The following is a 72089-nucleotide window of genomic DNA, read 5'->3' on the forward strand; positions in this document are numbered from 1 at the left end:
TTTTTTTTTTAAATTCTGCTCACTGTCACAATGCTACAATTTTATTTGTTTAATATGAAATATAAAAGTTAACATTGTCTGCTCTCTTCTTAAAATTAAGAGCAAGACTCCGGTGTCATGTTTACCTTCCTCATTCTTGCTGGCTCATTGTCTCCAGTCATCTCCCTTCTCTATCCTATGTCTAAGGAGACAGATGTATATATCCTAGCAAAACCTTCACTTGTTCCATTCCAAAATGTAATTATGTTCTACTTCAGGAAGGTAAGAGATTTTGAGAAGTACCTTTTGAAAAGTAATGCCAGATTGAGGAAGAAAGCAAATACTACATATCACAATGTCTTCTTCTTTCAGCTGCTCCCATTAGGGGTTGCCACGGCTGGTCATCTTTTTCCATATCTACTTGTCTTCTGCATCTTGCTCTGTTACACCCACCACCTGCATTTTCTCTCTCACCACATCCATGCCTTGTCACACCCAATGCAAATCTTAGCATCTTTAACTCTGCCACCTCCAGTTTTGTCTTTTGCTTTCTGGTCAGTGCCACAGTCTCCAACCCATGTAACATACAGTAGCTGGTCTCACTACTGTCCTGTAGACCTTCCCTTTCACTCTTGTTAACACCCATCTGTCACAAATTACTTTTGACACACTTCTCAAACCATTCCACCCTGCCTGCACCCTCTTTTTACTTTTTTTCCACAATCCCCGTTACTCTGTAGTGTTGATCCCAAGTATTTAAACTTCTCCACATTCACCAACAATACTCCCTGCATCCTCACCATTCCACTGACCTCCCTCTTATTTATACACATGTATTCTGTCTTGATCCTACTGACCTTCAATCCTTTCCTCTCTAGAACATATCTCCACCACTCCAGGGTCTCCTCAACTTGATCCCTACTCTCGCTACAGATCACAATTTCATCGGCAGACATAGTCCACAGGGACTCCTGTCTAATCTCGTCTGTCAACCTGTCCATTGACACTGTAAATATGAAAGGGCTCAGAGCCGATCCTTGATGTAATCCCACCTCCACCTTGAATGCATCCATAACTCCTACTGCAGTCCTCACCAATGTAACTTTTCCTTCGTACATATCCTGTGCAACTCATACATACTACATCATAATGTCTAAAACAAGAAAATGTACGCACAATCTTAACATTCCAGTGTGTTTTGAGACATACTTAAAGTGGCTTTAAAGCTGGAGCATTTCTAATTTGTCTAGTTAAAAAGTCACTTATTGTTTACTAAATATACTGAAAAACAAGAGTGATTATAGAATGTAAATACACTTGTAAGTTCTAAAATGTTATTAATAAAATCTTACAATATTCTGCAGTTAAAAATGGGAGTTAAAATAGGCTTGTGGTAGTTGAAATAGATCTCCTAGACAGCAGATTCCAGCTCAAGGGATGTAAAAATTGTATTAACTCATGTATTCTTATTAGGTTACAAAGGTTTTAAAGCTAACTGCAGTTCATACATCCTGAACTAAAAATTTTTGAAAGTACCACCCTATGCAGAGATAAAAATCCATGTATTAGTCTCATACTAAAACATGATACGCAACAAGCCACTGTAGCACTTTGCCAATAACAGTGTCAGAGCAATATATGTCATTATAATGTGCAGTTGATACAGTACCGAGGTTTTTAATAATGCAATGCATAAAGAGCCACTGATCCTGGTTTAGGGAGCTTTTTTACTATCCATCCATCCATTATCCAACCCGCTATATTCTAACTACAGGGTCATGGGAGTCTGCTAGAGCCAATCCCAGCCAACACTGAGCGCAAGGCAAGAAACAAACCCTGGGGAGGGCGCCAGCCCACCGCAGGGCACACACACACACACACACCCCAAGCACACACTAGGGACAATTTGGAACCACCAATGCACCTAACCTGCATCCCTTTGGACTGTGGGAGGAAACCAGAGTACCTGGAGAAAACCCACGCAGACACAGGAAGAACATGCAAACTCCACGCAGGAAGGACCCGGGTCTCCTAACTGCGAAGTGGCAGCGTTACCAACTGTGCCACCCACTTGTTTACTATTCCGATAATTTTTAGTTAAAATATACCAGGTACAATTTTAAGCAAGTGAAGCAAGCTGGAGAGACAGACGTATACACAAGTCACTGCTGCTGCATCTGCTGGTAGTATTAAGAACAAGGTATGCATCTCTTTGTTGCAGTTTCCATAATTTGTATTTGGGATCTGCTTTGCCACCAGAAGTGGCTACTGGACAAGAGAGAGAGGAAAATGCACAAAACATATAAAATTGAAATAAATTTACTCAAGATTAATTATGGATTAATTTACCACATCAAATTTATGTTGCACAGAATTTTTCACAGTTTTATGTTAGGGAAGTTTAAAAATCCTCCTGTGTTTTCCAGTGGAAATTTCAAAAATCTGTACAGAATGCTCATTTGAGATATATTCTTTAGTAACAAGTGTGACAAAATATCAACAAAAACAATTTACTGGGAGTCAAGTTGTTTCATGCACACATACATGATGACAGTGACAATAAGTGCTTTTTATACTATGCAAAATACACCTAATAAAAACAGTATAAACAAATTGATCATCCCCATCCATCAGAAGAAACCAGAAGTCCATCCATCCATTATCCAACCCGCTATATCCTAACTACAGGGTCACGGCGGTCTGCTGGAGCCAATCCCAGCCAACACAAGATGCAAGGCAGGAAACAAATCCTGGGCAGGGCGCAAGCCCACCGCAGGGCACGCACACACACACACACACTAGGGACAATTTAGAATTGTCAATGCACCTAACCTGCATGTCTTTGGACTGTGGGAGGAAACCGGAGTAGTACCAAGAGGAAACCCATGAAGACACCGGGAGGAACTCCGAAACCAGAAGTGATATGTGAAAATTACCAAAGCATTTTTTGCACCTTTTATTTTGTGTTCATCGTTGACCTTGTTCATCATATATTTTTTCTGGAAATTCGCCATGCAACTGCTTTAGGTGACTCTTCTTCCCCCAAACATCTCATGATGCTTTGTGAGGCTAACATGACATCACAAAGCTGTAGCAGCCATGCGCAGCATTTTCACACAAGTCTAATGTAAGATCATTGCCAGCACCACGCAGGAAGCATATCGTATATCATTGAGGAGTTTTATTTAATACGTAATACGTGCTCTGATTGGGTAGCTTCTCAGCCATCTGCCAATAGCTTCCCTTGTACGAAATCAACTGGGCAAACAAACTGAGGAGGCATGTACCATAAATTAAAAGACCCATTGTCCTCAGAAATCCGCGAACCAGCGAAAAATCCATGGTATATATTTAGATATGCTTACATTTAAAATCCGCGATGGAGTGAAGCCGCGAACGTCGAAGCACGATATAGCGAGGGATCACTATATTTATAAGGTGTTATAAATAAGAAAGTGCAAAGAACCTGCACATATACATTAAAAAAAAAATTAATGGAACAAGCCAGTCCCACACCGTCTCTTCCGGGCATGGCTAATGGTTTTTCTCAAGACTGGCACTCTCTCAGTGCAATGATCTATATTTTATTTACTTACTGCTTGTTTATGGCCATTTCTTGTATGTTTCGTCTGTATCATTTTGTTGTTTGAGGCATGGTAGCTCAGTAATTAGCTCTGCTACCACAAGGTCCAGAATTGTTGGCAAACTTTTACCCAGTCAACAGGGACACTTAAGACTATTGCACCATTATAATCCACCAGTTCGGTTCCTCCTTCCCATTGAATTCAATGCATTTTGCAAACATACGGTATCTGTGATTTTGTGGAACTCAAAGCAAAACAAATTCAGCAGGGTTCACTCATTACTAGTGGTACGTAAATTATAAAAAAAAATGTCTTGGAGACAGGAGTATTTAGTGATTTTAATTCTGTGCACTATAGTAAAACTAGGCGTTATTACTGCATGATTATTTAAAACAATATACACAGTAAATGCGGCATTAAAGAAAGTAGCCATTCAAGAATGACAATACCAGAAACACAATGTTATGAAACAAATCTATTGTGTATATTAAAAGTGAGCAAAATATTTTCTAGAAAGTATTTTTTTTTTTTAATACAGCTACTTTAATACATTGTTATGTTTCTACTTCTATGTCAGCAATTAATGTTTACAATAAATGCTTTAAAAAGTACAGAAAAACTACATTATTTTGGAAATACATTACAAAATGTATTAGATGCAAATACAGATCTTTGTTTTCTAGTGCATAGCAACATTTGCACTTTATTAACTAGCCCTGGGTAAAAATATTAATTTTCCAATTAACAGCAATTTTTTGTTTAAACGATTTTACATAGATTCTTAATTTAAAAAGTCTCAAGATCAATCTCATGAATCTCTATCCTGCTCAATTACAATGCAGATTTTCGCTTACCTTCATTTATGGTGTCCAATCCAGTAGATGGCATTAATGCACCTGATAAGACTTCTTACCGAAAAAGCACTTTACTACTTCGTATAAAATGGTGTTTCCTCTTTAACTGAAATTTGTGGCTTGGACATTTAAATCAGATGTGTGAACTTACTACAGATTCAAATGGTATGTTGGTAAAGAACAAATGGATAAAAGCAAAACCATATGTAAGCTGTGCAACTCAGATGTTAATTACTGTTGTAATGCAACAAATTTGGGAAATGATTTATCACGACGTCACCGATAAAAGTAATCTCAGTCGACATTCAAATGAGTATAACCTTAACAATTTACACTGGAGACGATAGGTAGCTCAAAACTTCCTTTCAGTTTGCCTTGTGCCCAAAAAAATAACAGAAGCTATAGCAGTTTTTATCTGAAAAGATAAGAGACCCCAAAAATAAAAGTCCCTACAAGGCACCTCGCCCGGCAAAGCAAGTGGGCAATGGCTGGAATTTTCAGAGCAGCCTGTGATACAAAAGTGAGAGCGTGCTCAAGGCAGCGGACTTGAAGTAGCTCCACAATAGCGGCATTATCAGTCAAGATGGACAGTTCTTTTTCTTTTATGTTCTATTCATTCAATGCTACTGTCAAAAAGCATCCGCTCTAGATACTCATTTTAAAATGCTTTCTTTTTGTCTGAGGACTGTCAGGACACATTTTCGAGACTCAAATAAGTAAACTGAAGATATGTGTAACTTGTAGAATTATAGAAAGACACGAGTCTTGCCAGTGTGTCTTTAACTTCGACTAATTCAAGATTATTTTAAAGGTCCAATAGGGGAATAAATTTGACCAACAGTTTAGTGGAAGGGTGTCTACATGGAGATTCACAACACACAAATAGGTTATTGAATAAGAATTATTATTTAAGGAGCAATTTTTGATTTTATACTATTATTCGCAAGATGATACAGAGGTTTTACAAAGTAAATGCCATTGCATTGTATTAAAACAAGAAGCCCCACCCTTAACATGTATGGACTTTGATGTGGTGATACATATGTTAATTAAAATTATTGTTAATTTTGAATGAAAAAAAGTTTGTGAAAAAGTTTGAGAGCAATGATATTTTTTTTCCACATCTTCCAAATAATGATGTTAACTATTCATTACATCTTAAATGGCATTACATGCTTATGCATATGTTATGAAGTCACTATGTGGGCACCCATCAAATAAAGTGTTACTGAAATCTGTAACATGATATTAATGTTCTCTGTGAATGGTTAAATAATTTCTAAAAAAGCCACCACTCCAAATATACAGTGCATCTGGAAAGTATGCACAGCACCTCACTTTTTCCACATTTTGTTATGTTACAGCCTTTTTCCAAAATGGATTAAATTCATTTTTTTCCTCAGAATTCTACACACAACACCACATAATGACAACGTGAAAAAAGTTTACGTGAGATTTTTGCAAATTTATTAAACAAAACTGAGAAATCACATGTACATAAGTATTCACAGCCTTGGCTCAATACTTTGTTGATGCACCTTTGGCAGCAATTACAGCCTCAAGTCTTTTTGAATATGATGCCACAAGCTTGGCACACCTATCCTTGGCCAGTTTCACCCATTCCTCTTTGCAGCACCTCTCAAGCTCCATCAGGTTGGATAGGAAGCTTGGGTGCACAGCCATTAAGATCTCTCCAGAGATGTTCAATCGGATTCAAGTCTGGGCTCTGGCTGGGCCACTCAAGGACATTCACAGAGTTGTCCTGAAGCCACTCCTTTGATATCTTGGCTGTGTGCTTAGGGTCGTTTTCCTGCTGAAAGATGAAGCGTCGCCCCAGTCTGAGGTCAACAGCGCTCTGGAGCAGGTTTTAATCCAGGATGTCTCTGTACATTGCTGCAGTCATCTTTCCCTTCATCCTGACTAGTCTCCCAGTTCCTGCCGCTGAAAAATATCCGCACAGCATGATGCTGCCACCACCATGCTTCACTGTAGGGATGGTATTGGCCTGGTGATTAGCGGTGCCTGGTCTCCTCCAGAGTTCAATCTTTGTGATTGCTTAGTTTTTTTTTTATTTTAAATAAATTTGCAAAAACCTCAAATAAACTTTGACATTGTCATTATGGGGTGTTGTGTGTAGAATTCTGAGGAAAAAAATGAATTTAATCAATTTTGGAATAAGGCTATAACATAACAAAATGTTGAAAAAGTGATGCGCTGTGAATACTTTCCGGATGCACTGTATCAGTCAAGATAAAATCAGTATCGAATCGAGACATAGTGAATCAGAACCGAATCAAATAGGGAAATCAGTGCTGATACCCAGCCCTATAATTAACAGTACTATATTTCATATTCTTGAGGTTTATGTTCCCTTAAATACAAAACTCCTAAATCAAACTTGCTTTTAGGTTTATGTAGGCAAATTTTACAATTTACAAAAATGAAATGTCCATATAAAATAGATCACATAAGCTAGTTATTTACTGGTTTAAATACCTACCAATCCAATAAATTGATTTTAAATGTGGATAGTGACAAAGAGACCATCCTGCAATGTAACAACCAATCCTGGACAGGAGCCAATGCACTGCAGAGGACACTTGCAAATACACCCACACTCTCACTCATACATACCAAGCCAATTGTAACTTACTCATCTACATAACATGAACATTTTTAGGAAGATGAAGGAAAACTGAAGTATCTGGAGAAACAAAAACATGGATACAGGGAGAATGTGCAAACTCCTTTTCAAAATCCAACTTATTTGTTGTTACCCAAACCTGTTTCCTAGAACTACCATTTAATTCCTCCGTATTTAAATTTTTTGAAAAATTTTGATAAATTACCAATTAACTTTAAAATATCCATTAAAAAGGTACTGTATTAAGTTTCATAAAATGTCAAGTTTAAAACAACAACAACAAAACCGCTGAGTTGATACAGTTTCAGAGTATTTTAGTAGTTTAGAATATTTTTGTTAAACATGCTTCAGTCATCAGCTGTCCCTAGACATTGACATACTCAGCATCACAGGAGGAGCAAAATAAAATCAAAAATGGTATAAATTGTATATTCCAAGAGTGTCACATGGCAAAAATACAAAAACAAAGTCAAATGCAAGGATTTATATGACATAACATAACTGACAGCTTAGGGAAAAAATATGATTAACCAAAATGTTCAGAACAAAAATTGTTACAATGTTGCTCACAGTAGGCATGCCATATATCACATATCTGTTCTGTACACTTTTAGCCAGTGATCAAATTAACTAAGGATGAATGACAATGAATACAACCTCCATAGAAGACCTAGACTTTTGGCAGTGTTGCACAGACTAGTACACTATTGTGCCAACTGTAATGTCTAAAGCAGGCTGAATGTATTGCTAACCAAAAAAGTCTATTGGATTTTCAATGAACACTCAAAACATCAATTTAATAAAAGTTTCATTAAGACAGACTCAACAAGTTAAGAATACTGTAACACACACTCTACATACACAGTCTAATGGCCGAGATGGCAATTGACTTTCACAACCTATACATGAAATACACTTTGCAACCACCTGGCATTTTGGTTTTTACAGTAGGGACTGGAACATTACTGAATGTTCCAGAGACATGATTTCAATGTTAACGGTACGGAGTCTGCATGTTTTTGTTATTGTTAGTTTTCTGTACTATTCTAATTTCCTGTTGTTACGGTACATGATTTAGGCGAGTCCCAAACAGGGCAAGTTGCTACCATGCACTCGACCAGATATACAGCATGGTTAAAACAATTCAAAAGGATAGAGAAGCTAAACATAAAAAACATCACATAATTATTTTGGCAAATCTGCTTTTAAGTAATAAATCCACTAAAAAGCTTTTCACCCGCCACTTCGAAAAGTTCCTTAAAAGATATTTCTTTTGGAAAAGTATTTTCTTACCTAATATAACCTATGATCTTTTTCTGAAATTATTGGGTTTCTAGTCAAACTTTGGTTCAGTCAACTTCAGCAACTTTGAATGTGCAAACATCAACCATGAAAAAGTACAGTACTTTCATGGCCATAATAAGATAAAATAAGGTATCATTGACATTTACTTCTCCAGCATACAACTAACAAGATAAAATAAGGTATCATTGACATTTACTTCTCCAGCATACAAATTCCAAGACCAGTTGAGAATAAGGTCTGCATAACTTTTCTTTCATACTTATTTATGAACAATTACCACATAAAGCATTGGACACGTTAGCCACAAAATGTAGCTGACTGGGTAAATACTGTTCTCTCACAACCTGTCAAGAATGCCTTAAATATGTTTGTTATATTATCTAAAACTGCTTTTTATTAGAAGTGGTATAAGGGATGTGTCATTACCAATGTAGCCTTCCTTGGTGTAGATAGCTGTCACATCAGCAACCAAGTCCATGTATCATTGGTAAAACTGACCACTTATTGTAATCAAAACAGCTTAAGTGTAGGAGTGACAAACGCCTGGGTACTCTGTACATAAAGCAGCAATAAAAATCAGGTTAAATGTACAAACAGTCCTTAAAAAATTGTACATTGACAGATATGAATTTTTAAAAGAAGCAAATACTATGCTAAGATTAAAAGACAAAGGCTAAAAAGAAAACCTTTAGCTAGCTACCTTATGCCTCCTCCTGGAGTGGAACTACTTATTCATTACCTAAAGGAATTTACTGCTTGACACATATCTAAATATCCAGCTCACAATTTAAATTTAAGTATGAGACACACTCACTTTGTATGAATACAGAATCTCATTTATGCACCACCAATGTAAATTAATTGAAGACCACAGCGAGACTACAGTACTAATGTATTATGTTAAAAGTCACTTATCTTTTACCAGACACAGTAGGCCCGAGTGTATATGCAACTACTGTTGAAGTAACAGCCAAATCAATATTTTCCTCATAAGTAACCGCTCTTAAAATGGGCAGTGATGAAGGACATCAGATTTCCACTAAATAAACTGCATTTTTAAATAATTCACAAATTGAAGGATTCTTAATTTTCCAGTTGTGGATCATGGGCAGGCATATTTTGAAGAACACTAACTAATTAACCAAACTAAACTAATTTTTAACTAATTAATTAATTGTATGGTGCTTTTTCCCCCAGTTTTGGGTCATGGACAGGCATGCTTTAATGAGCACTAATTAATAGTAAAAATAACAACAATAATAATTAAGAACCAGGGCCATTTGTGGCACCACCACTTTGGATACTAGAAGAGAAACAGTACAGACACAGAAAAGAGTGCAAACATATCTCTGCTTGTACAGTGTTCTTCCATCCATCCATTATCCAACCCACTATATCTTAACACAGGGGTCTGCTGGAGCCAATCCCAGCCAACACAGGGCGCAAAGCAGGAACAAATCCCGGGCAGGGCGCCAGCCCACCGCAGGGTACACACACACACACCAAGCACACACAGGGGACAATTTAGGATCACCAATGCACCTAACCTGCATGTCTTCAGACTGTGGGAGGAAACCACAGTGTTTTTCTCCATGTGCATATCTGATTAACCCACAGAATGACAAACTGAAGCTTAATTAAAAATTAAGAAAAAAATAATATAAACGAATTACTACTACTGACATTATTGATTTTTAGAATGTTGTGCAATAAAGCAAAATCATTTTAAATAAATCCCTTAATGTTTCACGAAATGGCAGTATTCTTTTTCCTAAGCTTGGGCAGTTTATTTGTAGAAGGTTTCCAATAGAAGTATTCTAGTTTCAACAGCAATCTTGCCTGTCATGTCTTAAAGCTTTCAAATATTTTAATCTTTAACATATAACACGAGAATCTTTCAGTGGGCACCTGACTTTCATCAGTATCCAATTTTGTGAACCGACCTGAAGGACTGGAATGCTGTATACTTGATTTTGCAATGTGTGTTAACAGTGAACGTTCCGAATAACATCTTATGGCATCCGTCCATCTTCAAACCTGTTTCGTCTAAAAGAGGTCGCTGAAAATATTCCGTTCAGAGCAGAAACCAATCCCAGAAGGGATGACAATGCATTGCAGAACACCCACCGAATCATAATAGTGCAATTTTGGGTAGTAACTTTACCTGACAAGCAATTAAAAGACGTATACAAGCCTCAAACATTGCCCGACTGGGACTCGAACCCATGTCCAGAAGGCAGTCATGCTGCAGCACTAAACAGCTGTAAACCAAACCCGTTCCCCCTCTTCAAGGAATGTACCTTTAGACGAAGCGTAAAATCAGTTGTGAAGATTTTAAAACAGATTAAAATATAATTCACCAGCATTACATACGTAAAAGTTAAAGCCTGTGCGAGGGGTGGCCCCTAGATCTCCGTGAAAATGAGCAGTTTTGGGGGGTGGATGGATTTAAACTTCACTTCTTATGCAAGCCAAGAGAGGGAAACAGAAGAAAAAAAAGAGTGTACTATGTATAAAACGCGTGGAAGAAATAAGACACAATGCGAGATGACTATTAATAAACCAACATTTTCTAGTTTTCCAAAAGTAAAGTTATTTTTCATACAGTCCAGAGTAGAACTATTAAAATGCATTAACAGCTTTTATTTTAGAAACCTATGCGTACAGTTACGACTTCGGGTTGCCAGCAATAACCAGAATACGCGAATCCGAAAAGCGCTTACGTTTGCTTCGTGTAATTAACCAAGGTATCCTATTTTGCCATATTTTATTTTTACAGCGACATTACCATTAAAATATTATAAAAGCAAACAGCAGTACATATTTCAAAAGAGAACGCGCTGCTTATTCATGATAAAATTATAAAAAATAAAAGTAGCGAGCGATCAGTAAGTGCAATATCAATCACAATGTGTACGTAATGTAACCTTAAACAGATCAGATCCATTCCAAGGCACTTTACGAAGCACTCAAGAAAGCAAATCAAATCAGTAACAAAGTCCAAAGCAAAATAATTTTCTATGAAGTTCCACTACATCCCTGGATGTCTGGAATACACTGTCTCCGATTATCATCTATAAGGGTGCAATTCCTGCCCACAACCTAAAACAATTCGGAGCCACGCCAGGCTTTAAAAGGAAAACGTGTGAGCAGCGTACGCGTGGTAATATTCTACAGCGCCTTATTTTTTTCGTCACGTTCAAAATTGTAAACTTGATATTTACATTTTTAACATTGACATTTTCAAGCATACTTCACACTAACGTTATGAAAATCTGCATGTCACCTCCTTAAAATTAAGCAGCAATTAGTCACGAGAAACCGGACACAAAATCTGCAGTTCACTCACCTGTCTGTTTTTTTTCGTTTTGTTTTTTTTTCTTAGTATGTACTGCCTTCTGGAAATAGTTATTTTTATAAACACTCCAACTGTGGCAAAATGTTTAAGAAGAACAACTACCAAGGCGAGCTGAGCGACATTAAAAATAAGTCGCAAATAACAATGCCTTAGCGCGTTTATAAAAACATCAAAACGGTAAGAACATATGGTTATCGCCTGAGAACTGTTTGCAAACTTTCACTTCGCCAACTCCAACCTTGTCGCTGTCCTCCTACTAACAATGTAACCAGTCTTTCCTGTTCCTGCTCAATGAGACCTCACGCCACGCATGCCGGCCTGCTGAGACAGCTGACCGGCAGCCAATGGAAATAGAATGATGGGAGGGGAAACTCCAGTTTGACCAATCGCTATCTAGGGCGAGAGAAAGGCCTGCCTATGATTTACTTATAAGGGAGAAGAGACTTCACAAAACACGTTGCCGGTTTTGTCCTGAGGTCCTCGGTTAATCTTAGGGGATTAACCATTTTTGCGCCAGATAATGCATACTATGGCAATCTCATTGAAACACGTGTTCATAGCAATTTAATTCATTTTAATTAAGTTTCACAAAATTCCACTATGTACATAATAGTAGCCAGTATTCCTTAAAATAGTTATGTGTTTACTGATTACTTGGGCTATTTTGGTTTACAACGACACTCGAAATTTTGCGTTATCCCATTCTCAAACTCACTTACTCCAATTCAGCATTTGGCCAAGCAAAGGATAGGACACCTTATGTACGGGATGCACGGCCATCGCAAACACCACGTACGTAAACAAGCAATCTTGCACTCACACAGGAGCAAATATTGATTAACTTAATCTGTATATTTTTTTGGGAATATGGGATGCAAATTCTGAGTATCATGAAGAAAGTCTATGAAGAACGTGCACAATTCATACGGACAATAGCCAGGCACAGGATGCGAACCTAGTATGATGGATCAGTAAGTCTTCAGCATCACATACTGCTCCACCGTATTTACCCATTAGAAAATCTAACTCTAACTAATTTTGTATTTACCCAAATTCCATATCCATAACGTTACTGTTTGTATAATTATATCCCGAGGAATTATTGAGAAGTCTGGGCCACTAGCCAGCTTCATAGCTCAAGGTGACTAGATTTGAAATTTGATTCAGTCCTGGTCTTTATCTGCGTGGATTTTTTTTTATTTCCTGCAAACTATCGTTTATTATGGTTTACCTTCCTCAAGTCAGGTCAGTATTAAATTGACTTGGAGTGAAGACCTGGCGTCCAGGGTGAGTCCCTAAAGGGGCTGCTCCAGATCTGTCTGAACATCTGCATCTCTGAACTGGAGTGAGCAAAATAAAAAAATGGATGAATTGATGATTTATGGGTGAAAAGTATGGTGAGCAGTGAGCATCATTTTCTCCTTAGAGTATTTGAAACCTATATGTCTCCAGAACAGCGCAGACTTGTGTTTGTATTTTGTTCTGGTCGATTTTCTGCATGAACACTGGGTGATGTGTAACAAGAAAGGTACCTAATGAGTGTTAGTGTGGAAATATGTGCCATTTTAATTGATTTTATTTCGTTGTATTTTGTGTATTGTAATCATTGAGCTCTTTCTTTCCTACACTCTTAAAAATACTGGTTCCTTAATGGTACTTTACTAGGCTGTGTGGTTCCTTGTAGACCCATTGCTTGACAAAAAGCCATATCATTCTGTGAAAGGCTATTTATATATGGAATTGATTCTTTGGACTTTGAAAAGGTACTTAATATGCAGACAAAGCAGAAATCTTTAATGTGTAGTAGGCTACAAAAAAGCATACTAACATACCAAAAAAACCTGTGCTTAGTCTGTGTTATTGTATGCAGCAAGAGTACTTTTAAAATCACAAACCCTCTGTTATTTCACAAATCTGTTATCATCTATTCATGGCTATTTATGGAACCTGTTAAAGGTCTAAGTAAATAATGGTTCTTTCTGGAACCTTCATGTGGATGGATCTTTTGGCAACCAAAATAGCTGCTCTATGGCATCACTCTGAAGAACCACTTTAGCACCTTTATTTTTAAGAGTTAAGTACTGTGTGTTTAAACATGTGATTATGTAGAGTTTATGAATATGATTTAATAATATAATACTGAATTATATTGGTAAATGTGTTTAATTGTTTGTACCCTTTACTCATTGAACAGAGCTATACAAAATAATCTAAAATTAAAAATTGAACAGACAGGCTCAATTTGCTGCAATTCTGTAATGAAAAAAAAGTGTGGTTAAATAAATGTATGGATGTAATGCTTGTTCTTACAAACTCCCCTAGACTGACATTTACCCAATTATGCTGACCTCATTTGTAATTTGTTTTGGATAAAGGTATCTGCTAAGCAAATAAATGTAAAATGTAAATATACTGTATGTAGACATGGAAATACAGGAATGGGAGATGCTCTTCCCAGAGACTTGGGGAGGCACTCATAATTGACAGAAATTAATTAAAGTTTAAATAGGAGAGTTCTGCATTTCGTTCTCCCTGTGTTGCCTGCTTTCAAGGGTTCTTACATAAAAAATGGTCCAAGTCAGTCATCTTCAATATTTAAGCCATCTTACTCTGTCTAAATGCTGTTTAGAGGTATATTATAATGTAAATGCACACATACAGTAATTTAACATTATTCATTTTTTAATGTTTTTTACATTATCATGCCTAATATTAAATTCTTTTTGGAAATTAAACTTTTTTTTTTTGCTGATTTCCCCAGCAAACATAGTTTTGAGAAAACAGTTAATGAACTTTAAAAAAGTAATTGAGAATTAAAAGAAGTTTTTTGTTATACAAATCCACACATGCTGATTTAATATTATACTTTGTGACAGTCCCTAGAGCAGCAAAAACAGCCATGAGTCACTTTTGGGTAAGCATTTTACTAGCTTGGCACTATGGAATGGTGTACAGTAGTTTCTGCCCATTCATCTTGCTGAAATAGCTAAAGCTCTTTCAATTTTTCCAGCAGACATTTCTGAGTTGCATCCTCTATTGGATCCGAGTCTGGGCCGCTCAAAAATATAATAATAAACCAAGTGATTATTGACAACACTGAATTTCTTTCTGTCATCTACTTTTTCTGTACCTTTGGAATTTTTCATCCTTGAGTTTTTTAAGCAGTTTTTGTCTTTGAGTTGCTTGACCTTAGCTTCAGCTTCACTTTGTGCAGACAGAAACCGGGCACATTCTTCTTCTATCAGTATCTGAATTAACTGAATTATAGTGAAGTCTGAAGACTAAATCTAAAGTAGTTTGACTTTGCTGTGACAAAGTATGGGAAAGTTTACACATTTTAAGGTTATTTTCACATTTTATTTTTTAAATATTTCAATAATTGTTCTTTAGTAAATAAAGGGTAAGATATCAAAACTACTACTTTAATTAATTTTTATGTCAAATTGTACGAGGATGTGAACGCTTTCACAATGCAAGATGATAGATAGACAGATAGATAGATAGATAGAGTCCTTTACTGTTATTCAAAATACTTATAAAATCTAAAGTATGTATTTTTTATTTAAAAAACATACATTTTTCATTTTTTACAATATAATAAGTAACTACAGAATAAAAAAGTTTAATAGACATGAAACACAACCCTCCAGAAAGTTGTGTAACTCTCTGACTTTCAAAGAAATATGATATGTTTGTTTCCTGAAGTTTTTTTTTAATATTCAAATAAAAACAATGTAAGTAAACTTATATAAATAAAACAAAGTTCTTGTATGATTCACTAACAATCTGCATCAGTGAATTAAAAACAGAAAGGTGAACACAGAAAATGAAAAATAAAGGACAAGGCAGGATGTTTTTTAGAATTTCCTTTTTAACTAGGAAAAGAAGAACTAATGTTTCTGTCGTAAGCCTTCCTGTTTTAGTATTTCATAATTCACTTTACAAGTGAAATGGCAAATATGTTTTCTTTTAATAAGTATATATATGGTGTAAATACATTTCTATCTAAAGACTAACTTACAGATGAGATAGATTACTGAGTTTTCAACCCAACTGTGCTACCCTGATCCACCCCATCTTAGTGGCATCTTCTCCAAGAAGAACTGTCTGAATGAAACATGACATAACATCAGAAAAGCAAGTTGTATCAGGATTAGAGGGCCAGGTAGTTGGGATATAGCGGGTTGGATAATGGATGAATGGATGTTAGGTAATACCAATGAATATCAGTCTTATTAGGGATCTGAAGAACAATGACAAATTGCTGAAGAAGTTCTACATTATGTGACATACTATATTTTCAAGCTTGTCTGTAAGTTTTAAAAAGTATAGTCTGAATATACTCTTCACCAACAACATTTGCTCAATATCTGATTAATTTTGTATAGTGTTTTATTAAAAGCAATGTGGACAGTTATAATGAGTTAATCAGAATATGGCATTAACATTTTTCATAACTTTATAACCAAGGTTCTCAACTTCAATCCTGGTTTAACTGATTTTATAATAAATGATAGCGTGAAAGTGTATTTTTAACTCCATACATGGTTTTAACCTGCAAGTGTTTGCAAAGTGTGAGAAACTGGAATACCTAGTGAAATAGCACAAGGAGAAGATATTTTCTATCATATTTAATTTTCAAAATTTACACCAATAGCTAAATAAACATTTTTTCTCTTTGTATTTTAAACAAGCTCTATATTCCAAAATGTTATATTTAATCAGTGGAACTTTTTTTTTGTTCTTCCTCTAACCCCCTGCTATTTCAATATCCTAGCTTGCGGCTTTCATTGTACAGTATGTATTGTGATGGGAGGTGACTCTCATGGCAACCTTCTCCTAAGTGGCAACTGGCATGGAGGTGGACTTTTATAGACCCTCCTGTAATCATTTCTGGTCCAACCATTTATAGCAGCCTTGTCACAACTATGCCTTCTTTTGGTCATAAAGGTCCAGGTGTTCAAGGCAGTAACCCAGTGCCTGCCCCACAGCACTGTTCCATACATTTCCCACTTGGATTGTGTGCCCTCTAGCTAAAAGGATGTGTTGCCACCTTTGGCACTTTCCCTTTGGCTTTACTCTCTCTATAAGCAGAGGGTTCAGTAATCCTGACAGTAGTTTGGTCACCAGTTCCCTTGTGTCCCAGGAGAGAATTACATGCTCTTGTCAGGACTGTTTCTCTGTCTCTCTCATGCTGGTTCCCCAGCCTACAGTGTTTCCACACTGGTATTTGTGGGACCTCTGCTGCTGCCTGTATGTCTCTTTCCCTCTTTATCACTTTCTGTTCCCTGAAGGCTGTCCCTGGAAATGCCTTGCCAGCTAAACAACGCATCACGATATATGTTATAGTTTTATTAACCCAAAATGCAATTAATGTAAACAAATGTACAGTAGAAGGAAAAAAATATTGGATGGAGGTATGTAGTTGGGAGAGGTGAAGGCAGTGAATTTGAGTCCTCACTTATTATCAGGTATATTCCAGACAGATTTAATCTGCATATTATAAATGCATAAAAATGCTAGAAACAGAAAAGTTTCTTGGCTTATCTTGTGATACAGTATAAGAAACATGGAGGTAAATTAACTTAAGGAAACTAAAATAAGAGAGGAGATATAACATGAAGTGTTTCAGTCACAAGCAGAATAAGTATGGTTGTTATCAGATGGCTTAAGCTTATTATTATTTTTACAAGCTCTGCTCCTTTAATACCATATTTGAAAAAGTAACATAACATGACTTTCACAATCCTGCATAATTGAACTTAGAGTTGTGGAAGGCCAGAGCCTATCCTGAAAGCACTGGGCAAAAAACAGAAGCCAGCCCTGGACAGGAAACTAGGGTATCACAGGGCCTATTGGAAAGAAATGAGCACAGAATATAGTTGGATGGAGAGGTGACTAAATGACTGCATATCTATCCATCCATCCATTATCCATCCATCCATCCATCCATCCATCCATTTTCCAACCCGCTGAATCCGAACACAGGGTCACGGGGGTCTGCTGGAGCCAATCCCAGCCAACACAGGGCACAAGGCAGGAAACAAACCCCAGGCAGGGCGCCAGCCCACCACAGGCCTGCAGATCTAATAGCATTTTTAAAAAGCATTCACAGATGTACATAGTGGTTTTGGTGCAGTGTAAAATCACCAAGATAAGTAAAGTCTTTACCTTAATATAGTCCCTTTATGTGATATTTTACCATATTTAGTGATCACGTTTCATATAGAGTGGTGTGGAGGTGCAGTGATTAGTTCTACAGCCATATAGTTCCCAGAAACTGAATTTGAATCTCAGCCTGTTCTCTGTCTCTATGGAGTCTGCATGTTGTTTCAAGTAAATTTTTCTCTGGATATTCTAGTTTCATCCCAAATATTGTACATTCAGGTGTGGTTGATTCATAACTTTAAACTGAGCGTGATTTACTGAGTAGGGGCATGTTAGGCAATTAGCCTTCCAAAGAGTTGCTCCTCATTCAAGGGTTGGTTTCTGTCTTGTGCCACATGCTGCCAAGAACAGATCAAGCATATTCTAGCAGTCCTGTACTGATTAAGAAGGCTAATAGGATGTTATACTATATAGCCTGATGTGTTGTAGTATAAATCAATAAAGGTTTGCCTAAGCTATATAATGCACTAGTGAGATCTCATGTGGAGTACTGTGTGCAGTTTTGGTCTCCATATTACAAAAAAGACACAACAGCAGTAAAAAACGTCAAGAGAAGAGCGTCTAGGTGGATCCTAGGACTGTTTGGTATGAGCTATTAGGAAAGATGAAAGGAGTTGAACCTTTTCAGTTTAGGCAAAGAGAGAACAAGAGGTGACTTGATTGAGGTGTTTAAAATTATGAAAGGAATTACTACAGTGGATCTCAGTTATTTTAAAATACATTCTTCATCAAGTACACAGGGACACAGATGGAAAATGGTTAAGAGCACATTTTGCACGAGTGTCAGAAAGTTTTCCTTCATATAGAGAACCAAAGACGAAATTAAATAAATTACTAAGTACTGTGGTACATAGTAAGATGTTGGGGACCTTCAAAACTCAGAGTGACATTATTTTGGAGAAATTAGGTGAATAGGATTGGCAGGCTTTGCTGGGCTGAATGGACTGTTTTGATCAAAACTCTTCTAATTTTCATTTTTTTATAAATGAGTTAGAAAAATTAATATATTTCAGACTCTAACTGTATGTTAAAGCCAACTATGCAGAATAAAGTGAGATGCACTCTTTTCACGGAATTATTGTCCTCACTGTATAGTATATTAATTCCTAGGTTCTGGTGGGTTGGAGCCTATGCAGACATCATTAAGTGCAAGAAAGAAAACAACCTTGGAAGAGAATCACCACTCCATCACAGACCCTACTAATTATAAACAGTAAACATACATATCTTACCTTAGAATGCAACAAATGCTGATATGGCATTGGCAAAATATGTAATACTGAGTAAAATTCTTGTGAGGAAACCAATGGAAACATGAGCATGTTAGCTGCCTGAAAGAAGTAAAATGAAAATGGGAACATATGAGGGAGTATTGCAGAAACCAGGAAGAAAATAAATAAAAGAAATGAAAGTGATGTTTCTGTGTGTCAGATTGGCATCCTGTCTTGTAACGAATGGGCTGGGCTCCATTTTCTGTATGTGGGATTGGCTGTAGCTCTGCCCTCACCTTTTTGTTTGTACTTTATTTACTACCTGTGCCAGTAGCTATGTAACACATCAGTCACATGATGGAGGGGCAGGGAACATATATGAGCCCTTTTTCATAAAATTTAGAAAAGACACATCAACAGGTAAACCTGCCAAAAATCGATTTAAATTTTGCAAAAACTATTGTTGAAACAACCACAACACAACCACATCACAACCAAAACATCAAAACTGGGGAAAGGCTGCACATTTTACTTGGAGGAATTTCTTTATATTTGCTAATGTAAGTTTGTTATCTTTCTTATGCCTTCTTAAGCTAAGTTTCAACATGCCTGTTTTTATATTTAACAATAGTCCCTCAATTTCAACAAACATCAATGTATAGAAAAAATTAAGTAAATTAGCTATAATCTTATGTATTCATTTTATTTGATCTATCTTTACCTAGCAACAATTTATCTTTTTATTGTTTCAAAAGATTTTTTAATGATTGCTGTATACAAAGACCTTGAGAACTGTGGACCCAGAGATGAGGCTGATTCTCCAAATAGCTGAGAACCAACCAATCTCACTGAGATTGGACTGGTGGTGAACCAGCTGAGGGTATGGAAGGCTGCAGTATTCTGTGGTAAAAGGGGTGAACCTCTCCAGGCTGGTGGTATGGCTGTCCTCCTGGCATTGAAAGCAATCTTTGCTTCTATTTGGGAGACGGGCATCAACCCAACTGACTGGAAAACGGCACTTGTCGTCCCTATCTGAAAAGCGAAGGGTGAACACCTGGATTGCAGCAACAACAAGGGGATAACACTGCTCTCAGTGCCAGGTAAGGTCCTTGCTAGGGTCATCCTCAGTAGGATCCATGATCACTTGTTCACCAGTGACCAGAACAGTCTAGTTTAACGCCTAAGAAGTCTACCATCGACTGCATCCTGGCACTGAGAGTTCTCATCAAGAGCAAACGCAAATATCGGCAGAGTCTCTTTGCAGCCTTTGACGATTTTCGTAAAGTGTTCAACTCAGTTGAATGAGTAGCCCAGTGAGACATCCTGAGACTTTGCAGGATCCCCTCAAAGTTGCTAGATGTCATGGCTGGCCTGTACTGGTTCTGTGAGTGATGTGCAGAGTGGAGGCAGAACCTCTGCATTCTATTCAGTGCTTGCATGGACTGGTGTTGGGGAGGATCATGTGGTCCAGCAGCTGTGGGGCATGTGCGGCAGACAGAGGGTCATTTCCAGAAGGTGGGACTGGACCATGTGCCAACCAGAATCCCAAGCTGTTTTGTTGTAACAGTGTGGCAACCAGTTGTACCAGTGCATCCTCCCCGACCTAACCTGACACTGTATACAAATTATTAAACTCCTGCCATGAAATTCATTACAAATTCAGCATTAGATATGAGTTTTAATGTATGTTTCATATTGTTAGTCAGAAATAATAATTGAATCACATCAGATTTAATTTATGCATACTGATCAGGTACAGATGCTGTTGCATAGTTCTATCTCCATTGAGAAGATACCCAGTTTGTAATTTTTCATCAGCACAGACTCTAGCACATTAACTCTGAAAAATGAATTTTCCCTTCTAAAAGTTGATTCCTGTGTCGGTAGGACATCAAAATTGTTTCACGTAAGGCAATGTTTAAACTTTATGTACAAACATACATGTTGCCTCAGCATATAACAAAATATGGTCCTTCATTTTATTTGATGGCTTGGATCCAATTTTTATTCTGTGTCTCATCAGTTGGAAAGTTGTGAAAAATGAAGTAAGGTTGTTTTTCTTTTGAATTTGAACACAGAGGGACACTACAGAAGCTCTTGTTACACCATTTTTCCATTGCTTTGGACAACCAGAAGAGAGTTTACTTGTTGACAATGCCTTCCAGAAGAAAAAATAAGCGTTAGAAGGGCTAATTGGAAGAGCCTGGATGGTGTGTTGATCAAGTATTCCATTTCATACTCCTACAACAGTCTATCTGAGCTCCTGTGTTGTCGAAGTAGTAGTAGTTGTACCATTGACATATGCACTGAGTACAGTGAAATTCCTCACCTGCATGAAATTCCTTATCAACATGCAACACATCACCACTCTCCGGAGCCATGGTAAATTTAGTTGCTTGCATCTTCTTACAGTAGTGTTTTTTGACTGATCACTATCAGGATTGGCTTTGCGTTGTTGTGAACATAAATTAACTTAGTTCCAGAAATGGGTGGATGAATGAAGAAATCCTCAAAAAAAATTACATAAATTGCTACATTCATTGTATCAATCACACCATCCAATTATTTTTCTTTTCTATAGAAAAGTGAAATAAATAATACTTAAAGTATCATATTATTGCATAAGAAATAACAATGTACTATATTCAATATAAACCACAGAACACAATGTTAATTTTTGATGTTGTTCTTCTTATTCTTTCGGCTGCTCCCGTTAGGGGTTGCCACAGCGGATCATCTTCTTCCACATCTTTCTGTCCTCTGCATCTTGTTCTATTACACCCATCACCTGCATGTCTTCTCTCATCACATCCATAAACTTTCTTTTAGGCCTTCCTCTTTTCCTCTACCCTGGAAGCTCTATCCTTAGCATCCTTCTCCCAATATACCCCTCATCTCTCCTCTGCACATGCCCAAACCAACACAATCTCACCTCTCTGACTTTGTCTCCCAACCGTCCAACTTAAGCTGACCCTCTAATGTACTCATTTCTAATCCTATCCATCCTCGTCACACCCAATGCATATCTTAGCATCTTTAACTCTGCTACCTCCAGTTCTGTCTCCTGCTTTCTGGTCAGTGCCACCGTCTCCAACCCATATAACAAAGCTGGTCTCACTATCATCTGTAGACCTTCCCTTTCACTCTTGCTGATACCCGTCTGTCACAAATCATTCCTGACACTCTTCTCCACCCATTCCACCCTGCCTGCACTCTCTTTTTCACCTCAATCCCCATTACTCTGTACTGCTGATACCAAGCATTTAAACTCATCCATCTTTGCCAACTGTACTCCCTGCATCCTCACCATTCCACTGACCTCCCTCTCATTTACACACATGTATTCTGTCTTTTTCCTACAGACCTTCATTCCTCTCCCCTCTAGAGCATATCTCCACCTCTCCAGGGTCTTCTCAACCTGCTCCTTACTATCACTACAGATCACAATGTCATCAGCAAACATCATAGTCCACGGGGACTCCTGTCTAATCTCGTCTGTCAACCTGTTCATCACCATTGCAAATAAGAAAAGGCTCAGAGCTGATCCCTGATGTAATCTCACCTCCACCTTGAATGCATCCGTCACTCCTACCGCAGACCTCACCACAGTCATACTTCTTTTGTACATATCCTGTACAACTCTTATATACTTCTCTGCCACTCCCGACTTCCTCATACAATACCAATACGAGGCACCCTATCATATGCTTTCTCCGGTTCCACAAATACGCAATGCAATTCCTTCTACCCTTCTCTAAACTTTTCCATCAACATCCTCAGAGCAACCATTGCATCTGTGGTGCTCTTTCTTGGCATGAAACCATACTGCTGCTCACTAATCATCACCTCACATCTTAACCTAGCTTCCACTACTCTTTCCCATAATTTCATGCTGTGGCTCATCAATTTTATTCCCCTGTAGTTACTGCAGCCCTGCACATCCCCCTTATTCTTAAATATCAGCACCAGTACACTTCTTTTCCACTCCTCAGGCATCCTCTCACTTTCCAAGATTCCATTAAACAATCTGGACCAGTGGCTTTTCCATTCTTCATCCTCTTCATAGCTGTCCTTACTTCCTCCTTGGTAATCCGTTGCACTTCCTGATTCACTATCTCCACATCATCCAACCTCTTCTCTCCCTCATTCTCTTCATTCATAAGCCTCTCAAAGTACTCTTTCCATCTGCTCAACACACTCTCCTTTCCATCTTTATCCTTTATCACCCAAACCCGCTGTACATCTTTCCCAGCTCGGTCCCTCTGTCTAGCCAATCGGTACAGGTCCTTTTCTTCCTACTTAGTGTCCAACCTCTCATACAACTCATCATTTTGCCTTTGCCACCTCTCTCTTCACCTTGCACCTCATCTCCTTGTACTCTTGTCTACTTTCTGCATCTCTTTGACTATCCCAAATAATTATTTTGTATGCTGAACAGACTTACCTACTGTATATTTAAAAAATAAAAACCTGCATGTCAGATGTGATGACTCAGACTGAGCTCTTGTGCTCTGTGACATAAGAGAACTCTTTGAACTCAAACAACTTGTTAAAACATTTATACTAATACACATTTTTGCCCTGCTGACAATAATAGCAACATCTCGCCAGTAAGCAACTCAGATGATCTCACTTCCCTTTGACTTTGTTGTGAATTCATATTGGGTGACAATGTGAAACTGAGTGCACTAAACAGCAATCTATTTTTAGGATATATAGGAAGAGAAAAAAATCTTGTAATACCAAACTGCTTTTTCTCTTTGCATATTATATTATGTTAACGGATGCAGGGTTGGTTCCTGTTTTTTGTTTGATGCCTTAGCCTCCCTTCACCATAAGCTGGTGTTTGATGAATGTTTGTTCAAGTCCAAATTAGACTACTAGCTAAAGTTTTTTTTTGCAGTTTCTCTCTTTACTAAGGCAGTTTTTTTATATTGTATTGTCCAGACCCCGGGTGAAGCCCAGAGGGAAAGTGCTGGGTGAAGTGGGGAGGATGAAGAACAGTTGGGGATATGATTGCCAGTAAAGGGAAGAAAAGAGGTGGAACCCTGAATGGAGGAGCAGGAAATGGAAGCAGGAATTTCCAGATGTTTTGTGGAACAGCTAAGAAGGTGTAGAAAAAGAGGAGGGGGGAGTTAAGCTGGATACATGGAACCAGAGTGATTTTTTTTCAGCTGTTTCAGTAAACTGTTCTGCAATCCCTTCTTTGTCCTGCTGTGTTTGTTCCTTTTCGAACCTGTCACGGTGAGGTCGCTACAACATTTTGGGACTTGTATAGTCTTTTTGAACTGTCAAGGACAGCTTTCCATTTTGAACTAGAAGCCAGGTAGTTGGCAGGTCCAAGCTGATCTGAAGTAAGCTTCTGGGTCTATTTTATGGTCATTTTGGAGGCCTTCAATTCCTTTTCACCATTTTTATGTCTCCAATTCATATGCTTGTGGTAGTGATCTCATGTGTCATGAGGTCAGGGTCATGCGAACAAAAGCAGTCAAGCAAGCTGTAACCAAGAAGGTAAATGAAATGAAAACAACTGGCCTAGGAAGGCTCCTGGTCTGCTTTATGGACATTTTGGAGACCTTAGATCCCTTTTTTCTATTTTTATGTCTGCAATTCACAACATTTATATGCTTGTGGTGATGATCTCATGTACCATGAGTTCAGGGTCACGTGAACAAAAACTGTCGAGCAAGCCATAGCCAAGAAGGTAGCTGAAATGTAAACAACGTTTAAAAAACGGCATCCAAAAGGAGAAAAAAAACATAACAGTAAAAGTTTAGAAAAACTAATTATTAGGATTACAAAATCAGAATCTCAATGTAGACATATAAGTGTGAGTGTGTCTAATGCACATAAACTCATGAACTCACACTCAACTAGACCATCTACAGAGCTCCTTGCTGTGCCTATCTGAACTACCCATAAGCCATTGTGAACGTGTTGTATTGTGTGCATTGCGGTTTTAAAATTGCCTTTATGATTTACCTTGTATATATTACATTTTTTTGCCATGATATCCTGAAAAGTATGTGTTGTTAGGTCTACTAGTGCAAAAAAATGCAGCAACAATACAGTACATGGTACAGCAACAAAGCAGAGACAAATTACTAAACAGAGGTGAGTTTTCTGAAACCGGTGACTCTTAGCTAACAAGCAACTTTAAGACAGATATAATGTCATGATGATGATGTCATGTGTCATAAGGTCAGGGTGAACAAAACAACCAATCAAAACATAACAAAAAAGGCTACTGAAATGACAACAAATTCACCAAAATGGCATCCAAAAGGGAAAAACATTACACAAAAGTTAAGAAAAAAAATCAAGCATTAGGATTACAAAATTCAGAATTGTGACAAAATTAACCTCCATAATTCTGGATTAAGTAGGCTTGAGAAAATTATTTTAAATTCTTCATCCACACTCATAGCTAAGGATACTTGCTTTGCCATGCACTACAAACAGAAGGCTTTCATTGTATATTTAAAAGAAAAGACAACATAATGGTGAATTGCTTTCTTGAATCGTAACACACTAGCATCACTAGACAGCTTCATTGGTTCCATATGAGAGAGAATCACTTTTCCTGGTGATGGGAGGACAGGCACGCAAACAGCTAGTGGTGAAGCAATGGAAAAGGGGCATGAATGGAAGTAGTGGGGGAGGCAAAGTAAAACCTTTTTTTTTTTTTTAAAAAAGGACACCTTTTCATTTGGAGATTGGCAAGCAGACCAAACTTCCCAGTTATTTTGTGGAATTTCCTATGAATGACCTCCAAGAATAACAGCATGATCAAATCATTTATTTATTCATCTTTTAATCTACTTTATGTAATTCAGGGTCATAGGGTTCCAAAAGGTCTGGAGGATTGCAGTTTGTCAGTATGGACTCTACATGTTTCTTGTGGCCTTGTGAGCTCTTCCCTGCATCGTAATGATGTGTATATTACCTCAGCTGGGGTCAGAGAGCTGGCCTGTTGTGAGTGCGGCCATGTCCACGTTTGTATCATGTGTGAGGGACGGCTGCTGGCATTTCAGTCTGGCTGGGATGTCCCTCAACAGAAAGAAGGAGAAAGTGCAGCCTTTTTAGGACACTACATCCCCCGGGACGCTAGATGGCAGCTCCCCTGGACAGAAATGGTTCCCCAGATTCCTTCAGGGCATCATAGGACATGGAGTCTGGTTCTTCAGCCCTGCTGGGTACTGTGGGCACCGCCAGGGGGAGCTCACAAGGAACCTGGGGACTCCTTCTGTCATTACGACCCGGAAGTACTTCGGAGTCATGAGGACGGAAGCCTGGGCTACTTGAGGAAGGAGGAAGAAGGAACACTTCCGGGTCAAGGACTATTTAAAGCACTGATCGAGACCCAGCAGGGTGAGCCGGAGTTGGGTGGTAGAGTGACGGAGCTTCTGGGTGGAGAGGAGGATTATTGTGATTATTGATTATTGTTTATTATTATTAATTGGAGAATTGTGGAGTGTGCAGTGCTTTGTGCACTTTATTGAAGATAACATTAAAATAATTCTTGTTGCTTTTTACAAGTGTGTCTTGGATGTCTGTCTGGTGGTTTTAACGGGGCAACAGTGCCTCTAGCGTCCACACATGCAACATACTGACATCCTGTTCACAGGGGATTATTACCATGCACCTAAAGCCCTGACTACTTACAGGATAGATAAGATTTTTGCACATTTCTTTTTTATGTGCTATAGGAATTCATATTGATGTCAAAGTATTTTTCACACCATACACAGTTCAATCCAAGTTACTGAAGGTTGCATAAGTAGGATTCAAAACAAATCTGCATGATTCTTTCGTTCTACACCTAAAGCTTCTCTATTACTGTATTGTGTGCATTGTGTGTAAAAGTGGGAATGCAAGAATTTTATTTCAAACAGGGTACCATGGATAGATATGCCTCTTCAATGATCCAGGGACCTATGCATGTCTCACATTCCCAGAGGTTGTCTATATGGAATTTGCATGTTCTCCACGTACTCTCGTTTCCCTTTTTCTGTTTCGCATGTTGAGTTGAATTTGTGATTCCAATTTGGTCGATGTGTGAGTCTGTGCATGTGTGGGCTCTACCATGAACTGGCACCATGTCCAGGGCTGTTTTCTACCTTGAACTCAATACTGTTGGCATAGGATGAACCCAACCAAGTGACACTGAAAGGTAAGCTTTAGTTGGTTTTTTTTTTAATTTTTTTTTTATTACATCATAATGTTCCAACGGTTTTGGCATAGTGCCAGTATTGCATGGCGTGAAAAGGGAGCAGAGTAACTGCCTTGAAAATGAAATACACAACTTTAGTGATTAGCTAAACATCAAAGCCCGTAGGGATAACTGTTCACTAATTTAACACTATCAGTACTGTAAACTGCTAACAGCCACAGAAAATGATTAACAAAGGAAATAAGGTTCAGCTACCTGGATATTATATTGTAGATTTATATCTATTCATAATAAAGGCAGCAGAAATAGAAAGAATGGTCTCTAGTGATGGCGGCACCGGTGTAATGTGAGCCTGAGCTGAGTGGCTTCTGTCCTGCATTACAGACATAGAACACATAAAGCTCTTCACAGTTTTTACTTTGTTCATACATATAATAGGAGAAAGTGCTATGATGGGGTTAAAACTTGGCTGTAAATTTGTAACAAATTTGTAACAAATGTACACATTTTAGGCATTTCTGGTGTGTCATCTTGATATAGGCGTCTAAGAATGGGTCAAGTGATCCCAATCAAAATAGGAATTCTAAAAATATCAGAAAGTGGTGTAATGTCTAGAGAACTGGACTTTGAAACATGAGATTGTTGGATCAATTCCTACTTCCAGCTTACTGTATGACCCCCATGAAAGTAATTAACTTTTCCTGTGCTCTGGTTCTAAATTTATATTTAGTTTATTGCCATGATGCCTTCCTGGACAAGGAAAAGTATGTATTGCTAGATCTGCTGGTGCCAAACCATGAATCAAAGATACTATATACAGTACATTAATGTAATAACCACAAATTACTAAACAGGGGCGAGTTTCACAAAATTGATTACTCTTAGAGGGTAGCAAGCAACTTTAAGACAAATGCATAGACCATGGAAAGGGTCTATAGTGGTATTGGAGGGTGGGCATGTTAGGATTAGGGGTACTTCACAGAGTTTGCTGCAGAATTCTGTTTTACAGCAGGCAATACCAGTAGTAATATTCAGTAATCACACCTGGCATCAAACACTAAAATTCGAATTGCCTCTTCATAAACTATATTTGAATAAATGTCTACAAACAAGAAACAGTAAATGTTACAAATGACGTTTACTCTTTCAAACACTCTGTCCACAGTCATTGTATTTCTGCCATATTCTGAGCAAGAACGACTTGGCACACACTATAAATAATTCCATTTCCTTCTGTTTCATCATGGCTTAGCCCTATCACATAATTTACTTTCTTTTCCATTTCTTTGATATTTTTCTTATTTTGCTTGTGCAAAACACAAAATGCTGAATATTGATTACTATTGCAAACTTAGGAAAGATATGCAGGTGGACATAATCATTGTTTTTTTTTTGTATACAAGGCTTTTCATTGACAAAAAAATGCAGTGTTGTCAGTTAATAGTTATAATTATTATCACTTATGCAGAGTAAAATGTAATTCCTATTTGTTCATTTAACCAAAGACGGCCCGGTAATAGCGCAGGGTTCATGTCCTAGGTTCTCCCTGTGTGAATTTTGCACGTTCTCCCCTTGTCTGCATGGATTTCCTCCCAGTATCCAAAGACATGCAGGTTAGGTGTAACTTGGGCCTAGTGTATGGTTGGGTTGTCTGTGTGTGTGTTCAAACTGCAATGGACTGGTGCCCTGCTCAGGGTTCTTTCCCACCTTGCACTCAATGCTAGCTGAGATAGGCTCCAGCCCCCTCCACAACCCTGTAACATGACACCTAACAAACAGGTACCACGCTGCCAATGTCCTCATCTGGCATCTAAATCTAGCTTCACAGGTTATGTAAAATATAATATCACAAAATATAATAGGTAGGGATGAGCAAAGCAGGCGAGTTTGTCTTTGAATACAGTTTCTGGATTGCACCTGAAGCATGTATTGGAAGTACATGAAACAGAGCCAAATTGGAGCAGTAAGGATCTCAGTATGCAACCTACTATATTATTGTTGTTCCTGAAAAACTTGCAAAGCATAGTTTGAATCCCACAATCTATACACTCCCTTCATATCAGCACTGCCTTATTGTGTCCTCAGCAGATCATTACCATTACCACATGAACACTGTGGCTAAGAAGCAAGTGGTGCAGAGCCATATTTGGTGGTGACCTGGGAAAACAATGTCCTCTATTGTTTGGATAGAGAGTAATGTAACTCTTATTTCAAAATATGTCTGATTTCAAGATACCTTTGAAAGAGCTAACTTTACACAACAAGCAAGATGCAGTTTATTTAGGATTGACTCACTTGCATTAATTTTTGCCTAACATGATTTTTTTCTTGTTGTTTTAACACATGCAGGCCCAGTAAATTTCAAATATCCCAGAGAACACTTGACTCCAGCTTAGTTTACACATTCCTTTAATCTGACAATTTACTGCCAAATTCTTGGGAAGGCCTGAATGTTTGAAATAGGTCAAACAACAGGATGTGTCATTGGAAGCAATCTTTGTCTACCCAGAGTTTGAATGCACGAAATCCTCAAGGATGAGTACTTTGTCTGCAACTGACTGTTTTTTTTAACGTCCAACTATTTTGTAAAGTAAAGCACAAACACCTCCATCCATGTTGCTAAAAACGATACTTTAGAAAGCCTGATTGATGATAATAACGAGTCAAATAACTGGGAGGAGAGAAGGTGTCTAACAGCCTAGTGTTAGAACAACAACCTGTCCCTCTTCATCTGTACAATTAAGGGATTGATTGCTGGCTCTAGGAAATCAAGGTGTACACATATATATACCACATGTGAAGGACTAATGGAGAAAAAGTAAATACCTTTAAGGCATTGTCAAATGACACGACTACACATCAGAGGACCCAGTTTTTGCCTCATGGAGCCAATGGCAATGCAAACAATTTACAGGTATGGCAAGTTTAGCCACGATCTCCTTATTTTTTTTCTTTTTTCTGTTCTGTCCTGGTGCATAAAACACAAGACATTCTTTAGCTACTAAGATCCTCCTAGCATCTCGCTGGAAGAAGCAAAAACAAACTCTAATAGTTTCTTGGAGTAACTTATTATATTACTTATTTCTTTAAGAACTTTTCAGCTGCTTATATTCATTTCTTTCCTTAAGCTACAATATCATCCTTATAAAAATGAGTTGCGCTTATTAAAAATGGCTTATTTTGTCTAATCGGCATGCAGCTAGCATTTTTTATTATTTTTTGTTTCACTCATCTCTGAAAGTGGTATGGGGGTTGTGGGTTTGTGTGGGGGGTCCTGGTAAGATAAGGACTTTATTCTGTTTTTGATGTTGCACTTATCTCATCCTGCTGTTCCCCTTATTTCTCTTTTTTTTAAATAATAAAAAATAGTTTACAAAAATAAAAATAAAACAAGACTTCAGGCAGTAAAGCCTTTCTTCTGTTTGTCAGCTCCAAAATGCCTCATAGCCACATTTTATGCATTTAACTTCCAGCTGAGCACTCATTGGTTGTTAGCCCTAACATGCATACAAGCCCACTCCTACGAATAATGATAAGATCAAACTTGTTTGAACTTTGTCGGGGGTGAGTCTGGTTGGACTGAGTCATTGGGTACCGCAGACAACATACAGTTAGGTCCATAAATCATTTGGACAGAGACAACGTTTTTCTAATTTTGGTTCTGTACATTACCACAATGAATTTTAAATGAAACAACTCAGATGCAGTTGAAGTGCAGACTTTCAGCTTTAATTCAGTGGGTTGAACAAAAAGATTGCATAAAAATGTGAGGCAACTAAAGCATTTTTTAACACAATCCCTTCATTTCAAATATTTATGGACCTAACTGTAATTGGCAGTCAAGGGAGTGCATCGCCACTGCCTCCATCCATCCATCCATCCATCATCCAACCCGCTATATCCTAACTTCAGGGTCACGGGGGGTCTGCTGGAGCCAATCCCAGCCTACACAGGGTGTAAGGCAGGAAACAAACCCCGGGCAGGGCGCCGGCCAACCGCAGGGCACACCCACACACCAAGCACACACCAGGGACAATTTAGAATAGCCAATCCACCTAACCTGCTTGTCTTTGGACTGTGGAAGGAAACCGGAGTACCCGGAGGAAACCCACACAGACACAGGGAGAACATGCAAACTCCACGCAGGGAGGACCCGGGAAGTGAACCCAGGTCTCCTTACTGCGAGGCAGCAGCGCAACGCCACTCCCTCAAGGTTGCCAGAGTTATTGGAAAACATAATTTACACAAAAAAAAAAGAATATTCAGTTTATTTATAATTTTTGAGAGTCAAGGTAAAAAGGTCACTGTGACGACACAGAGGTTATAGAAAGACAGTTGGCAGGCAGTTTTGGATATAGCAGCTATGAAGTTAATGTGTAGCAAGTCTGTGCAATTGTGCTTCACAAGCCAAAATACAACTACCCTGGAATGGGAATCAAATATTGTGCCTCTTCATTATCATGACATCTACCTGGAAGAATGAATCGAAGTTGGTAGAAGAGTATTACGCTTCAAATTTCCTGGTGAGTGGCTCTAGCATAACTGCCATATTGAAGAAAAGCAACACATTTGCGCAGCACAGTGGCACAGTGGTAGCACTGCTGCCTCGCAGTTAGGAGACCTAGGTTTGCTTCCCAGGTCCTAACTGTGTGGAGTTTGCATGTTCTCCCCGTGTCTGCGTGGGGTTTCCTCCGGGTGCTCCAGTTTCCTCTCACAGTCCAAAGACTTGCTGGTTAGGTGCATTGGCGATTCTAAATTGTGCTTGGTGTATGTGTGTGTGTGTGTGTGTGTGCGGCCTACAGTCGGCTGGTGCCCTGCCTGAGATTTGTTCCTGCCTTGCGCCCTGTGTTGGCTGGGATTGGCTCCAGCAGACCCCCGTGACCCTATTCGGATTCAGCGGGTTAGAAAATGGATGGATGGGACAATGACTGACTGACTGGCAACACATTTGTCAGACCATGCACATTTAGAAGTGGAATCAAAGTTTCGTGTCTAAGCAAAATCATCACCTTTCAGTATCACTAGAACTAAAATCTATCATCCTGTCAATGGCCATTTCTGAAGGACTGTCACTATTATCACATGATAAATCACTGATTTCTTCACATGCTCAGCATTCTGACATCATCTATTCAGCTCACCCTGCTGCCACAAATGTCGGATAACAGCTGTCCTCTGCCACTAGCCACAGTTCACAGAACTTAACTCGGGTATGATGGTGTGTGTGTGGTTAGCTGTGGATCAGTTATCACAAAGATAAAAGATAGGGGTTAAAGAGGACTCAATCGGTTAGTCTAGTGGCAGTAATAGTTCTTTGAAATACAAAGGACAGATATGATTCCATGCATTCTGATTAATTTTAGGTGCCCACTAGGCTGCAAGAGCCTGGTCTACAGCTCAGGTTAGTTTGTGTATAAGTCTGGCCATAGCCACCTAACTTGAGTGTGTTTAAGTCTGTAATGCATACTTTGTTCACTAAAAAATTTTGAGCCTTGAAGAACTATAAATGGCACAAAAAGTGGCCAACAGAATTGTAGTCTGGAGACAGCCACAGATCAATAGTACCAGAATACAACAAAAGAAGAGTACATCACATCAGAATCACAAAAGCACAGTCAAAGGTAACAATGTCCTAACTGTAAGTTGTAGTAGTGATTCTTAATCCTAACTGCAATAAGTCAAATTGTGAAAACAAATTGATTTGTGAATTTATCCAAACCTTGGATGCTACAAACAGTGTGCTGCCATCTTAAAAAGTTGTGATACAATAACATTGTGCAAAATGTGACTTCTGCATCATGTGACCATCAATACTGCTGCAGTCAGGTAAAGACTGTAACAAAATGGTACCAATCACAAAAACAACAGTCCAGAAATGGAGCTAAGGTGACATCATCCTCATAATAACCAAATATTTCAACAAACCAAAAACAAATTGTGTAAATTTAAAAAATGAATAAAAATAACTGCTAAAGCTATAAAAAAAACACATATATAAAAATGACCTGATCAGGCTTATTGTTTTTATTTTACTGTTATGGTCTAACCAGGGCTTCATCTCTGGTCTTTGTTCTCTTTACCTGTTTATTTTGTCTTTTTTTATTTTGATTTTTTAAATTATTTTTTATGTAAATGGTTCTGTTAAGTTGTGTAATTTGACATTTTGCGTTTTGGTTTTTGAATTATTGTTTATTAGTTACACATGTTAATTTAGTTTGTTATTTGTTTTATTATTATCCTTATTTTTTATATGTGATGCTAAAATAGGCATAGCCCCCTGACACCACAGTTGTGACTGTCATGCTAGTCATGCTAGCAAGGACTACTTTTTAATTGTGACTGGGTAAAGAGAACTAGTCAGGAGTCTAAGCACATGCACAAGTCTAAGCCAGAAGCCACTAATGAAAAAGACTTTTGAAATTGTCAAAGGGAAGTTTAAAAAAAGGTGTTGTATCTGCTAATGGATGAGAAAGTGTTCTGAGAAATGATCTTTCAAGCCGTTGCGTTGTTACCAGGAGGTCACGACCTCTGAGTATAATGCCACTAACAACGCAGTTTGCTATCCTAATGATGGGAGATCCACAAAATGGTGACACCCATAAACAACAAAAATGGCGACTTAAACAGACCAAAAGATCTTACAATAATTAAAGTAAACAACATGAAAAAATGATTACAGAATCAGATTTCTGCCAAAGAAAATCTCCCAAAATAAACGTAAGAACACCTGATTTATGCAAATGGAAAACAAAAGTGTCTCACCAGAGGGAGAACCGTGTAACTCCGGTTGAAGCAGAAATAAGTCCTATGAGGAATCGTAATAAAATTAAAAAAGAGGAAATATAGAACATAAACTCAAAATATTTAAACAAGGCAAAAGTGAGTTGTATAAAAGGCAATCTACTGTAACCAAGACCCAGTATGTTAAAAAAAAAAAAAGTTAAAATCCTTAAACAAAGCAAATATGTTATTAAAAAAACTGAAAAATCCAAAAAACAAGAATAAATAAGAGGAGAACTCACGAACACCTGTGCATATAATGTACTGGAGAGGGACTGCAATTCCCATAAGCCTTTATAAGCTTGAGAGCAGCCCCATCGTTGCAGTTTGACAGGTGGCCTCACCTCTTGGGGAACCACCCACAAAGCACTACGGACAAAATATTTGTAAATGTTGCAAAAACTAAGGTATATTAAATATCCATCCATCCGTTATGTCCTAACTACAGGGTCATGGGGGTCTGCTGGAGTCAATCTCAGCCAACACAGGAAACAAACCCCAGGCAGGGTGTCAGTCCACCACAGGGCACACACACACCAAGCACAATTTAGAATCGCCAATGCACATAACATGCATGTCTTTGGGAGGAAACTGGAGTACCCGGAAGAAACCCATGCAGACACGGGGAGAACGTGCAAACTCCACGCAGGGAGGACCTGGGAAGTGAACCTGGGTCTCCTAACTGCGAGGCAGCAGCCCTACCCACTGCGCCACCCTGCTGCCCTAAATTAAACATATTGACTAAATAATAAATGGTCAGAACAATATTTACAGAAATAATCATACTAAATAATTCAGTCTGTATTATGAATAATAAAGCCAATGAAAAGAAATATAAACATAAGCCATGGAAAGAATCTTTGCCAAAACACAACACACTAGTGTTGTTAAGCTCTAATTTCTGAATGCTTTGCCATTAGTGAAAGTCCATCCATCCATCCATTATCCTACCCGCTATATCCTAACACAGGGTCACGGGGGTCTGCTGGAGCCATTCCCAGCCAACATTGGGAGCAAGGCAGGAAACAAACCCCGGGCAGGGTGCCAGCCCACCACAGGGCACACACACCCACACACCAAGCACACACATTAGCATTAGTGTAAGTTGTCTTTTTAATTCTTTTATTTTTGGGATTTTTCTCCTAGGACCGTGGACCTTTGTTTTTACTTGGATTCAATTTGCATGTTGATTGTCTCTCAAAGCAAACTTTAGCAATTCCTTGACCAATTTTTAAATATAATTACAGTTGATTCCGCTTAATTGGGACACATTAGGACTAGGACATTTTTGCCCAGTTAAGTGGCTGTGCCAATTAAGCGAATTCCACATAAAATTAAACAATAAATAATTTTCTTTCAATATTTTAATAAATTATTGAACAGAAATATAAATTACAAGAAAATAATTTAAACTGTGAAGAAAAAATAATAATAAATTCTAAAACAAAATGATAAGTAGGTACGTATTTTAATATATTATTGAACCAAAATATAAATTATAAGAAAATAATATAAACTGTGAAGAAAAAATAAAAAAATTCTAAAGTAAATTAATACAATTTAATTCTGAAAAAATGCATCACGTGTAGTCTGTCCTTTGTTTTCATAAGTTTACACTTCTACAAAATCAGCACAGATATTCAGTGCGGATGTAGGGCTCTCTTCATTGCCTTCCTGCATAAAATAACGCTGTAACCCGACTACACATTTTATTGTCTCCCGGTTAGTCACAGGCACAGATGGATCATCATCGTCATCATTGTTTATGTCGTCAAATTTTTGGTGTTTTGATTTAATGACTTCAACAATTGCATCCTCACAGTCTTCATTTTCATTGTAACATGGTAAATTGTCATCTATTGTAGAAAATTCTTTGTTATTTACAATAGGGACTTGTAATATGTAATCATTTTCCTCAATTTCGGGAATCTCCAAAGGTTTTAAGTTGCAAACAGCAAAGCAGTTCTGTATGGTGCTGGTTTTAATAGCTTGCCAATTGTCAACGACAAACTGTATTGCTTGCAAAAGGGAAATTTTTGCACTAATCTCTCTAGCTATTGAGGAACTTGTTAATAGGTTTTCATCAATGGATTCTAGTATGTAACTAACCAATTTTCCTCAATACAACGTCTTTAAATTTTGCATTACCCCCATGTCCATTGGTTGCACTAATGATGTGGTATCAGGTGGAAGAAATTCCAGCTTTATATTTTTTAGATTATCTAAATGAGGGTGTGCCGCACAATTGTCAAGAAGCAACAAAAGTTTCCTTTGCTTAAGTTGTAATTCTACGTTCCAACTCGTAATCCAATTCCGAAGAATTTCGGAAGCCATCCACGCATTTTTATTGGCATGGTACTCCACTGGTAAACCCTCCATTCTTAACCCCTTAAAGCATCGAGGCTTAGCAGTTTTTCCTACGATTACTAGCTTTCATTTGTCAGTACCTGATTTATTTGCACAGCAATAACACAGTAATGCGGTTCATTGCCCTTTTATACCCAGACAGTGCAATGTGCTGATAACACAGGGAACCGTCTGGCGTAGCATGATAATAGAGGCCAGTTTCATAAGCATTGCAAATGTCATCTGCACAGAAATCCTCTAAAAAAGTAGGAATTTTCATATTTTTCCATTGTTCAGCGCTTACATTATCCACACTGCCCTTTTCACTGTGCATTTTTTAAAATTTGATATTGTGTCTTGCTTTCGATTAAGACAACCAACCATCAGTTGCTTTAAAATTGTTGTGGCCCAATTTTTTAGAAATCTCCTCTGACTTTGCCTTCAGCACTGGGCCGCTGATATTCACACCTTGGCCACTAACTATAGAAAACCATTGATCTAGTGCTTCTTCGACTTCTGGATCCTTTCCATCACGTTTTCTTTTGGATGTTCCTGTTCATCCTTTCTGTAATGCCCATTCCTCACGCAGTTGATTTTCTTGTTGCAAGAGACGCGCTATGGTAGATTTTGGTACACCAGTTATCTCAGTGAGCCTACGATGGCTTGTATTAAGAGGCTGGCTTTTAATTTTATCCAGCAAAGCAATTTTACTTGAAAGTGTAAAATCATTTCTTAGCCTCTTGGTAAGGGTTATAAGTTTTTAAATAAAATTGACAATTCGTTATACGTACACGCAAAGCGGTATAGGATACTGAATACGGTAGTGGTAATGGTAGACTATTAAGCAAACACATGCTACTCCACTATAAGATTGTACTAGCTGAACTTACTTGTGCTTCTTCGACGGGTGACGATAGATGACTGACTGGCAGTACGCGTCTGCTACTGTCCCAATTAAGCGTTTAAATTATGTATTAGTTTATTAGTTTGGTTTTTGTGCCTTGAGATTTGGCCCAAATAAGCAACTGCCCCAATTAACCGGTGGCCCAATTAAGCGGAATCGACTGTACTGCTTTTGCCTTTGGACTTTTTTGAATTAAAATAGGAAATATTGTTTTGTTTTTGTTCTTTCAGCCAGGGGTTTCACAGTTTCCCTTTCCCTTTTTGAGGTTGATTTTTTTGAGTGTGCAGGCCAGAAGCCTTTTTCTATATTTAAGGGACAGGAGTAATTATGTATTTTGGAGTCCTGCTTACAGTTTTATGTCTGTATTTGTTTTGGAAGCCTAAATTTCACAACACCATGGTGTTAGTCTGGCTGCAGATGGCTGTGCCAAGTGTGTACACACACTAAAAAGAAATAAAGTTAAACAATAAAATAACAGAGTGAACTGGAAAGAATTCTGCTGTTCTTCCATTGTTTAGTTTTTATGTTCAGACCTCATAACATGTCCTACATCAAGCACAAACCAATACAATTAATATTATGTAATTATAAAATCTAATTTTAACTAAGGAATAAAACGATCTTATATTAGAAACTCACTCAATAACACAATGTAACATTCTGAAAACATGCCTTAATCCAATTCAGATCACAAATTGCTGGAGCTTACTTCCTGGCAATGCTGGATGCAAAGCAGCAAACACCACTAGGCAGAATGCCAGTCCAACATTGGTCCCACTCTCAGACACACACATTTCCACTATGGAATCACCAATTAAGGTAACCTGTATATCTTTGAGGATGTGTAAAGAAAACTAGAGTACCCAGAGGAAAATCCACACAGACACAGGGAGAAAGTGCAAACTCTTCATGGACATGTGCAAGATTTAAACCCAGGATGTTGAATCTGTGTGGCAAGCATTATTAACCACTGCACCACCCAAAATCAGAGAATGCAGGTCCTTCTCCTTGGTTCTTGGTGAGATTTTACTGACGTTTTTCTCCCACATTCCCCAAGATGTGCATATGTTGGGCTCCTGGGACTCTCTCAATTGGTGGACTGGATCCGCATCCTGGATTGATTCCTGACTTAATGAGGAACTGAATTTAGAAGATTAATTAATGGGTGGGTGAACAACTACTAACAAGGAGCCTGATCTCAAACACTCACAGGCAAGTATGGAATCTCAGATCATTTTGTCTTTATTTGGAGACTGCAGTCCCACTTAAAATAAAAGTAAGCTCTATTGTTAAAGTGGCCTGTTTGGCCCTAGAAGTGCCTGATACCACTCCATATGCCTTCTCTCCCTTTTGTCTGACATTAGATCTCCGGAGTCTTTTCTGTCATCATTTGCTCTCCCTCTTGTTCTTATCTGTCCAGGTGTTCCTTTGAATCTCAGAGACGCTTAATAAGTGAGTGCTGATTAGCCTCTAACTGGCAGTCTGCCTATTTATACACACATGCATGGCCATTCTTTGCCTAGTTATTCATATGCTTAAGTAAATATTAATAGCATCACAGTGAAAAGACAGATAAGTATTACTGCTTTGGCAAAGGAGAACATATTTCAGCTTACATACAGTATAGTGTTTGTCAGACAAGTCAGTTCTTTTGAGAATTTAAATTCAGAAAAGAGTTGAAGTCCAGCAGATAACGATGACAAAACACTGAGCAGCTCTTTGCAGGAAGCAGAGGCAGACGGGACTTTCCATTACATGGTGACATGTCACCTGCTCTCTGTTAATCTTCTTCAATTATCCACAAAAACTCATTATGAGTAGGCTGAAAATAATTCAAATTCTCTGTATTTTAAATAGTTTGTTAGCATAAATAAATGAAAGGATGAGAAAACCTACTTTTGACCACCCCAGCCAATAAGCTTCAAGCTACACAGAGAATAAAGGTATTTAGTGTTAATATTTTTAAACAGTTTTCTGTGCTCTTTAATTTCAGTTGCAGTATTTCCTTAAAATTCTCTTATCTTTATTTTCTGGACTGTTGCTTATGTCAGCCATATGTTTCAAAAGCTTTTCCTTTTAGGGAATTTGCAGTTTGTCTAACCAGTCAGACACTGCCGATGATGTCAGTGAAATGTCGGGTCTATTTAAACATCTGAAGAGGGTGTGGACTTTTAGAAGTGATACTTGGGAACAGTCATTTTTCTAGCTGGTTTGACATCATTAGCAAGTCGATTAAGCTGGTGGTATCATGGTCATGGCTATAAATAAACCTTTATAAAAGGAGGGACTGAGCGGGTTATCTACACTTTCAGGCTTGTCGGTGGCCAGCAGATCTCTAATTAATTGTACACTTTTCATTACCAGAGGTCAGACATGTCATTCATCACTTTACCATCTAGCTCAGAAAAAGGGAGGATTTGTTCTCATTTCCTTTCTCAAAGAACAGGCTAACAGACATGATTTCAGTGACTCCACATCCGCTCCCTAATTTTAGTCTAGTAGTTTTAGTCCTGTATCTCTAGCTTGTTTATTCAGAGGTACAGTTTCTACAAAGGTCAGACACAGCTTAGTCAGAGTGACCAATAAACTAATCTAGACACTTGTGTGTAGATTGTAAGATGATAAAGAATGTATTACAAGAGTGATAGTAGCTGGCAAGGCCAATAGAATGGTTGTCAGCTAGGTATTAAGCAAGAAAGCAGCGAGCAGAGGAGCAGTCATGATGAGCGCTTCGGAGTGGCAGAAAAGAGGGTGCTAAATCCTGTTATTATGAAAGATGCTCTGAAACTGAAATGTCTAAAAACAATAGAAAGCATCTTTCATTTTAAACAACACCTTTACATAGTGACAAAATAACACAAAGAAATCAAGAGGGTACAGTTTTCATATATATATTTTACAAATGGATCATACAGTTTGGGGTTACCAACAACTTTGATGCACAGAACATTAGCTACTACACCACAAAGCTTCCACAGAGTGCATAAAAGAATGGCTGGGGGACAGCACAACTCCTTCTTGCCAGCAGGTGGCAGTGTACCAATTACCTTGTTATGCAAAAAGGCAGTGGAAAACATGCACAAAGGCCATATTGCATTAGATGATTTTTTTTCAGTGATTTTCAGTCAGGGCGACACGGTGGCGCAGTAGGTAGCATTGCTACCTCGCAGTTAGGAGACCCGGGTTTGCTTCCCGGGTCCTCCCTGCGTGGAGTTTGCATGTTCTCCCTATGTCTGCATGGGTTTCCTCTGGGTGCTCCAGTTTCCTCACACAGTCCAAAGACACGCAGGTTAGGTGCTTTGGTGATCCTAAATTGTTGAGTGTGTCCTACAGTGGGCTTTGTTTCCTGCCATACGCCCTGTGTTGGCTGGGATTCGCTCCAGCAGACCCCCGTGACCCTGTAGTTAGAAAAAAATGGGTTGGATAATGGATGGATTTTCAGTCATAACTTACATAAACTTAAACAGTAACTGGTGCAATCCTGTGAAGACAGTCATCTAGTCTGATATACCCAGGGACTCACTTCAACTAGTCTGCAAAATGCCTCCAAGAATCAAACAGATCTGATTTTGTCTCTAGTCATGGGGTGGGCTTGTGGGCATGAGAGCTAACAACACATGAAAGCTCATCCAGAAGAACACTGCATATAATACAGCAACAAAGAATAAGGAGCCCTAGTGTTTTGGGCCTCACAAACAGAAGGGAAGTTTGTCTGTCTGATGTCTCATGTGTACATTGTGACAAATGGTGCTCTACCAGCACTTAACCTGACACAGACAGACGCAGGAGGCACACTTATAAACAAACTAATGTTTTTGTTTTCTTTTTCTTCGCCTGTGGGCAATGCCTTCCCCGTTTCCCACAGGCACAACCCAGTCTCACAAACACAGCACAAAACCAATACTTTTCTTCTTCTCTTTCTCTTATTCTTTCTCCCTCCTCCCGACTCTGGCTCCCGGAGTATTGTCTGCTGGTCCCTAATAAAGGTCATCCAGAAGTGCTCCAGGTGCTCGTTGATGCACTTCCAGGTGTGCCAGAAGAACCACCCACACAGGATCAAGGACAGTTGCAGCACATCCTGGCGGCACTCCCGGACCTCAACCGGGCTGTAACAAACTCCAATTCCCATGAAGCCCTGCAGGAGTCCGAGGTATCACTGCCATCTAGCGTTCCAGGGGAGGAGATGCTCTATCCACACTTTCTCCCCTGGTCCTTCCAAGGCAGAGGTGTCCTGGCCAGGCAGGCACCCCGGCCACGCATGACAACATACCACGACAGTATACGAAAAAAGAAAGAACATGTACAGATCTACTATGATATTAATGAAGTTTCAGCTATAGGGCCTATAATCCTGGAGGGGCCCCAGAAGCAACTTTAATTTTCATCCCCCTATAAATTGAAAACTATAAAGCACAGAAAATTAACTCTTATCAGTGACTTCGACATGTGAGATAATCCAGTACAGCAATTTAACAAAATAAGTTGTGGTGATCTGTCCTGAAACAACCCCATATTGAAGAACAGTGGCTACCCAGACTTTTTTGCTGGTCGTGAAGGGGTCCCCATAACAGTTCAAGCTTCAGGGCCCCAAAAATGTAGGTCCACCACTGGAGACTGCAGTTGAACTTGCCACACCTGTTAACCTTTTGTATGGCACTTGCTCTGCAGCATGCTATTGGTTGACAGATAAAGGGGTGTGCACAACTATGCTGAAACATTGGAGCAGAGTTGCATAATTTGACATGCCCAGCAATTATCTGTTGGTTTAAATGACATGTTCCGACAATGATGAGATCAGAAACTCACTGGCAAGTCTGACATACTCAATGGCTAGAAGACGTGTAATGTGATATTGGCTTAAGGTGTGCTCAGGGATTTAGGGCAGTGCCTGTAGTGAAACCTGAAAATGGGTGGCCTTTGATCAAACAGGCCACAGCACCCAGTTTGGAAAGTGCAATCAAATAATGCCGAGATGATTAATCACCAAAAGGAGTCAGACGGCCCAAGGTGGTGCTCTTGCTGGTGATTTTGACTGCTGCTTCTTGTGCTTATGTCATAATAGAATAGTGAACAAGGAGTTTGTTTTTTAAATTCAACCTTTAGATTTCAAAGAGGATAGTTCAAGAGCTGTGCTTGGCCTTGTGTTTAGAAATTTCTGAATACTTGGTTCAGCTTCTATTTTGCTGGTTCTTTAACCCTTCCCTCGGGTTTTTGGAAGTAATGAATCATATTTTTGCAATTATTTTTATTTTTACCATTGTTTTCAGCTATTAGAAAATGATTTTACACCATTTCTGTTGCCATTTTGAGTCATTTTCACCATGACGTGACATCAGTTTGTAGAGAGCTCATTTCCAGAAGTGATGCAATCGTTTGAGCAATGCTATAAAAATACTGCATTTGATAAACATCGCCAGAGTTTCAAGAGTCTTTTGTGTATGTATTAGCTTATGATCTATAGATTTCCCAGTTCCAGACTTTTGTTTCAATATGTAGTAATTGGCATTTTTGTTTAATTTTTCATGGGGATTTGGTAAAAGTTTAAAGAATGCCTTTCCTAGGGTTTTTTTAACTGAAAGAATTCATTTTTGATATTTGTTTTTTGTTAGAAAGATTTCTGTTAAAGATCATGCCATTAGGATCAAGGGTATAAGGGCCAGCTCCACACACTCCGTGGTATGCAACACTGGATAAGTTTACATTCCTTGTGCTTTGCTTTTGATATTTTCATCCGATTTTCAGGCTTTTTCCTTTTCCTTTTTGGCTTAGCTATTTGATTTATGTATTAGTTTTTGAGAAAAGATAGTCAGTCAGTCCGTCAGTGAGTCATTCTCCAACCTGCTATACCCTAACACAGGGTCACGGGGGGTCTGCCAGTGCCAGTCAGCACAGGGCCCCAAGGCAGGAACAAACCCTGGGCAGGGCGCCAGCCCACTGCAGGGCACCCACACACACACACACACACAGCAAGCACAATTTAGGATCCCCAATGCACCTAACCTGCATGTCTTTGGTCTGTGGGAGGAAACCCATGCAGACACGGAGAGAACCCAGGAAGCAAACTCAGGTCTCCTTATTGCGAGGCAGCAGCGTTACCACTGTACCACTGTGCTGCCCAAAAAAAGATAGAAATGGCTTTTTTTGTTACAACCTTCAGTTGGTTTCTGATTCATATTCCACCTACTAATCCTTACTGACAAATAAAATATGTCTGCCTTTCTCTGATTTACTGTTCAGCTTGGATGAACAACTAGAGAGATCTTTGGTTTTGATTTCCTCATCAGATCATTGCCATCAACTCTGGTAATCTTTCCTTGTGCAAGGCTTAATAGGTGCCAATTAATTTGCTGAACATGGGAGCACAACCCACCGCCCCATATAATGGCAAACTGAAAAGAACCTGCCTACAAGACAATAAAATAAATTAGTGTCAATGCCTCTCACACTTGGAATTTCTTTTTGGGCTTCAGAAAGCTCCATCTTCTCGGCTGGTTTGGGTCATAGCACCCCATTCTCTGGCTGGCAGGGCATAGAACTCCCAGCAGGGTCGGGGCTTAGAACACACGGTGTGGGCAGGGCTAGGCATCATCTCTTGGTGATGGTGTGTTGTGGAAGGAACAAGAGACTCTGTTAGCAACAGTGCCCCCTATTTCCTGGAGATGGTATGAGTCGGTTAACAGAGCCTTCCAGGGGGTGCCCAAGTGTGCCTGAGTGACACAGAGTGTAGGCTTGCTCTGCTAGCTAATGTTACCTGCACTCATTGAACAAGTGGTGGGAATAGGAAAAGAATGTTGGTAGTAACCATAGCTGGCTGTGGTGCCTGATTAAATCAGATTATTTCTAATTAAATTCAATGAATACACACACGTCTGAAGATTTAATACAGTACATGAACATTGAGTACTCAGGTTTATTAATTTTTTTTCTCCTTGTTACATCCCAGCCATAAAATTCCCTCTGCTCTGACTGGGTGGTCTTTATATGGTGTCATGCCTAGTTCAGGGAAACTATGGGCTTCTACAAAGAGCTCCATCCTTGGTGGCATGTTCTGTAGATAGTGACGGTACTTAGTTTTGGTACTTGGCGCTGAAGTAACACTGGGATGCAGTTTAAAAGCTGTTTTTCTGCAAGTAGAGTTGAGACTGGAGCAGTGGCGTAGCTAGAGTTCGTGGCGCTCAGGCGGTGCTTCAATTTGACACCCTCCAACACATCTGAATATGTTAACCTATTTATTTGGAAAATTAAAATTATGTACTTTTTAGAGAAATATTAAGATAAATTTTGCATAGATTTATTCATATATATAAGGTGGTCCAGATCTAATTATGCAATTTTCATCACGCTATAACTTATTAAGTTTATTACAAAAAAATCACCCGAAAAAACCCGGACCATCGAGAAGTGTGTGAACTGACGACATGAAGAATCGCCTTCGCGCCGAACCGGAATCGTCCCTGCATTAATCAAAGTCATCCAGACGATCTGGATTTGCATAATTAGATCTGGACCACCCTGTAGAGAAATAGCAATAATTATTCACATATAATTATTTATAAGCATCAACTAGACAAGAATATAGTATAGACGCACTGATAAGCCATGTTCTAATTATTAGTTTAATATAATTACACTGCGAAAACCAGAACCAGTGTGGTGTACAAGTGATAGGGGGGGATGTTTTCTGTGCAAAGCAAGAACACATTCGGATTGATAACGAAACGAAATTATAAATTGTACATTAGTTGTTTATCTTCCTAGAAATTATTATCAGTTTAATGTTTATTTTTGTTATTGGCTCATAAATTTCAACTATTGTGTCTGATGCCGTCACAGAAGGACAGTCTGAAAGTTATTTTTAAAGCATTTGTGGATAAAAATCTGAGAATGTAACTTTTTTCATTCATGAGTGATATTTTTCTGAACCCTGCTGCTTACACACAAACTGTACTGAACCTTTTGGCCAATAATGCTGCCCCCAGAAATGTGCCACCCTGGGCAGACTGCCCCCTCCACCCACCCCTAGCTATGCCACTGGTCTGGAGTCTGGCAATGAGCTTAGAAATTTCCCACTGGAGGAAAGAACAGAAAAAGATGGATGAATGGTGAGAGTGAAGGCGCATTTTGTAGTATCTTGAGGAAATCTATCTGGAAGGCAATAAGACAACAATAGAGAAAAATGGTTTTGTTTTAATGTTTTGATACTTTTTGATGATTTCTTCCTCCCTTTTATGTTTTATTTAAAATGCATTATTGCATTGCTAAGGCTAGTGATCAAGAATGGGATTTAAGAATTACAGAAAGTAAGCAGTGAAAGAGAATTTAAGGAGCAGGCAAATCCCCTGTCTTAAAAGTGGCAGAGGTCAGTGCATCAAAAAAGCAAACCAAACGTAAATGTCAAAACCAAAATGCTAAACAAAAGTCATGCAAAAATTCATTGCAAAAAGTTCTCACACTTTTTTTCTTTCAGCTAACAACATTATTACTAACATTTGAAGTTTGTCAAGACCAGACCACAGTGATGGGGGTGGCAGGAACTAGAGCTTATCTAAGCTAGCATAGGACGTAAGGCAGAAACAAACTCTGAGCAGACAAACACAAATACACAAAAACACACACACGACACAATTTAGCACTGCCAAATCGCCTAACCAGCATGTATTTGGGACAGTAGGAGAAAACCACAGCACTTGAGGTAACCCACACAGACGCAGGAAGAATATGCAAACTCCATGCTGGGAGGACTGAGGATACAAACTCTGGTCTCCTAACTGTGTTGCAGCAGCACTACCACTGTGCCACCATGCCAAACCTTTTAAAGTTTGTTTTGAAATTAATTCATAGCTTATATACATACTGCTGAGTGTTACCATCATGGCGTTTCATAAAATCTCTGCAACACCTGATTGGCCATGGCATCACAACCAAAAACATCACGGTCATGGTGTACGGGAAAACCATTGATCCCCTGTTCAGCACTGCTTTCGTTTACAAAGACTCCAGCAATATGCATTGTCACACACGTGTGCTTAGGAGGCGGTCAACAAGCCCTGAGGTGAGCAATTTATTATCCAATGAAGGGTTGAATTATGGCACTGATATCTCTCTTCCTGCTTTTTCAGAACCAAGGAAGAAAAATAATCCACACTCATTAACAATAATTCCCATATCAGAAAATGGCTCCACAACAACTTCCTCCTACGAACCAACGGCATTTCCAACTCCAGTAGATGACGTCACTTCTGGTCCCGCAATGATGAATGGCACTTCTATCCCAGACTGATGACATCACTTCCGTCGATACACCATCGATGCATTTGCTATTCCCGAACAACTTGCCCAACAAGTCCACAAACAGGAGGTAACCTCCATGGACGGCCTCATTGAGGCGGTTGAATGTCACTGGGCAGTCTGTAAATCGGATGGGTCAGAACGGCAATCTCGCGAAACCCGACAGCTTCGTGTACCTTATTCCGAGCCCTCCCGCCCTCCTTCCGAAGTCTCTACTTGAAGAAAAGAGAGACCGATTCTCCCTCACCCGCTGTTTCAAGTGGGGAGTCATATGTTTACTGCTTGCTCTACACCAGAGCTTATGGACTGTTCACTGGGCAAGGGTGAGAGGTACTGTGCTGTGATCAACCCTTTGTCTATTCCTTATACAGGAATAGTAATCATTAATGGCTATAAAGTGACCGCGATGTTTGATTCCAGGAGTAACATTTCTATTGTTGCTCACTGTTATGTTTTACCGTGACAATGGTTACATACTAAGATCAGTCTGAAATGTAGTCATGGGGAAACTCGTTATTACAAAGCTGCCTCATGTATCATTTCAGTAGAAAACGTTATGAAAAGCACTGTGGAGGCTGTTATGCCTGATCCACCTTACCCGGTGATACTAGGGTGGGACTGGTCTAAAAATAACTGCGGTAAAAACTATACTTCCCCTTTAATAAATGAGGGCTTTATTATGGATGGAAAAAACGCTAATCCGATTGCCTCCACGCCATGTATTAGTTCCCTCAATCCCAATACAACTGCTTTGTCTAAAGGAGATGAAGCTTCTTCAGGCACTATCAGAGGCACCAACCCTTCTGAAGGACCCGAACTGACTGAAACTCCGCCCTTTGAGGTCACCCAAGATCCCATTAATGAATTGGCCGGACATCAGCACCCATTTTGAAATCTTTTAACTTTTCTTATCCTTTTATTCTCCAGAGCGATGCATCGGACACAGGATTGGGTACCATGTTGAGCCAATGCATCGATGGTGCTGAACACCCCGTGATGTACCTCAGCCGCAAACTGTTGGATAGGGAGACCAGATATGCGGCGGTGGAACGAGAGGCTTTGGCTATTAAGTGGGTTGTGACGGAACTTCACTACTACCTATTGGGACGGGAATTCACTCTGGTGACGGACCATGCCACTTTACAGTGGATGGCTCTGAATCGAGAGTCAAATCCCGTTGGCACTAGGTGGTTTATGGAATTACAACCTTACAGGTTCACAGTCACTTATCGCCAAGGTTCTCTTCAGGCCAACGCCAATGCCCTCTCCCGGACCTATAACCTCTTGGTTCAGGCTGCCTGACCTGATGGGTCTGGGCTGGGGGGGTATTGTCATGTCACACACGTGCACTTAGGAGGCAGTCAACAAGCCCCGAGTTGAGCAATTTATTATCCGACGAAGGGTTGAATTATGGAACTGATATCTCTCTTTCTACCTTTTCAGAACCAAGGAAGAAAAATAATCCACACTCACTAACAATAATTCCCATATCAGAAAATGGCTCCACAACAATATCTTCCTACGAACCAACAGCACTTCCAACTTCTGTAGATGATGTCACTTCTGGTCCCGCACTGATGACGTCACATTCTGCCAACTCATTTTCTTTAACCATTTTCTCTCTGTATAAAAACGACCATCACAGCTCTATTGTTTGTCTGATGTATGAGTTTCAAATCGCATTTTGGCCAATTTCTTGGAGAATAATTATTATATGGGGCAATTCCTCAACTCTTTAAAACTGTTTTGTGATCTTCATTTATCACAGCATATAAAAGATTTTATTTAACTGTGTCATGGTTCAAGTACGCAACACGCTGAAATGTTGGTTCTATGCAGCAAATGTTATGACAAAGTTTCTTTGTTAAACAATAGCTTTATTAGATTGTTCTAATTATACGGAGGATACATTTACATACTGTATAACTGATAACTTAGGTGAGTACGTGCTTTAAAAGGTAAAGTAGGAAGGTCTAAAGCTTAGTTATTTGAGAGATCCCCGATTCTGACCCAGGGTTAGAGACTACAGTTGGGGGGCTGCCTTACAGAACATCATCAACTTACTGTTTTTACAGGCAGACAGCCAAAGCCAATGTAAAGCACTTTGTTATATGGCAAACTGTTTGGCACTCTTTCAAGGATAAGTTCAGCACAGCTGCACCTTTAGCACAATAGCAACTTAGTTAGGATAGTTAGAAGACCTTGTGAGTCCAAGATGGTAAAGTATTACAAATAAAATTTCTCTTACAGTAGTCTTACGGTGCCAGAAGTGATTCTTGGACAAGATACGTGTCTGGTGACAATTCGATAGAAAGTTTGTAATGAATAGGGACAAAATCCATCACTGAAAGGGTTCAGCCTCCCCACAGGGTTTCTATTACCGCCTGTCCATGCACTTTAAATGGTCAGATTTGTTGTGTCCCACAAAAAAAAATCTCCATACACACAGACAAACAACAAAATATTTGACACTGACAGAAAACAGAACGGCTGTTATCTATTCAAGAGCTCTGAAGCCCAAGATAAGTAAAACTTAAAAATTAAATTGTATATTGCAGTGAGCTCGGTGACCGAAGAGACAGATGGACATGCGTGTTAACTGCTGCAGCTACTTGGCTCAATGCATTTCAGATGTGCGTCTGTCTGCTATGATATCTTTCTGTCATTTCTGATTATTGCACTGCATGATATAACACCATGCATTGTATATACTACGTGTGTAAACGTTGCAGCTATATTTTGGCATGGGTAAGTTTGCACTTCCAGTTAGACCATAATGTTAATTTTTAGTTACTCATTTAGACGTACAATCAGAAGGTGGATTCTGTGTAGTCTGGTCTGTGGTCAGTGGTTTAAGTTCAGAAATCTACATCTCCTGTGGCTGCTCTTCATTACCAATTCTTTTAAAGGCTGTCCTTTCCTCCCCATTTTGGCGGGGTGTGAGACACTGTTTATTTCAAATTCATATAGTTCTTTCAACCTTACATTGACTGCGACACTGTTGTCATAACTGAACAACACAGAGAACACACAACCCCTGCAATAACATATCACTCATCTTTACCAATATTATTATTACTTGTTTGACACCTCTGTCCAAGATGGCTTACAACTTTTGACGTATACAATTGGTTACTTGGTCAAACAGTGTCATTAGCTTGATTTGAACCCAAAACCTTCAGGGTTTTAAGTCCAAATCCTTAACCACTTTGCCACCCTGCTTGCACACTTGTCTATTAATGAATGTCTTCAAATGCTAATACATATTCACAGAAAGGTTTTTATTATTACTTGTTTGACACCTCTGTCCAAGATGGCTTACAACTTTTGACGTATACAATTGGTTACTTGGTCAAACAGTGTCATTAGCTTGATTTGAACCCAAAACCTTCAGGGTTTTAAGTCCAAATCCTTAACCACTTTGCCACCCTGCTTGCACACTTGTCTATTAATGAATGTCTTCAAATGCTAATACATATTCTCAGAAAGGTTTTTATTATTACTTGTTTGACACCTCTGTCCAAGATGGCTTACAACTTTTGACATATACAATTGGTTACTTGGTCAAACAGTGTCATTAGCTTGATTTGAACCCAAAACCTTCAGGGTTTTAAGTCCAAATCCTTAACCACTTTGCCACCCTGCTTGCACACTTGTCTATTAATGAATGTCTTCAAATGCTAATACATATTCACAGAAAGGTTTTTCCCTTGCAATAGGTTATGTTTATTTTTAACACATCCAATATGCTCTCCAGACATGCAATACACGTTTATATGTTTAATAGGTGATTTTTCCAATACCGTTTATCATAATCAGAAGCTTGCTTTCTATCAGACCAGGTTAACACGAGCACCTGTGATCTTTGCAGTTCAACATCACCGACCCAACTTTGAGGGCTGCTTTCATGAGGCATTGGATTGGGTTAGAAATGCGACACTCAGTGAGTCATCTAATCGACTCCACCTCTTTTTAAGCACAATTCGTTCATGGTTGTCTCCAGCCATATACAAGGGGGTACCCAAAAATAACTGGAATCTGTACTTGGTGTGCAGTCTAGACTTAGTTGTGAATTTCTCCGCTAGGTGTAGTATACTTACAGTATTCTGCGGCTGTCCGCCAAGTGGTGTTGCTCCTTATTGTTCATACAGTATTCCATGTCAGCTTTTCTTGGTATTTATTAAACGTGTTCTACGATTATTGTGATGGGCGAGTCTGTGTAAAATTTTATTTCTCTTAGGGAAAACAGCTGCTGAAACTATAGTGATGCTTGACTCTGCTTTTAAGGAGGAAACTTTAAGCAAAACACAGGTCTATGAGTGGTTTTTGAGGTTGAAACGAGGGGAAATGTCACTTGATCTTGTTCTGTGCAACTTTTTCTTTTCCCCGCATATGAAAAAAGAACTCAAAGGAAAGAGTTTTTGTACTGTAGAAAAAGTCAAAGAAAAATCACTGCAGGCATTGGACAACATTCCTCTTCAGCAATTCCAAAAATGTTTCAACCAGTGGGAAAACCATTGGGACAAGTGCATTCATCCACACGGAGAGTACTTTGAAGGAGACTAAAGTAAGTTTCAATAAGTAAAAATTATTAAAAACTTTTTTTTTTTCTTTTCAATTCTGGTTATTTTTGGGTACCCCCTTGTATATTACATTTCTGGCTCTGCAAGACTACTCTTACACTGGACATCTGAAAACCCTCAAAATGGCACAAAACATCTAAAAAGGCACTGAGATGTGACTGTTACAAATAAAAAAATACTATAAAGGGCATAATCACATTTAAAAACTTAACTCAAATTCTAAACATGTCAAAATAAAGGTTCATCTTGCAGGTATGGAGAGCCACACGAAGATGACATTCTTGTGCCATTTGCTTTAGTCTGAGTGCAAGACAGTGTCAGACTGTGGTTTGCATGGTAATACTGCTTATGATTTGTAAGATTATTAATCAAGAAACAGAAGTGAATCTACAAAAAGTTTCAAGTCCAAGATAGGGGTGAATGTCAAGTCTAATACCAACTAAATAAAGTCATTAACGCAGAGCTACTTAACAAAGCAAGAATGCTATGATTTCTCCAAAAACAGGAGGGCCAAAACAATCAAAGAACTTTTACGAGTAAAATGTTTCATTATTTCATTAAGTTTATTAAAGTGTTCAAACTCAAAATTTAAAAAATCAAACCAAAAGGGACCCAAAGAGCACAGCTACAAAAAGTAAACTTGTGCTGCCAGGTGGAAATGGCAGGCCAAGGATATGTCCGAATTTGTGTTGCCAACGGGAGAAGAGACAGAAAGTAAAGTCAAAACAGAAAGCACGGGCCAAAAGCAAGACAGACAAAATTAAACCATTCCAAAAGCCCAATACACGTTGACCCAAAGAAAAATCAAAATAAACTTTTGATAACTGATGCATGAGAAGTTGTTTTTGATCTGGCATATAAGTTTGATTTATTCCAACTTTTCCTTGGACAGAAAAAATTATCTGAGTATGGTTTTCTGGATTTCCGAGGCTTCCTTATCATTATAAAATCAGTAAAAAGCACCATCTGCTTTTCTTTATGACCACCACCAGGCTCAAGACGCAATGCAGGATGCAATACAGTTCCCGAAGGTCACATCATGACGTCAGTAGAATGGTATTTTTAAACCCAGCAACATGCCTACCCAGTCATCCAATACCGAATTCATATAGGAAAAGACCTTGGATTCATTTCATATTGTTAGTTTTGTATTTGCTAGTTACAACAATTTTTTCTGCCCTCTGGGCACTTGGTACACGTGCCCGTTTTTTGCTTACGACTTACCTACAATTCTGGCCTTGAGTGACTCCAAAAACGTGTAAAGAGAAATAATCATCACAAACTCATACTGAAAAAATCAAGTAAAATATCCAATCATGACAACAGCAACTGAGTGTAAAAACTAAACATAAAATGACAGCACAATATGATGTTAAAATTTGAAAAATCTGTAAACTGAAAGAAGGTTGGGAGCATGTGCTGATGTGCTGATATAAGTTGGAGGACCTGCTTGCCAGGCTGGATGCAGATTAACATCATACCCAGAACAATACAATTGCAGGTTAAGGGCCTGGCTCAAGGGCCCAACGGAGTAGAGTCAGTCCTGGAGTTTATGGGATTTGAAGGAAAATTAATAAATATATTTTGTACGTTTAAAAAAAAAACTAAAACCATAACAGAACTAATGCCACAGCAAAGCAGTTGTGACAGCAAGTTGCTTATATAGGACTAGAAACACTCTGGTCCTCATAGCACCCCAGGTCACTCCACCGAGGTTGCTGCAATGTCTTTCACTGCTAGCCGATGCTGCCACTACTCTTTTCCTTGCAGACATGATATATTCTTTTATTTTGTTTGTTTTTAACCTGCATTTGTACTGTTCTGGGCAGCCATGTTGCATGAATGTATAGCTGCTATCTGTGGTGTTCTTACTCAGCAAAGTTTTAATGAAAGGAGTTGAATCAAGGTGAAAAATACTTAATACAAAACGCTAAATGAAAATCAGCAGTCATTAGTCAGTAATTGAGTAAAAACATCATTAAGAGAAACACAAAGAAAATCACAAACTAAACATTACATTATTCTAAACATGGATAAAAACAATATGTCTTTGGTGATCCTTTGACTGGTAATGCTGGACGTCAAGTGGCACACACTCCTAGGGAGTCCCTATAAATCCCCTAGGCAATGAACACCACAAGACTCACCAAATGTTGGTGCTCAAGAGAACCAAATGTTGACATCACAAACAGGCAGAATCAAGACAGCAAGAAACAAGTACCAAAAACCTTAAAGTCCAAAAAACTTTATAAACTGCAGAAATTATAAATAAAATACACCAATCATAACACATGCAAAGGACCTGATGCCCAATTATGTGGTGGAGGAAGGCCACACCTTCCATTCAATGGTTGTGCATGATTCTCTGCTGTGCTTAGAATGGATGATGTGTGTTTACAATGGAAATGTTCAGTTGGCGTGTGCAATGTACTTCACTGTCAGCAGGGGTCGCTAAGGTTGTTTTCCTGTCAGCAAGGCCATGCGTCCACACTGCAATGTGGTGCGTCTGCACAGCTTTACTTTTCCTGTCAGTAAGGGCATTTGGCTGCATTAGCACTTGCTGTGAGAAGGACCCAAAGCCCAATTTTGTAGGTAAAGTAACCCATACAATTTGTGGGTTGTGTTACATGTATCCTGGCATAAGCTCAAAGTTCAAGGCCTAGTTGTTTGCAAGTTTCGGCAAGGCAGAGGATCATCCCTTAGCATTTTACTCATGGCGTGCTACACGTGTACTTGGGAGACAACTTCAGGACTTGTCAACAGTTCCACCCTAAGTTGGAAGATGGAGCTTCCTTATGTCTCTTGTCTCCTTCGCTCTGCAGAGGGCCGATGACTTCACATCTGGTTTTTGGATGCCTGAGTATGGCCCTTTCATCTTGCTGACCTTATAACTGGCATCAGCGCCAACTTTCCACAGACTGATTAAAGGGAGACTCCTTATCTGTAAAGACATGTTTTTTTTTTTTTTTGCAAAAGCTGTTTTTGCTCAACTTCACAATATACCAAGATTATCATTCTGTGCCCCAAACCTTTACCATTGTTTGTCTGTTTTTATTACAAGAGATAAATTTTCACTTAAATGGTGATTGAATAAATGCAGCACATGACAGTAACATTTGAAACAACTTTGTATTATGTTGTGTGAATAAAAACATAACACTGAATAAAATGTAGACAAATAATGAAGTGCCCAGAATGACTTACATGCTTAACAATCTGCACTATGAGAAGACACAAAAACTAAATGAGTGTCTGAGTGGAACAGAATTCATCTAGTCTGGATGTGGTCACATTATCTTGTGATGTGGCTTTATTGTGGGGCACAGAAAGAGAAAGTGTTCGTATAGGATAAAGGTATGTCTGCCAGATCTGCCACTGCCTAGGGGACATTTCCCTTTAGTGTGGAGGGAGAGCTGTCAGCTTGTAAATGCAACATTGCGAGTTCAGATCTCACCTGTGCTCTGACCCCCAAAAGTCATAGTATATGAAATCAGATCAAAATCAAACCTCTGCCATCTCAGGATGGACAGCAATGAGCGAGAGAGAGTGAGTGCAGGTGCCAACCCTGAGTGATGCCTCAATGGTGACACCTTACAAGCAGAAAGGCTTCACGAAATAATGCATGTTTGCAATCTGAGAATTTTTAAATATTTGTGTAAGCTTTGTTGGCCCAGTATGAGAGAGTGTAGCGGTATGTATAATAATAATTCTTTACATTTATATAGTGATCTCACTACTCAAAGAACTTCAGTGAGTGGGGAGTCACTTCAACAACCACTAATGTGTACCGTCCACCTGGTTGATGCAATGGCAGCCATTTTTGCACCAACATGCTCAGCACACATTAGCAGTTAGATGGTGAAGTGGTGAGAGAAATAGCCAATTAGAGACAGGGGATGATTATGGGCCAGAACGTCCAGGCCGTGTTGGGCAATTTAGTCTGAACATCACGATAAATCCTACTCTTTAGAAAGGATGCCCAGAGATCTTTTATGACCAATGTGAATCAGGACCTTGGTTTTACGTCTCATCTGAATGACGGCAACATTTTAAAAGCACAGTGTCCCCGTCACTGCACTGGGGGAATTATAATTCACATTTAGACCACAGGGTAAGCGCCCCTACTGCTTGGCCTCACCAAACCCTCTTCCAGCAACGACCCAAGTTTTCCTAGATTTTCTCCTTTCCAAGTACTAGACGGGTCTGAACATGCTTTAGCTTCAGATGAATGACCTGCTCAGAAGCGCTTGTGGTAATTAAAGTTTTCCTGTGATGTGATGACATAAGCCTGGGTGGCTCTTGACTTACTCCAGATGTTGATAGCATAGGCTCCAACTCTCAGTCACCATAAAATTACATTACATGGGTTTCAGATAACGAAAGGATGGATGTTAACAAATAATCTAGTTGTCACACTTTTATACTGAAGGGTGCAAACCACTGAACCAAGACTAACTGTGCCGAAGAGCGGTCAAAATATCAGCAATCATCCATTTTTAGAATCAATTCTGGATCTTTGAGCACCACAAGCTACACTGGCAGCATTTGGTACATTGCAGGTGCCAGCCTAGGATAGGTTGCAAGCCCATCACATCACACATTTATACACACACCTATAAACATAAAGACTAATTTAGATGCTCCAATTAACCTGAAAGTTTAATAAAACAAAAACAGATATAGAAGGAGCAAACAATGGAAGTCCCACAAGTTAGACCCAGCAAGGAATCTTGAATTGATGTTGTTGTAGTTTAACTATACTGAAGGCCTGGCCCTTCTCTGATCAGTGGGTAGTCTCTCGGCTCTTCCCAAAACCATCAATTGCCCCTCCCCTCTCCTCGGGTATAGTCATACGTGATAGTTCTGACAATACAACCCCAATAACTCTCTTTCCAATCTAAGCCTCTCCAGGGTTCATGTCCAAGTCAGTCTTAAAGTGTCATCTGGAGTGAGATGTGGTCCTATCAAGGTGTCCTGAGCTAAGATATTCGCATTCAACTATAAAACGGCAAATTTCATATGCAAGTTTTCATACTGGAACTCTTGAGTGCCATCTAGTGGCCATTTTTTAAACATTCTCTCAGTTTCTAGTTGAACTATTCAACCATTCTCCCACTTTGTTCTCTGCCACTGTTTCTGTACCTGCTAGTGGGGCGATATTTGCATGGACTTTGTGTGCTCTGTAAAATACTTTGTGATATGAGTCTGCATGAAAAATGCTATGAAAGGAGTGACTAGTACAATTTAGATTAGTGACTTACAGTAACAACAACATTCACACTGACCTCATTTTTTAAGGACAAACAGCCAATATATTAGTGAGTGCACTGATCTCATGGAGCCTTTCCACATCTGCTTTAGAGCTGATACATGTACGTATCATAGATTGTCAATGACTGCAAACTAGAAAATGGATGGCCATTACAACTTTCTTTTCATGCCATCCTTTTTTTTGAATCCTTACTGTGAGATTAGCTTGGAGTGAAATGAGGGAAGAGTCTGTCATCACACATTTCTATCTGATGAATCCCTGACCTTTGCTTTCCAGAATTTTGGCCTGGGACACTCACAGCAGATATTCAACTTAATGAGCCATTCCGCCATATTACAGTCAAGAGGAGTAGTGAATGTGATGGATGTGCCAGTGAGATTTGGGAAGTGAAAAAGTCTACTGCCAAATACAGTGGATGATAATTTCTTGATCTTCTTGCATGCTGGTTTGTTGTAATTTCTTTAAAAATCCATGCTGTCCCAAAAATGTACATCATTTCCAAACCTGCTACATACAGCTCAGGATTGTGTTATTTCACTTTTTGCAATGCTTTTCTAAAGACGCATTCAACTACCACAGAACAAAATGCACACAGAAACAGGAATTCTGGAATTGATCTGCCGATTCATCAACAGCTGAGGACAATACAGATACAGACACGTTTGACATTACCCTCATTAGTTCATGTGAACGGGTGACCTAGTGATTCTTCATTGGTGTGGCCCTCCTGTAGCACATCAATCCTGTTCAACTTGTTTCTTTGTGACAAAATACTCTCACCTAACTTTCAGTCTCCCTTGAATATCTACAACTGCTTTGTTGCACTTCTTTGGTGCATGTAGAAAGACGAGTACTGTGTACATTTCTGCTCTCCATGCTACTGTACGAAAATGACATTGTAGTGTTAGAAAAAGTCCAGAGAAGAGCGACTAGGCTGATTCCAGGGCTACAGGGGGTGAGCTATGGGGAAAGATTAAAAGAGCTGAGGCTTTTCTGTTTAAGCAAAAGATTAAAAGGTGACATGATTGAAGTGCTTAAAATCATGAAGGAAATTTGTAGAATGTACTGAGACTGTTACTTTGAAATCTCACTCCTGATGACACTTTAGGACTGACTTGGACATGAACCCTTGTATTGTATAAGGTTGTATTGTCAGAACTATCATGTATGACTATACCCGAGGAGAGGGAGGGCAATTGATGGTTTTGGGAAGAGCCGAGAGACTACCCACTGATCAGAGAAAGGCCTGGCCTTCAGTATAGTTGGGACCAGCAAGAAATCTTGAATTGACTTTGCTTTAGGTTAACTTGTGGGACTCCATTTGTTCCCTCCTTTTACATCTTATTAAACTTTTAAGTTAATTGGAGAATTTAAATTAGTCTTATGTTTGTATGTTTGTATGTGTGTTGTGATGGGCTCACGACCTATCCAAGGCTGGCGCCTGCCATGCACCCAATGGTGCCAGTATAGCTTGTGGTGCTAAAGGGTGAACTCTGGAATCTCATATTTTTCACTGATAACTATGGAGGGGCTCATTTCTAAGTTATTTAATTAAAAAAAGGGTCCCATTTCATTAAAACAATTATTAGAAACCCTGTGACCACAACCCCTCAGACAATCCAGGGGACGCTACTCTACAATAATTCAAAGTTGCTCAAACTTGTCATCCAGCTACTTCTGACCATATTTTCATGATCACACATAACACTGTGTTAAATTATAATGATTAATTTAAAAAAATGTAAAGTTTGAAAAACTATTCTTAAATTAATTGGCACTCCAGAGCTCCATAAGAACATATACAAAGGGAATACAAGCTTTTAAAACTATGGGGTGTTCTATGTTTCACTGAATGGCCTTTTCTTTATCATCAGTTTCCTGCCCGATTGTGGTCATCTGAACCCACACGGAAAGGCCAAGAAAGCCAAAACCATCTCACTAAACCACACTTTAATAGTTTATTAAATTAACAAACTAATAAAAGAAAACAAAGTAAAAATAATTCAGTCACAAAAAAGTTTAACTCTGAATATTCCCAAAGTACAGTACAATCAACAAAATGCTTAAAAAGAAAAAAAAAAAAAATTTTAATAAATTTTATTAACCCCAAGGCAAATTTAGATGCATTCAGCAGCAGAAACATAGAAAACAAGTATTCAGACTAACAGGACAAATAATACAATTAACCAATAGATAGACAGATACAGTAAACAAACAAATACATAAATAAATAAATGTATATTGTGCAAAAAATTGCAATTGGAAAAGAGTTTTTTAGCATACCATGGTAGAATGAGTCTGTGACTAAAGGTGCTCCAAGAAAGTGCCTCCTGGAGGGGGTTTTTCATGATGGCATCCAATTTTGCCACCTTCCTCTTTTCTACAACAGCCTCCAGTGTGTCCAGGGTTTGCCCTGTGATGAAGAAGGCTTTCCTGATACGTTTCTGTGGGCATTGTGGGTCTTTTAAGCTCAAGTTGCATCCCCAGAAGACTGCAATGTAGAACACCACACTGGTACTATTAACTGGTAGAACATTTATAGCAGCTTGCTGTACACATCTAAAAACCAGAATCTCCTCAGGAGGTACAGTCTGATCTGGTCTTTTTTGTACATAGCCACTGTGTTGTCCAACCAGTCCAGTTTCCTGCTTATGTGAAGCCCCAGGTAACTGTAGCTCTGCACCACTTCCATAACCTCCCCTGAATGATGACTGGTCTCTAAGGCTTTTTGGCCACCACTAACTCTTTTGTCTTGCCTATTTTAAGTTGCTGGTGGGGCTTCCTGCACCACAAGACAAAATCTACAAGCTTCCCGTACTTAGGTGGTCTCCATTATTAAAGCAGGCTGAGAATTTAAAAAAAAAAAAAAGGAAAAGAATGAAACAAATGGTCACCTTAACATAAATTTTACTTTTATAGTCTTATTTATTTTTAGTTCTATTAACATCAATTTTATTTCTGTTAGTATCACACAATGCTAAATGCTGGTTCAAACCAGTAGACACATGACTTAAATCAGCTCAACTTTTTGATACAAAGTCACAGACAATTTACTGCATCACTCTTTGTCTATTTTATAATTAGAAGCTGATTTGCTAATGTTGGTTACATTAAACAAATGTTATTCTCCAGTAATGTATTTAATGCTTCTTGGTCAAACAGACAACATTTTGTGTTTTGTTTGTGTTTCTTATTCTGGTAACATTTCCCTGGGGACAAATTGTTCTGCTCTGTGAAGATGCTTTTGCATTTTTGATTTGTTTTGCCTAAAAAATGAAGATTTTTTTCAAATGATTTTATATCTTCTCTAAACAAAAAAAAAAAACTGTCTTAAATTAAAATGCAGACTGTCTTAGCTAAAACGTCAAAGGGCAGAGTTTATTTTCAAATAAGGAAAGGATGGCTTTGTTAATTATTCCATTCTATTCCTATGATTCTTCACACAATACTACTAACAATAACACACATTTATTAATAAAAATAGTTGGTATGGAAGTTTGAGGCTGGAGTTGTTTGGAGGGGAGGTTGTGGATTCTAGGTCAGAAATTATTTAAAGGAAAATACTGCTTGAGTGATATAGTTTCAATAAAATGTTTGGGTGATATAGTTTCAACACAATATTGCAAATTACTGTTTTCAAGAATTCAAAAATGTAACACATAGAACTTAAGACAGTAAAAACTTGTAAGATAAAGTTTCTATTTTTCTCACATACCTTATATTAAAATGTATTTTCTATCTCATTCAGTGGTCACATGAAAAAATAAGTCTCCATGATTATGTTCATTCCAGTTTGTTGGACAGAAATGATATTTCATTTAGAGGTCGCTGTTAAATGTAAATTAGGCACACCTACATCAGTAGCATGAGACGATTTCAGAGAACAAAAGTTCCATTGTTCCCTTTGTTGACGGTGCAAACTGCTGAAGAAACTCTGGAATAGAATTTAAAGCGGAGATTGGAGAATCTGTCCAAAGGACTACAATCTCTACATCATTTCAATGATAAAATATCAGAGAGAATATCTAGAGGAAAAGTTTGACTTCTGAATAGACCACACAATAAAAGAAAAAAAATAAATAAATAAAATAAAATCGAACACAACATATCAAACCCCATGCTCATTCATAATCAAGGCTTATATGGATGACATGTTTTTTATGAAATGCCTTTTAGCAGCAGGGAGTATGGCATTTGTGAAAATAAACAATTTTTTTAAACAAAAAAACGAGTTTTGCACAATTCAAAAAAAAAAAAAAAAAAAGACAAGTTAGTATTGAAGCACATCACACACCATGGTCAAAAGTGCTTTATATGGGCTACTTCTAAAGTATTAATGGAAAAAAAGAGAATACTCATATGGATGCTTTATGCTAAATATATATATTTCAAATTTCTCAAAAAAGGAAACAAAAAATACAAAATAACAACACGATACAGTATTCTAAAACCATTTCAAATATTAACAGCAATTTAACATACAAAGCAGAGGTTTAAAAAATATGGCCACAAGTTTAAAAAAAAAAAGCAATTCCCGGACATACATACCTTAGTTCAGCTAACTTTTATAATTTGAAAAAAAAAATACTATAATGAAACATAACTTCTTCGTAATTTCAATTATTAGAAAAAAATAATAAATATGAATTTTTCTCCAAAAAAGCACATTTTCGCATTTTGAAAAAAGTCATAATGCTATTATTTGTGAAAGTCTGAAGGCTCTATAAAAAGCTAAGTCTTTTGCAGAGAGGGACATTCTTGCTGCCCCTGTGCTCATGAATCAATCACTTGGTGACTTGGAGCTCCACTTCTTGTTCTCAGCTGGGACTGAGCTATGTCCGCTAAAGCACTCTGTATCTTCTCCAGCAGCATATCTCCCCGATTTACAACCTCTTCAAGGCGTAACGCTGCTTCATGGTTCTCTTCCTCCAGTTGACGGAGACTAGCCGCCTACATGAAAACAAATGTTAACAATGGCATTAGCAAATCAGAATGACAAAAAACCATCAAAATATCATGTAAAGGAACACTTTGGCAATTTATCATTTAAACTTAAAACACAAAGACAACCCTTGAGTTACACAAGACATTGCAAAAATATCCAGTCTTTTCAGCATCTCATCCATGCCTGCACCTTTACCGAATACAAAGCTTTTGACAATGGCACTGCCTCAATTTCATGGCCTTATTAGACCCCACACACAAGCACTTGGTTCAGCCACAGCTCCTGCCTTTATGGGTAACATACTTAGCATTAAGTTGGTATATTCAATATCGGCAGTGGACTCCACCACCCCTCTCTCCTGTTCCAAAATTTTAATTTGTATCTAGACACTACTAGGGTGGCCCTGAAGTGCAATGCACAAATCTAATTAAATTAAAAACAAAAAAACAAATTGGAAACACAAACAAATCAGAAAGCGTAAAAACAAATTGAATACGAAAAAACCAGTAAGAAAATACAAAAACAAATCAGAACTGCAAAAACAAATGAGAAAATGTAAAAAAAAGAGAAAAGAGCAAAAACAAATTGGAAATGCATAAAAAAAAAAGAAAATGCAAAACCAAAGGAGAAAATGCCAAAACAATTTAATATGCAAAAGCAAATCAGAAACAAATGCAAATAGAGTCACAAACAAACAAAATGACTGTGCAAATAAATTGAGAAGCATGAAAACAAAAAGAGAAGCACACAATCCAAATCAAAGCAGAAAAAAGTGTAATCTAAACATACTGTACATTATAATCCAATCCCAGCTTTTCAACGAGTAGTGTCATGGAAGCAAGACCGTTGAAAGGTAAAAGTGATCTCATGTTTTTCAGTATTTTTATATACAGTACTGTAATTTGGCAGAAATAATGTTTGCCTAACTTCAAGCACTTTCTGCCAGAGCCGTGTTTGAAGTATTACAAACATATTTCAGTATTTTTAATTGGTAGTGAAGCTTTTGCATCTCAATTTGTTTGCAGAATCATTGTTTTGTAGGCATGCTGCTCCATTTGCATTTGTTGTTTCCGATTTGTTTTTGTATATTCAATTTGTTTTTGAGTTCTCATGTTTCTGCATTTCTAATTTGTTTTTGTGCATTCTGTTTTGCTTTGGCATGTTCAGTTTGCATTTGTGCCTTCCAATTTGTTTATGCATTTTCTTATTTTTTTTGTGCATTCTGATTTGCTGTTGCATATTCAATATGTCTTTGCATTTTCCAATTTGTTTTTACACATTGCATTTCTCTGTAGTGTACAGTGGCCCATTTTTGATGAGCATCCAGTTTGAGGTCCAAAGGTCTACATCTTATCACTTTGTGATGTCATCTTCCCTCTTTCATTAAATAATATATTAAAAGGAAATTAAACAAACAGTGGTGTGAGTCATGTTAAATAGTAGACAGCTCAGCAACTTGTACAACATATAAAGTTTAGACAATAACATATGCAAATGATTTAGAGAACTCACAAATAAGTGATAAGCAACACATTACAACACCAAGCATTTGAGGTAACTATATGTGGATCCACTTCCTACAATGTTTTACCTTAGATTACAGATTTAAAACAACAATAAATGGAACACCATTAATGGATATAACATGTGGCAACTTAAAGTTGGAATTGAAATGATGAGGACCAGAATCAGGAGTCAGCCTTTCTTTGATCAGAATGATGTCAGAAAGGTCCTTAAACAAGCTAAAATAAAAAACATCTCAGGTCCAGACAAAATAAATAGATCTATTAATCACTCTTGCCTAGAACAACTCTCTCCAATATTCCATTCCTTATTTGTGGTCTTTGGATTTACAGCAAGCATCCAGTTTATGGAAACAGGCAAACATCATTCCATTAGCCAAAAATACACACCCCAAAGCATAAAGCGACTTCAGACCAGTGGATTAACTTCTCATGTCATGAAATCCTTTGAGAAGTTAATTAAGAGACAACTACTTTACAAAATCCAGTCATATAAGGACCCTCACCAATTTCTATGCAAAGAAGGGGCTGGAGGCTGCCATAGCAATGTTTCTGAATTTACTGTTTGAGAATTTGGAAGGATCAAAAAAACCATGCAAGATTCCAGTTTGCAGATTTCTCGTCGGCTTTTAATACAATCCAGCCCTACATTTTAGTTGGCAAACTGATTGATCAGTTTTGTTTGGACCCTAACTTGGTGGAGTGGATAATTGGCTTTTTAACAACAAACAGAACAAAGACCAAGTGTTAATGGCCGTTTCTCTGATAGCCTATGTATATCTATCAGTACCCCCAAGGTTAATGTTTATCAGCTCTTGTTTCTCTTATATACAAAGACTGCAGGAGTACACACAATGACAGACATATCCCGAAATTTGAAGATGACTCTGTTATTGCGAGTCTTTTACAAGATAAAGGGGACAGCCATGGACCTACCGCCAATGAGTTTGTACTATGGTATGATCATTCCTTTCTTACACTTAAATATTTCTAAGATAAAAGACATGGCTGTAGATCTCAGGTGCGCCAATTCTTTCAATGCCTCAACTTTAATTAAACGACAAGACAGTGGAGATTGGTTGAGCATTATAGACACCTGGGGACATTCATTGATAACAGACTAAACTTTGACTTAACACAGAACTAATTTCTATGAAGATACAGACACTGCTTTTCAGTCTTGGGAAACTCAACCGTTTTAAAGTGAACAAAGCCATACTGGCACAGTTTTCAAGTCCTTTATTAAATCTATTGTCACATTTGCTTTAATGTGCTGGGTTTGGCAACATCAGTATTAATAAACCCTTAACAACATTGTAAAATATAGCAGAAAAATAACTGATTCGCAGCAGTCCTCTGTCACTGAACTGTAATACAAACAAATTGGAAAGAAAGTCGACTCGAGACTGTCATACAGTAGCCATCCTCTTTTTCCTTAATTTCAGATATTGCCATTAGGTTGTAGATTTAGGTTTTTGAAGGTAAAGAGCAACTGATGTAATAAGTAATTTCTACAGCTATAAAGATTTGGACTTATGTTACTTGTAGGGATGCTGCTTTTTCTAAATTATTAGAGCTTTGATAGAGCTTTGATGAACCTTCCAAGTGCTTGCAAAATACTTATACAAACAGTAACTTTTCAGTTTTTCGTCTTCAATTAAATATCTACAGAAAATGGTTTAATTTGACTTTGGAAATGTACTGTTCACATTAAAATACTTAATGGATAAGTATGTGTAAAAATCTTTTGTTATGCAGAATATTATGTCGACTTTCAAAGGGGGTGAAATACTTTTGAATGCTGCTGTACTTTGCTGTTGACAAAGATTAAGCATTTTTTTATTGGAATAACTACATTCATTATTTGGAGCTTATATAACAAATTACACTATGCACTCCTCTGCCAGCAATGCTTTATATACTGTAAAATTAACACACTACACTATTAGTACCTGGGTGTTTTTAACAATAAGTCATTGCATTTTCCAGTATGTGCTAAGATCAGTTCTAACTTGATTTTTGAAGTGTAGCTGAAAAAAGAAAAATGTCAAAATAGTGATAATATACAGTGAAATTTATTTATATGCATGGCATTAAGTTTATGTAAATAACTTTTACAATCTTCACTATTTTGTTTTTATTTACTAATTTTTTATGATTGATGAGGCATCAAAAAGACTGAACTTTATTGTTGGGCTTCTTCATCTAATTAACCACGATAACCACAGTCCCACAATATATCACACTGTTCCTTTGGACACGATCATTGGAATCAATTTATACAGTGCATCCGGAAAGTATTCACAGTGCATCACTTTTTCCACATTTTGTTATGTTACAGCCTTATTCCAAAATGGATTAAATTCTTTTTTCCCTCAGAATTCTACACACAACACCCCATAATGACGTGAAAAAAGTTTACTTGAGCTTTTTGCAAATTTATTAAAAATAAAAAAACTGAGCAATCACATGTACATAAGTATTCACAGCCTTTGCCATGAAGCTCAAAATTGAGCTCAGGTGCATCCTGTTTCCCGTGATCATCCTTGAGATGTTTCTGCAGCTTAATTGGAGTCCACCTGTGATAAATTCAGTTGATTGGACATGATTTGGAAAGGCACACACCTATCTATATAAGGTCCCACAGTTGACAGTTCATGTCAGAGCACAAACCAAGCATGAAGTCAAAGGAATTGTCTGTAGACCTCCAAGACAGGATTGTCTCGAGGCACAAATCTGGGGAAGGTTACAGAAAAATTTCTGCTGCTTTGAAGGTCCCAATGAGCACAGTGGCCTCCATCATCCGTAAGTGGAAGAAGTTCGAAACCACCAGGACTCTTCCTAGAGCTGGCTGGCCATCTAAACTGAGCGATCGGGGGAGAAGGGCCTTAGTCAGGGAGATGACCAAGAACCCGATGGTCACTCTGTCAGAGCTCCAGAAGTCCTCTGTGGACAGAGGAGAACCTTCCAGAAGGACAACCATCTCTGCAGCAATCCACCAACCAGGGGCCTCATGTATAACGCCGTGCGTAGAACTCGCACTATAACATGGCGTAAGCACAAAAGCCGAAATGTGCTTACGCACAGAAAAATCCAGATGCAGATATCTGTGCGTACTCCAACTTCCACGTTCTTCCGCTACATAAATCCGATCAGCGTGAAAACTAACGCTCATGCACGCGCTTTATGTAATGCCCCAACTCCTCCCAGAATTACGCCTCTTTGAATATGCAAATGAATATAAATCACCCTTAAACTGAGCCTTCTGTGAAAAGACAATGGGAAAAGCACGGGGGAAAATATAATAATTTCATCGAATACCAAGTGGAGGCAAAGGAAAAACATTATTTGTTCAAATAAACCGTGGTATAATCAACATAAGGAAGTTGATCGAGTGACATAGCGTGTTGGAGAAACTTGAAAGCTCACGTTCACAAAATAGCACAGTGCCGGAAATAAAAAAAGAAGTCACATATCAAAGTCGCCATGAAAAGCCGAGTTGTAGCCCACTGTCCGAGTGTCATATGTAAGCTTATTAGGGAACAGAGAAAAAAAGGCACACAGTAAAGAAAAAGCACGAAATGTCAACTTCAATCTCGACATTTCCACTTTAATCACGTAGTTTATTTTGTCATTAAAGTAGAACATCATAAACTTCATCTTAAAATCATTTAATTAACCAGTTTCTCAAATCACATCGTAATTAAAGTAGCACGTTAAATGCTTCGTTTTGTATTTGATCTTCTATGTGCCTGTGTGTGAATCACTACTTGCTTCTTAAACCGGCTCTCTTCCTCCAACTGGACACAGAATCCATTACATTCGTGATATTACAGCTCTCTGAATAACTAAAATACTGAGATGTATACGTGATATCATTTTCATGATGATAGGAGTTAAAGCACGTTATTAAACATGTGTTTCACTTCGATGAAATAAGTTATTGCAGCAGTACTCAGGGGCGGCTCTAGGCTTGTGGTGGCACTGGGCAGAGGAAGAATCGGTGGCTCCTTTGCCCGCCAATGTCAGTAAGGTAGCTTAGGCACGGTGGATGGCCACGTCTGTTGCAGACATTGCATAGCCGTCTTGTGCTCATGACACAAGCATTTAACTTTTGCCGAAATTTGTTGCTGCGTTTTTAGCTGTGTTGTTATTTTCTCTTTCTGTGTTATATTCAATGTATATTGGCTTTGCTGTCACTGCAGTCAGTGCTTTTCTTTCCCCAAGTAACCGATCGCCACACAATCAGCTCTGTAATAGAAGTTAAGCCATCTGTAAGATTGGCGCCGATTCTTCAAAACGTTTAACATTGAAATATCTTCATAGTACATGCTTAATTATTCTATCCTAAACGACACTACCAGTGAAGAATATAGATTATTTAAATGAAGTTAAAGTTTTATCTGTATAATTTAATAAACATATTTTGCTGCATTTCACATTAAAAAAAATTTATTTATGTGGCTCAGGTTGTGCGATATTATAATATAGTATAATATAGCACTATAGTGCAAGTTTACAGTGGGGTGATTGTACTTATAAGCACAAACAGTTCTACAAGGTGCAATTGATTGAGTGCATTTAAAGTTCTTGGGATGAAACTGTTTCTGAACCGCGAGGTCTGTACAGGAAAGGCTTTAAAACGTTTTGCAGTGGCTGAGACAGCGTGTCCATGAAACTGTATACTGATAATTCTCTTTCCGATCAGCTGCTGCTGTGATTCACACTCAGATACAGTGATATAAATACTCCGAGTGGTGCAGTGAGAGTAATATGGAAAACGATGATCCGCTGTGGCAACTCCTAACGGGAGGAGCTGAAAGAAGAAGAAGTAGTAGTGAGAGTAACAACGCTAAAGCAGTTATGGTATTTGGAATACTATGGCTGTTCCCTGGACCATTATATTGTTACAAGTTAACTACAATCAGATGCGTTACACTAATAAACTATATGTGGTTAGTTTCAGTGTATTTATAAAGCCGCGTCAGGAAAATAATGAGTAACCACACAGGAACAGTACCATTGCTTTGACGCTGGGTGCCGCCAGTCTGCAAAACCGAGCGGAGAACTTGCGTACGACAAGGCAACAAGTACCATGGAAAAGTGCGTGGCTTTACACATCGTGATTTGAACGTGGAAAAGTTCTTACGCAACATTTCTGTGCGTACGCACCATTTATACATGAGGCCCCAGGCCTGTATGTTAGAGTGGCCAGACGGAAGCCACCCCTTAGTAAAAGGCACATGGCAGCCCACCTGGAGTTTGCCAAAAGGCACCTGAAGGACGCTCAGACCATGAGAAACAAAATTCTCTGGTCTGATGAGACAAAGATTGAACTCTTTGGTGTGAATGCCAGGTGTCACGTTTGGAGGAAACCAGGCACTGCTCATCACCATGCCTTGATCACTCTGCCTTCCCCAAACCAACCCCTATAAATATCTTGGCTGCCCCGTCTTGCACCATCTCCCACTGAAGTGTGTTCTCTTTCACCCTGTTTCAGTTCTCTCTCTTTTTTTCTGCCCTGACCCATGCAGGCTCTTTTTAAATCTGCTGCTAAATTGGGTGCAGGAGCGAGGAGCCGATTCCTCCATGGCATCATTGAGGCAACTGACTGAACCGCCTGCCTCTGCATATGTATTTGACATGGCCAGCCAGTGCCTCCACTAACCACAGCGCTACTTACGCACCCTCACACCTGCTTGTAGCCTGCACCTACAAAGGGAGCGATTATTTAAGATTGGTGCAGCACCACAGACCACATGTCACAGTACTGAAAAAAACTTCCCGATTTACATACAGGAGGAGAAGGCAATCCAACTCCAAATCAAAGAATTAAAATGGAACTATATACAGAAATGTCAGGAGTTTAATTCAAGGCCATATTAAAGCCCCATTGTGACGATGTGGGTTCTGGCTCCACACTCCCTTTGATGTTTGGGAACCCTTGAACCCAACACCGTCGATAATGTTGCCGAGTGAGCTAGTCAATGGAGGCAAATAAACAATTGAGCAAGGGGTGGTATACAAAAAGTGCAATAGTGCTTTTATTAAAAGCAGTCAACAAAACAAAAACAGTGTTCAAATAAATAGTGCAGTACTCTCCATATTCATTAAATAAATAATCCATTAAATGAAAACGAGGAGTAAAACCAATAAATAGAAAAAACAATCCTTAAAATTGGAGGTTAAAATGATCAGGAAGCAGTCTTAAAGCACTAACAAATCCGGTGCCTATTTTCTGTATGCGTCTCACCTGCTTATCCCGTATGGGCTTAGCAGCAGGCAAGACGCTCTCTGCAGCTGCCCTCCTACATCACACACTCGAGACTGGAGACCTCCCGATCCCTGGCTTCGGTCTGGCACTCATCCCAGTCCCCGAGACTTGATTACCCTCAACGGCCAGGTCGCCCACGTTGGGGATTCCATCACCAAGTCTCCCGACTTCCGCTGCCTTTTCCATGGCCTCTGCGGCCCGTCGCTTTCACCTTGTCACTCCCGCTACCAGATCGCTCAGCGGGAGCGACATCTACACAAACACCTGGGTGTCGGCCTAACACCCAGCTTCCTCGCACCTGCCCACGAGGCCCGAGCGCTCACCACACGCTCCGCGTGTCCGTCTCTCTCCTGCACCGCTTGCTTCCACGCTCCCGGTAACCTCCGTCCTCTCCTTTCCTTTCTCTCCAATCGATTCTCCCCCTCTGAACATTTCTTTCTCTTCCTCTAAAACCGACTCGCGCTTCTTTTTAAAATGACGAGGGCCACAGCAGCTGCAGCATTAGCCGCGGGACAATCACGAATGTGGGCAGTTCCTCACCTGTGCACACGGTGAGAAACGCCCACATCGACGACTGCCCCGCGGCTCGCTACAACAACGCCCCCCTCACGAAGCCGCCTCGGGTGCGGTGATTATTTATTTAAAATCAATGGCCTTTTCTCCACGAGCTGTGGACCCATAACACCACACCCATTAACTATTTTATTCAATTTTTGAACATTACCATTATCTGTTTCCTTGTTAATGTGACACTTTAAGGAGATTTCTGTGCTTCATCATACCTGTAGTGCAGCAGTTGACTCTTCACTGGGCAAAGAGTCAATCAAAACATCAATGTCCTTTGCAGTTCTAGCTATCAAAGCAGCAAAAAGCTGTGCATATTCTGGAAGGGAAAAAAAAAACAGTTGTAATTAAAAAATTCATTACAAATGACAAATTTCTACTGAATACAAAACTGCACAGGTACTACCTATGTCAACGGTATACATTTTGAACGTAAGATGCCAACGAGTTGAATGTAAGTTTAAATAATGTCAACAGAAAAAGTATGGATATTCTGCTATTTAAGTAATATTCAATTTGGCCTCAGTTCTGATCTCTTTTTAGATACAAAGCATAAAGTTTAATGTGTATTTGAGCCAGACATAACAGATGACGATAGTCCAAAAGAAAAATCAGAAGCATTGACATGGTATTGTACAAGTGTCTGAGGGAAAAAGGCAAGATGAAAGACTTTGCAATCAGGCCAAATTAGGTGTAGAATGACTTAAGCAACTAACATAAAAAGGAACAATCTCAACCAAAATGAGAAAAAGAGGAAGAGAAATTCTGAGGAAAAACAGACATAACCTGAGTAAACACAGATAACCTCCAACAAACTAGGTTGCATTTCCCAAAATCTTTGTAACGTTAACTATTTTGCTATCTTGTACTTAAAATCAGTCATTAATTACAAAGTGTTTTCTGAAACACTTTGTAACTAAAGTAGTACTTAATCTCAATCATAAATTAACGAGTGAAACTATCCACTTGTTATTTTAATCGCTTTCTTTATTTGGGCTTTTATATATGGTACTGCCACAGAGAGACAGTAGTCTCTTTTAAAAAAAAAAAACACACACTGATACTTTTATTTGGACAATGCAGAAATAATAATAATAATAATAAAACAGTGCCTTGCATGATACTAAAACATAACTAAACACTGTAGGTGCAGTGAATGGAATGCTAATACTACATCTTTTTTAGTCTCATCTAAACTTGATGAACAGGGTTGTCAGTGTTAAATGCCCATGTAATATTCCACTAATCATAAGACTTTTTGCAGACATTGGCCTGCAGAAAACATATGATATTTATATCTTGTCCATCTCTGGAGCGTGTCAGGTGGCAAAGGATGATGCGTTTGTTGGTGGCATGTTACTAGGAGGCAGTGGGTGTCCTGTTCACATGTACCTAATTCCAATGTTGAATCCCAGATTGAGGCTGATGAGCCATAGACTACCACACACCAAAGTACACCCGCTGTTGCGGAGTGTACTTTGAGCATGTGGAAGATGCGATTCCAATGCCTGCAGAAGTCCTAGGGGACTTCTAGATAGATAGATAGATACTTTATTAATCCCAAGGGGAACTTCAAATAATCCAGCAGGAGTAAACAGATACAAAAAAAAAATTTATTTTTTTTTTTAAATATTAAAGAGTAATAAAAATGCATGTAAAAACAGACAACAACTTTGAATAATGTTAGCATTTACTCCCCCGGATGGAATTGAAGAATCTCATAGTGTGGGGGAGGAACGATCTCCTCAGTCTGTCAGTGGAGCAGGACAGTCACTGAAGCTGCTCCTCTGCCTGGAGATGACACTGTTCAGTTGATGCAGTGGATTCTTCATGATTGACAGGAGTTTGCTTAGTGCCAGTCGTTCTGCTACAGATGTTAAACTGTCCAGCTTTATTTCTACAATAGAGCCTGCCTTCTTAACAAGTTTGTCCAGGCGTGAGACGTCCTGATTTATGCTGCCTCCCCAGCACACCACCACATAGAAGAGGGCACTCGCCACAACCGTCTGGTAGAACATCTTCAGCATCTTATTGCAGATGTTGAAGGACACCAACCTTCTAAGAAAGTATAGTCGGCTCTGACCTTTCTTACACAGAGCATCAGTATTGGCAGTCCAGTCCAATTTGTCATCTAGCTGCACTCCCAGGTATTTACACTCACCTAAAGGATTATTAGGAACACCATACAAATACGGTGTTTGACCCCTTTTTGCCTTCAGAACTGCCTTAATTCTAAGTGGCATTGATTCAACAAGGTGCTGAAAGCATTCTTTAGAAATGTTGGCCCATATTGAAAGGATAGCATCTTGCAGTTGATGGAGATTTGTGGGATGC

General features: G+C 38.7%; 1 protein-coding gene and 1 long non-coding RNA gene across 2 annotated transcripts in view; one reads left to right on the forward strand and one right to left on the reverse strand.

Annotated features, from left to right (window-relative positions):
• Positions 1-39103: 39103 nt before the first annotated feature.
• On the forward strand, positions 39104-48286 carry LOC120533627. The gene is made up of 3 exons (XR_005634580.1): positions 39104-39249; positions 46426-46664; positions 48038-48286. It is a non-coding gene; the product is annotated as an uncharacterized LOC120533627 (long non-coding RNA).
• A 12527-nt stretch (positions 48287-60813) lies between these two features.
• The window catches only part of med21 (mediator complex subunit 21), a 22111-nt gene continuing 10835 nt past the window's right edge, over positions 60814-72089 (reverse strand). The window contains exons 3-4 of the mRNA XM_039761673.1: positions 69974-70074; positions 60814-61399 (exon numbers count right to left, since the gene is read on the reverse strand). Of these exons, the coding sequence (XP_039617607.1) occupies positions 61223-61399; positions 69974-70074 (278 nt within the window). The 3' untranslated portion in view covers positions 60814-61222. The remainder of the gene's footprint in view (positions 61400-69973; positions 70075-72089) is intronic.

The sequence above is a fragment of the Polypterus senegalus genome, chromosome 8 (assembly GCF_016835505.1).
Source record: "Polypterus senegalus isolate Bchr_013 chromosome 8, ASM1683550v1, whole genome shotgun sequence".
NCBI lineage: Eukaryota > Metazoa > Chordata > Cladistia > Polypteriformes > Polypteridae > Polypterus > Polypterus senegalus.